The sequence below is a fragment of the Grus americana genome, chromosome Z (genome assembly GCF_028858705.1).
Source record: "Grus americana isolate bGruAme1 chromosome Z, bGruAme1.mat, whole genome shotgun sequence".
NCBI classification, from domain to species: domain Eukaryota; kingdom Metazoa; phylum Chordata; class Aves; order Gruiformes; family Gruidae; genus Grus; species Grus americana.
Genome location: NC_072891.1, coordinates 20,581,620 through 20,653,708, shown reverse-complemented (window position 1 = coordinate 20,653,708; position 72,089 = coordinate 20,581,620). Strand labels below are relative to the sequence as shown.

The 72,089-nt window shown below is 41.9% G+C and overlaps 1 protein-coding gene across 1 annotated transcript; it reads left to right on the top strand.

The window, feature by feature from the left end:
• Positions 1 to 18,136: 18,136 nt before the first annotated feature.
• Positions 18,137 to 71,846, top strand: ANKRD55 (ankyrin repeat domain 55). Its single transcript, XM_054809933.1, has 11 exons — positions 18,137 to 18,489; positions 25,489 to 25,611; positions 27,408 to 27,538; positions 29,625 to 29,734; positions 33,128 to 33,188; positions 36,765 to 36,893; positions 51,258 to 51,442; positions 54,892 to 55,059; positions 56,583 to 57,244; positions 62,219 to 62,320; positions 71,507 to 71,846. The coding sequence occupies exons 1-11, from the start codon at positions 18,450 to 18,452 to the stop codon at positions 71,773 to 71,775; spliced, it is 1,980 nt and encodes a 659-aa protein (XP_054665908.1). The 5' UTR covers positions 18,137 to 18,449; the 3' UTR covers positions 71,776 to 71,846.
• Positions 71,847 to 72,089: the final 243 nt, after the last annotated feature.

Here is a 72,089-nt window from a genome sequence, read left to right as displayed (position 1 = left end):
GGATCCAATCTATGGAACTCTAAGGACAACACACTTTACTTGTAAGCTTATACTTATCCTGAAATAAAGAGGATTACAAGCCATGCAACGCAATCTCTTCCTTCTAGGATCTCAGCCCAACACCAGTGCCTGTTTCCAGGAGAGAAACTCTGCCTCGGAAATTTACCCTTGTTAAGGAAGGTAACAAAGAGTAACTTATCCAGCTATCTTCTCCAGGAAAGTAAAACATCTTCTATTGCAGCAGCAGTGACTGGATGCTTTCTTGCATCATAATTAGTGATGGGAATCAGTCATTTACCCCAAAAACAGTCTCAGGAGTAAATTAGTTGAGCTCTATGTTTGTATGTCTGCACAGTGACATACACCATCAGCACTCACTAACAAGTAACCTTCATTAAATTCAGCATGGCTCTCTTAAAATGGCATGCTATGGTCATTTTTGAGGTAAATAAAATAGACTTTGGAAGAATACCACCTGACAATCCTTTCATGACTTTCCTATTTTATATATGTACACACTAGATATTGTTTAACAGTCTAGCCTGTGCAGAGTATTTTATTTGGAGCTATAATGTATGGAGGGAAAATATTTTTTCCCATAAAGGATTTGTAAAATGGTCAAAAATAACAAATCCCGTGGTCCAAAGAGACTTACCCTAAGCAGATCTTGAAACTTGTTATTTTAATGTTTCTTGATACTGAAGTATTACCCTGGCAATGTAAGATATTCTACCATTTCACATACCATCTCATGTACTGGGAATCCTAAAACCAGACAATGACTGCTTTCTGATGGAACTGAAGTTGTCATGCCAAATTTCTTCTGAACACATCCCTTAATTTATTGATTAAAACTTTTTTGAGCTGTCTCCAGCAATCAGCTACTTGGATCAGCTATCAAGGGATCAGACAATGTGTTTTAAAAATTCAGCGGATGCCTCGCAAGCATGTCACACTGTTCTGACCCTGTGCTCCCTTTTTTTCTTTTTTTTTTTTTTTTTATTGCTAGTTAGTAATACGGATTTGTTCGGCAGGATTGCTACCCTCTCACTGATGTGTGCAGGAGGCAGTTGCAGCTGCCTGCAGACAGCCTGTTCATTTTCAGACTGCTGTTAGGGCCAGAGGTCAAGGGCACATTTCACCCACAAACTGCTGTGTGCCAAACCCAGGGTGCTTAGGGTTAGCCCAGCTTTTCATTTTGGGTAAAATGGTATCAGTGATGTTATGCTGGTTTGCAGCAGCTGAGGATCTCCCCTGCTCTGGAGACACTCTTTGGTCAGGAGGAATGATAAATGTATATCCCCTTGAAATAAAATCAATCTGATGACCTTCACAAGTCACTAAATCAGATCTATCAGGAGGACCAGACTGACATCTTGCCATTTATTAGTTCCAACCATGGATCTATATTTGCCCTACAGGAACTAGCAGTGGGGGACCCTGATTTAATAGAACATTTTAATTACAACACAAGTCCAGTCCACTAAGCTGATCTTTCCTTCTGTGACTACCTCAGAAAGCAGCTGGGCTATGACTTCAGCCTCCTTCTGTGAGCCATATTAACGTCAGACATGTCCTCAGCTGTTGGAAAAGACACACTCAAACCAGGAGGAGCCTTCAGGTAGGCATCAGAAGATGTTTTAAAAGAGGGCTAAACAGATGCAACATTTTTATTAAAACTAACATAAACATGGGTTTTTTTAATAAATATATTTTTGGCAGTCTTTCAGAAATGACAGATCACTATGTCTTCAATATCTGCAGTCATGGAGGGAGGAGGGAAAAACTTCCCTGAAAACTGCTTCCGTTTTGGAAGAGCCACAGTAGCCAGAAAATACATTTGCACTGAGACGTGAGTGTTCAGTCTCTCCTAGATCAGCACACAAGAGAAATGACTCAGTGACCAGAGTTACTACTGCCCTGTGGTTTGCAGGGTGCTCGCACTCACTGTGCTGCAACTGGTGTGTGGGTGAAGCACCAAGCAAGTACCACGGCCCTGCATCTGCACTGAGCCGGATGGGGAGTCTCGCTCCCTCCCTCCCTCCCTCCCTCCCTCTCCCTGCTCAACTGAACAATCTGCAAAAAGGCATGTATAAAGCCGTGGCAGAGATAACAAGAACTGAAGGAGTCATAGCAGGTGTTGAGCATTAGAGTACCATCTGGGGCTGTCTAATTCCAGCCAAAACAGTCTCCTCCACAACTGCCCAGAAGGGTGGGATGGCATAGTTACTCAAGGTCAGGCAGGCAGAGAGGAAAGCAGAAGCTCTGGCTTAAGTCTGCAGGTTGTTACAGGGGCCAGCAAGATTGTAGCCATACTGTTAATTACTAGGCAGCATTAATGCAAGTGCCAGCTCACATTCTTTCTCTAATTACTTTTGCTGATGTATAATGACATCTTGAAATTGCCCTTGACTGTCTGTGAGCCAGATTCCGGAAATGTGGCACAAACCACATCAGCAAACACAGGAAAAGTATTACTGCTCCCTATCTGAGGTTAAATTAAGCTAAAATATTCCTCACCTTCCTCAGATAAAAGTTGAAAAAAACCTGAGGCCACCAGCACGTACTGAAACTCAAGCACCTCTCAAAGCCTACAGCATGAGGCTCGGCAGGTTATAAACAACCTTTGGAAAGGTTTCCAAGAAACACACGTAACTCAGTCCAGGCTTCCATCTGCAATTTTATCTGTAAGGTGTCCCCTGAGTATGGCATTATTAACTTATCTGTATTCTCTATCAGCTGCAACTTCTGAGGGAGTTTAGGGATTCTCCACTCTAAAATAGGGCAACTGCTAAATGTTCCTCAAGCAATGATCAACTGAAATGCACACATTTTGTGGCTGGCTGTGCTGTGACAGATCAACTAGGAAAAACACCTGTAAATCCCATTAATATGTGAATGCATTTGATTTTGGAGCTATTCTTTTACTGGAAGAGTAAGAACAAATCAACGAATAATTTTTAAGGTGTCTCACGTGTTCAAATTAAAATATAGTGAAGATGTAAAATCAGACTTTAAATAACTGGGAGGTGATGAGGCTCACTCTTTTCTATTTTTAGCAATATAGTTGTGTAGTTTTTATTAGGTAAATAAATGTGTGCAGACAGCGAAATGCTAACCAACCTCTTTGCACTTGTAGCTCACAAAGTTGAAAATAACGTGTTATGACCCCAAATTAAATACCCAGATAAAGATGAGAATGGTTAGCCTGTTTAAGAAACTGACTTGTGACTCATGCCATTGAGTCATACAGCAGAGGATTTGTCCAGAACAGATGATGGGTGCCATGACCCCAAGTGAATGCCATGCCTGGCAACACTGCTGGTCATTCATACTGTCTCCTCAGGGGTCCAGAGCTGATATTTCAGAAATAAAGTAAAAGATATGCATTACCCATGTGCCATGAGTGAGACTTTAAAAAACATTGTATAATTGCCTCTAAAATAAATGTACAATTCATACTGATATTAGTGGGAAAAGAGAGAGCTCCAAATTCAAAATGCAAAAATTGCATCTGAGCTTCCCAGCTTTCTATTTCTTGTTGGGTAGATGTTTCTGAAGAGCTGAAGCCAACAAACAGGAAGCAATAGGCAAGGACTTGGGTGGACTTGGGGATTACCCATGTTATGGTTCAACCTCAGCTGGCAACTAAGCCCCATACAGCCGCTTGCTTACTCCCACCATGTCAGGATGGGGGAAAGAATCAAAAGACTAAAAGTGAGAAAACTCATGGGTTGAGATAAAGACAGTTTAATAGGCAAAGCAAAAGCCATGCATGCAAACAAAGCAAGACAAGGAACCCATTTGGCACTTCCCATGCGTAGGCAGGTGTTCAGCCTTCTCCAGGAAAGCAGGGCTCCAGCACGTGTAAAGGTGACTTGGGAAAACAAATGCCATCACTCCGACTGTCTCCCACTTCGTTCCTCTTCCCCCAGCTGTATATGCTGAGCATGACGTCATATGGTATGGAATATCCCTTTGGTCAGTTGGGGTCAGCTGTCCCAGCTGTGTCCCCTCCCAGCTTCTTGTGCACCCCAACCTACTCACTGGTGGTGCAGAAAAGGCCTTGGCTCTGTGCAAGCACTGCTCAGCAGTAACAAAAACATCTCTGTATTATCAACACTATTTTCAGCATAAATCCAAAACAGCCCCATACCAGCTACTCTGAAGAAAATTAACTCCATCCCAATCAAAATCAGCACAACCTGTATGGCTGAATGTGGGCTGAATGCTTTCGAATACTCCACCCCGTCACTCTTCTTCCACTGTAAACACATAGCCTGGAAGTTTTCATTTCTTTGACTGAGGTTATGTTTAATCATCATTCTTCTTTGTCCTCCCTCAAATAGATTTTACAGAATCAATTAGTTTTAGGTAAGACAAATGTACTTTAATTATGTTCTCCTCATACATGCTAGATTTTATTTAAAAAAGAAAAGAAAGTAAAGAGTGTAAGGAAATTTTGCGTGTAGTTTCCTGCAACACATATTACCTTTGATATTTGTAATTGCCATGTTTGTAATGCTGAGGGGGAAATATTGCTGTAATATTATGAGCACAAAGACTACAGGGCTATTACAACAGTACGATTACACTGGTTGTGCAGTAGCCACAGCCCATATCTTTCACTGTAAGCTCTTGGTGTTAATTCTTATGACACTAGAAAAAGCTGGATATGTTGTCTTGTAACTGTGGAAAGGATAAAACTCCAGTGCTACAAAACTTTTTTTCCATATATTTTGAAACCACACCATGCTTTGCAAGATCCACATGCAGGTTTGTTTGAAGGCTTTGATTTCAGTTATCACTATCACAAAGCCAATACCCTGTTATTTCTAATCATTAGGATTTTTGCTATGGTAATACATAGGAGCCAACTGCAAATGGAGCACTGTAAGACTAACTTCTATATAGATGCAGGCTCCTAGGTAGCCCCTGCTTTTTTAAGCATGGTCTGTTGATTCAACACAGTAACTTCCCAGCTCTTCTTGCATCGTTTTGGAAAGGTTCCCTGTGAATGATTACATATACTTCTTCAAACTACATCCAAATGTCAGTGCCTAGGCTTAAAAAATATTGGCCCCTCTCCACAAAAAGTATGCTTTATCACAGATTATAGATATTAGAAAATAAATGATGGAAAAGACTTGTGATATCATCTTGTCTCTCCCCATGATCATAGGGTTGTTCTCTACAGTATATGTCAGGCAGCTTTGTTCTTTCCAGTTTAAATGAGTCTCAGGCTTTCATCAGACTCTTTTACAGTCTGATTTATCTTAGTACCATGACATCTATCCAGATACTCAGTCTACATTTCACTATCCTGTGTTTCATCCCCCAATTTTGAATTGTTGTCCTTCCTTCTAAATAAAGAATTAGGATCTCTTTGTGTTGTGTTCTTGAAAAGTGCAAAAAATTCCGGACTCAAGTAGACTGAAAATGCAAGTGGGTCTCAAGTGCATCCAACTGAAACTCTCTCAAACAGTTATGGTGCCCAGCAGAATGCAAACATCTCCAACTCAAAACTGTTCAGGTCAAGAAATTAGTTAGCTATTTTCTAATAGTTTCTTTAAAACAAGCTTCGTCATTGTAATTTTCTGGGTTTTGGTTTTTGGGGTTTTTTTTTTACTGCACTCTGTGCACATCATCTTTTCAGATTCAATAGATACATTTGCATATCAGACATGATTACTCCTATAAAAGTATGTTTGTTGTGGTTTTTTTCTGTTAGTGTCTTTTTAATTGACTCATTTAAAAAGCACTTCCATGTTAACACTCATGTTTGCACTCTCATATACCATGCAGCATCCTACCTCTGACCTTGGTCTCACACAGTCACTTGTCCTCCGAAGTATTCTGCTTCATGCACCCACATGCCCTTCAGAAAAAGTCTAGTGGACGGGCCACCCTAATTAACAAGAAGTGTTACCTAACTAAGCTCATTAGACACCATAATCCTGATTAAAATGTCCAGGCGACCAACATTTAATGGGATGAGTAAAAACATGGATCCAAAGAAAATCCGCATTTTTAATTGTCCTCAAATAATAAAATACTGCTTTTTACTTCCAAAGGCTTTTAACAAACAGGATTACATAAAAAGAAACGGGAAACTTCACAAACATTTTTAGGCAACTGCACCGTCTTATACGCCCTCAGTAGCTTTTCAAATAAGCGTATTATGTGTTAGACAGACATCAGTTGTACATCTATATTAGGCTGACCACTATATATGTTTGTCTTAATGGGAGGGGGGTGTTCATTCATACATACATTCATGTTGTGTTTATGAGATACTTAGCACCCAGGAGAGAGAAATATTGACTGGAACACCAAATTAGTTGCATCTTTTGTGCAATTAGAAGAATCAAAGCTTGAGTAGTGCTGTTTCCCATGAAACAACTGCTATACCCTGTCCCCTTCACCTCTTGCCACTTTGGCTCTACTTGTTCTGGCATTGCGAACATACACTTTCTACTGCACAGTGTGTGGCCCAGTGACTCCTGGGGGTATATTTACTCCACCTCTGATAATAACTCAGTGAAATACTGTCTTCCCTGCACAAAGCAAAATGTGACAGCAGATTGCACAGAAATGGCCTTATTGTAAGCTAGAGTTTGCCAGTGTTTGCTAAGCAATTTTAAGTATGCTAAGCTTTCTAGCCTCTTTATAGTCTAAGAAAGAACTTTATCTTCTCTCCTGAGTACCCTCCTATTAGAAGAAAAGCAAACCTGCTCTAAGATACTGCAGCAGCCTTTCTGGCATCATGACAGATACTAATGACAGGTATTTTGTACTATAACCTCTGGCTGCTATTTTTCACTTGGTTTAGTAATTACTAGCCTAAATTCATCACTGCCAGAACTCCATTGATTCAACAGCAGACCCTCCTAAAAAACTCTATGCCCCAAGTTTAAGTGGCTGCTGTACCTGCTCTGGCTTAGCTCTACATTGAAAATGTGGTCCTGAGAAAATCCTCATAGAAATATCTGTATCCCATTCCCTCTGCTACACAGGTTTTTATTTTAAGAAAGTCTTTTCATAATTTCCTTCAGTTTGTCTCATTTCATGGTTCTCAGTTCTAGAAGTCTGACAGAGAAAATGCATTTGTTTCTACTAAAAGAAATCACCATTTTGCTGTTCTTCACTATTGCAGACATCCATCAAATTCAAAACATCTGCACTAGCTGCTGGCTTAAGCAACATCCATGTAAAAGAAGCCAGACCCATAACCTCAGAGGAATGTAGGTTTCTGATCATTGCTGATAGAGATCTATAAAATAAGGAATACTGGAGGGAACAACAATCACTGTTTCCGAAAATACAAGATTAATGGGCACAAGAAATTTAACCATGTAATTTAGGAGGATGTAGAAGCCAAAAGCATATGAAAATTCATTACACAACAGACAGATTGATGAGCAACAGATCCACTGGCTACAGTTATCTGTGATGATCTGGACACAACTTCCAACACAGGCAGTCTCTGAAGTACTGATTACTGGAAACTAGAAAGGCATACCAGAGAAAGGTTTTTCTATATTTGCTCAGCTCCTCCACTTGTAAGCACCTGCTGCTCACTGCTGCTGGAGAAGATACTAGAGCAGATGGCCTACTGATCTCATAAATATTGTAGATCCTGTAGTTCTTTGAAGATAAAGGCCCCCAGTGCCTTTGTCATCATGTAGTATGGATCAGACCTCATGAAGACCCTCGTCTGACAAGGCTTCCTTCCAGACAGGGACACAATCTCCCAGCAGTTTTATTAATTGACTCAAGGATGCATGTCTATGTCTTTGGTCTTAATTTTAGACAATTGTTCCTGGCTGTAGAGTTTTGACGCAGTGATTTCAAACGGCCCCACCTGGGTTAAATTATAAATCTGCCATGGATTAGGCAGAGATCCTACAGCCATGGGGTGGATTGGAGAGGCTGCACAGCTGCTGCCCTTGCATGTAACATAAAGCATGTGCCACATAGGCGGAGCAGGGACCGGCTCCTGCCCCCCTCCCCACCATCCGCCACAAATCTCCTCCTGGATTAAGCAAGTTCAGTAAAAGGTTGTCTGTTATCTGGCTTTATTTCATGCAGATCTCTTTTTTTTTTTTCCCCCTGTGTCTGAGCCCACTGTAGAATTTTTTTTTGGTGAACTTCTATAATCTGTTTTAGCTTCCAGTTAAAGATTGGTAAAGGCCCTAATGTTTGTGTACATGCATATGTGCATGATTTTGCAAATCTCAGCAGGCAAATGACTGTTGTTTGTCTTGTTTGAGTGGTCACCTAAGGGCATCAGGTATAACAAAATCTACTTGTTAAAATGCTTCCTGGAAATTGTAAAGCTCCAGCCTTGCTTGCCTAAATTTAAATCCCTGCATGGTCAAAGTTGTCCTAAAAGATTTATGTGTACTTACCACTTTTGGGAAAAAAAGCATAAGAAAACTCAGAAAAGTAGATGATGACTGATATTTTAGAATAGCAGAATAATAAAGACCAGCTAATATTTCTCATTCATCCATAGAGACTCGTGACATTTTCATGATTTGCAGACATCATGATTTCATATTCATGCAGCTGTCAAGACAGTTGTGGATTATAGTCAACCTCACAAGTCACAGCGAACCAATTCTGAAATAGAAAAACATATTTGGAAAGGACTTTCTTTACTATTAAGCCAACTTGAATGTTAACACAAACAAATCAAGCATGCTTTTTCACATACTTAAAAATATTTTGGCCTATTTCATAAGACACACTCTCTCTAAAAGTGAAGGTACTTCTATTTACTTCAGTGCAGCCCTGTCCACTCCTGATAATGTTATAACAAGCAACTTAGGACTTACAGGCTGCCAAAGTGACTCCAGTTAGGAAAGAAGAAGCTACATGACATGTGAGAGTGCTAAAATTTCAAAATAATTCAAGAACAGAAATATGTTCCAAGAACTTTAAAACGTTTCTGCCTTTAGTCAGTTACACAGCAAATAACAAAATCATTTTTAGAGTCTCGCATGTTTTTTTCAAGGTTGTTCAAGTTGCTTTGCAAAGTGCCAATGAGGGATGAAGGGCTGGACGTGCAGGGTTTTTATTTGTAGCGCCTCAGTTAGTGAGAAAGCAGCCATCACCACCTCTGTGCACTCCCCTCTAGCCATTGCGTTTCTGCTGCTGGATACAGCAGCACTGCCCCAAAGCTGGCTGGTGACACCAGGCTGCACCCACTCAGCAGGTGCTTGGAGGTGGCGAGGGCAGCACCTGGTGCAGAGCCCGCGGGCAGCTGGGGATACACTCCTGTCCCCACATCCACCCACCAGCCAGCTGTGAGCAAGAGGCACGCAGTCTCGTAGTCAAGAAAAACAGAATTAACAGGGGCATGGGCAACACTTGCCTTCCTTTATATACTCCCCTGATGCCCTGAACGTGCCGTAGACATCTCAGTTAGGAAAAGAGCTTGTGCAGGCATACAAACGTGTGATTTAATAGCCCCTGCATTCCAAAATCACACTACAGCACAGCCCCAGCCTGATGCTGAGGATGGGGGCAAGCCTGTAGGCACGGGAGCTTGCTGGGCACTTGCTGGGCGCTTGCTGGGAGCTCGCTGGGTACTTGCTGGGAGCTTGCTGGGAGCTCAGGCTGGCTGAGGGGCTGCACTCGCCTCGGGACAGCTGCACAGATGCGCTGCTGCCCTCAGGCACAGACCGTCCCTGGCACCAGCCGGCTGCCGGTGTGCTTGCAGCCATCGGTTTGGCCAGGCCAGGCTGGGCCTGCAAACATGGTGTTGCCATCACTGACAGCTTCTGCCACAAAAGCTGTCTTCTCAGCCAGCTGAGACAAAGCAAAGACATTTCCCAAGCAGCTACATGTGCAAAAGAAGTTGTGCACATTCACCTTTGGCTTAGCTAATACCTGTTTTCTCTCTTTTCTAGGATTCTTTTTTTTTACTTTAAGCCTGCCTAACCAGACTGAAAAACATTTCCTTCTTTCTGAAAAAAATCTGAAGCAGGACAGTTTTTCCAGGAAGGTCTGTGCTTGTTTAACCTTTGGGGAGGCACACCTAGTGCAGGCTCCGCAGGGCGGGGAGGAAACCGTGGGGTTTCGTCTGTCACCCATTGTGCCGCAGAAAACCCCGCACAATGTGCAGTGCTGTGCCCCAGGGCCAGGTCGCATTGCTACCCTGCACGGGTGCTGCGTCCCGGTCGGTTGCGGGTGCTTGAGATACCCTTGGCACCTCCCCTCATCTGCTCTCATGTTCCTGTTCCTGCACATCCGTGTGTGTAATCGTGAATTACTTCTGACCAACATATCTGGAGGTTTCCACTTGTAGAGGAAAAGTTCCTCCTTGTGCTTATTTTTCCCGTGTACGTATGTGGGATATAGTGGACAGACACTCCAAACTGAAAAATGTGCGACTGCATTAGCACGATGCTGGGCGTGAACTAACAAGCCAGACTTGTCTTTGTGTCAGAGCACAAATCGAGCGAGTTTGTGCCTGTCCATCACATGCAGAATAAACACACACAGAGTTTTCAAGTGGTCCCAAAGACCTTCCAGCTTCCCTTGCCAGTTGAAGTATCCACATAGTTTAAGGCCACACTTTGACCCACTTGGATGGTTTTGTAATCTCAGAAAAGGTCCTCTAAAGTTCAAAAATTACTTCATATAAAAGCCACTTGTCAGCAGCAAAATATGTTTTCTGAATTTCTGTTGCACACTGATTCTAGAGATCACAATAAGAAACGAGCAAATGTTACAACAGCCCTCCTGCAGACGTCCACTCAAGCGTTTAAAACCACATCAGTTCTGCACACAAATCTTTTGCTTTCTATGAATAATCAAATATTATTACAATATTTTTATTTCCAGTAAACTGGAACAGCAGGGCCTATGTGAGCAGACTGCAGCAGAACACAGCAATCTCCCAATTCAGTATTTAACCAGTAAGGCCACCCTCGATCCCACAGCCAGGATATCAAGTGGCCCAGCACAAGCCTGGCATGGCCATTTGGAAGTCCTTTGCTAGTGCCAGGACTGCTAGCTGGGTGTGGCCCTACTCTGGCCTTCCAAGTGGCCTTTACAACGTACTTCACCTCGGTGACTTTTCCTAACCTTTTTATGTCTTGTGTCTGGCAAGTCTTGTGACCTCAAAAGAGCTTCAGGTTGGGTTTTAGCCCTGTATGACAACATGGTAGCACAGTGCTTGCTTGGCTCTCCCTGTACCACCATAATTTCACAATTACAGCAGTTATTGTACAGGTGGAGGGGGTGTCCATAAATAGGTCTTCTAAGTCTGGGAACTATCCTGACTACATCAAAGCAATAATAAATGTTGCTGGAATCCAGAGTCCTGCTGGGTTGCAGATTTGATGCACCTTCAGCAGCTATAATAGTGTGAGTCTTCAAAAGGATAACATTGTGTGCTTGGCTTTCTTCTGAACCTACCTCTGCTGCTGTGGCCTACTCATAGAATCACCGAATGGTTTGGGTTGGAAGGGACCTCAAAGATCATCTAGTTCCAACCCCTCTGCCATGGGCAAGGACACCCTCCACTAGACCAGGTTACTCATCTGCTTCACTTCAAATTCTGACAGTGAGCGCACTACATATATTGAGATACCAATTAAATGTTTGCATTTTTGAGTTTCACTGGCACACAATTAAATTGCCACTTCTGTGTAAGTATAATACCAAACCACAGACCACTGCATTCCATTACTCCTAATCCACTTGTCACTTTGCAAACCTGAAGCAAAACTCATAATCTGGGATGAGATATGAACAGGAGTCCCAGGTATGCAAAGAATGCAGAACTAAACCCTTTGGGCCACAATGTGGCGTTTGCATGTCACAGACACCTTTTTTTCCTCATATCTGGGGCTTCAACATACCTTGGCAATGAAATGTAAAATATTTCTAATCAAAGACTTTAATGGCCACTTACGTTCAATTATCCCAAACACAAAAAGACAGAAATCATCAGTGTATTCACTCCATATTACACACATCACTGTAATCACACTGAAGACAGTCAGACGAGCAGCTTTTGATGCAATATTATGCAGCTGCGTTACCTACCTGTTATTTGCCTCTTTACCTCTGGACGACCAGATCTGGAGTTAATGCACAGTAGAAAAATGATCAAGAGCTGAAAAGGTAAACTGGTTGCAGGTTGCAGTTGTAAATAGAAAAATTACATAAGACAATAACAAGACATGAATGGAGGAAGCACTGTGTAAATTCTGATGCTCAGCTTTGTAATGACATCTGCCATTGCAACGTGGCCCTGTCAAAACACTTTTGTTCATGTTACTGTTTTTTCCAGCAGCCACTTTACTTTTCTTACGTATAAATCTGATTTGTCACTGACTGTAGCCATGCCTTGACAACTTCCTCACTATGCCAGCCAGCTTCCCTGAAGCATTGTACCTCCCCAGCCAGGTACTGAGATGTCAGGGTAAGGCCTGTAAGCAGTTTCTGGGTTTTTACAGGTCAGACAGGAGGGGCTAGCATCCCAAAGACATGCACTTACTCTGGCACAGGAGCACCCACTATTATATGAAACTGAAATCATTAGAAAGAACGTGATGTAAAGATATGGGTGTGGGATTTAATCTTGTTATTGTCCTCTGATTTTTGAGTTAAGAGGCAGAGAAAGACATTCAAAGAAACAGGACTAGAAAGAACTGCTTCCATGGCTTGCTGCAGAAAAAAATATGAAGCGTGGCTGGCTGGTATCAGTATATTGTAAGCATTAATAAGGAACAGAGGAGATTTGTGCGATATTATGATCTGTGGCAGAATAAATAGATTCCTGTTGTTTTTACAAACAAAGCTAATTTGACAGGATTCTTTGTATGTCTTTTATATAATATAAAGTGCTCAGAAGCAGCGGATGAACTACTTTCTTTTTTAAGCAGTTCCTCTAAGAAATGACTGCTCACTGAAATTTCCTGTTTTCTGTTTAGTTGTGCCCGTTTTGATTTGTTACACTGACAGTGTCATCCACGTGTCCCACTGCAGAGTCTGGACACAACCACTGCTATGGCAGGTGTTGCTGCCAGAGCAGCTGACGGTCCCTCACTAGCCCACTTTTGTGCATCTCATAGGAAAGTTGGTACAGCAAACACACAAAAGCAGAATGGTGCAAACAGCCTCCAAAAGACATTCACACATCCATCGGGTATTATTACTCCAAATCCAGTACGAAGATGAGCTGACCTAGCTGCCCCAGCAAGTCAGCGGCACAGGGAGGCTGGGATTCCCAATGCGTACATCCCCATCTGCTGCGAAGAGGCAGCCGCCTTCTCCTGATTCAGTGCTGCAAGGGGTGACTTTCTGCCTTTGCCTTTTAACTATACAGACGTACACCACTCAGTCTGTTTTGTCTTTTTGATTGACTCCTCTAGATACCATTTTCAGCCCACCTCCAATTTGCTATCTACTTTTAAATGATGAACTTTTCTTGTTTAACATAGAGCATTTTGGAGTCAAAGAGGTAAAAACACGTTAAGCCTTTCCTGTGTTTTACCAATGCAAATTTACTATCACAAAGGTTTACAGCAAGGCTCTCAAAGCTTACTTCATAGATGATTAGTCATGCTCTGTACTGTTATTTGATATCTGGAATGGGACTTCATTAATTTGCAGACATTCTTAATGCACTGCATAATGTCAGAGATTACCAGTTTCCCACAAATTAATTTTTCTTTCTCCGCTTAAAAGGATTTAAGAGAAAAACAATGCAAGTGTTTCTACTTAAGAGCGGCTTCTGATGGTTCAAAAAGCCAAGTGCTGGTCCCACCCCACCATCTACTGGAACTCTGCAGAATCACAGGACTGCCTTAGAGAATCTTCTCTCTGCAGGCCATGATCTGAAAAAGGCTGGAGGCAGGGAAGTGCTCAGCACTACACACTTGTCCTGCAGTTTGCCAGGTAGCTGCTGGTGAGTGCTATTTAGACACTGTGGTTGCCAGGCTAGGTGAACTTTTAATCTGACCTGGAACAGATGCTTTTTTCCCCCCCTATGTTATCGTGTAGAACAAACAATAACAGAATTTTAAAAAAAAAAAAAAAAAGAAAGAAAGGATTTCTGCACATAAATTTCCTTTTACCTGTGTAATACCACGAACATGACATGCTCTGGCTCCCTGGTGTCACAGACCTGTGTACCCAGGACTGACACACCTGCACCTTGACTCTCCTGACTCAGCAGGTCTCCACACCCACTCCATCTGCTCATACACATGCACATCTGGCTTGCACACTCTGCTAGGCTCATCAAACCAGCCTTACACCATGCCAGAGGTACTGAATGCAGTTTTAGACCTGAAAATGTAATGAGAAAGTCTTTGGAGGGTAACAAGAGACAGCTACAGCATGGTAAGGGTGATAAACTCTAGCGGGAGACTCCCCACTCCTTCTATAGTGGGCACAACAATCAGTCTGAGAAAAATTTTAAATTTGGTTTAGTTAATTACAAACAGATTATCATTTGAGAAAACAATGCCCCTAAACCCAGTTACTGTTTAACAGCCCTACTCTAATTACAGAGTGGACTCTCAGGTGTGATTGGCTTGTTACTACATTTATCTCACAGGACACTAGTGATATTCCAATAAATCATACCATGGGAGATGCCCTGATCCCATTGAAGTCAAGGGCAAAAAGTCATATTGACTTAGCACAGGATGATTTGACCTTATGAAACAGGGAGCAGAACAGAACAGATCCTCACTCTGTCTTACATTTCATGTGGGATCCTCTAAGATGTAGCTGTGACTTCATTCCCCTTTCTCTAGTCACTGTTCATCTGCAGACATTTTAACGGAGACTTTGCTCATTTGGATGGACCCTAGATCAGTCCCCACCAGAAAGCACACCTGAATTCTTTTGCTTGGCTAGGCATCTGACTTCACAGATGTCTGAGCTTGGTGCTAACACTCACAACATTGAGGATGGAGCTCCAAATCCAATCAGGGGTTAGTTTATATATAGCATGGTACTTGAAATACTTTAAAATCAAATTATTATTACTGGATTTCATTAGGAATGGAAAGTGAAGTATAGTATCCCTTTGTTCATTTTGACTTCTATTGACTAGATTACACGCTGAGGGTGTAAACATTCAGGCTTGCGATACAGCCGTGAGGAAAGCAGGGAAACACTTCCCTCCTGGAGCTGCTGTCTCTGCGGTGCTGGCTGCTGGCAGTGCTCCTTACAGGTGGGGGCACTGCTGCTGCAGGCACTTTGCAAAGGCAGGCGGTCGTCCTTCCTCCAGAGCACTGACTGTGTCAGGGTGGAAATGGATGCAGAACCCTTGCTCGCTTGCCAATGTCCTCTGCAGGGGCAGCAGAAGAGCAGAGTTTATGCTCATGATGGCAATGATGTGGCACAGAGCAGGTGCTGTCAGCTGTAAGCACCAATGATCTCTCAGCCTCTGCAATGCCAGTCTTCAGCCCTGCTCCGCACCCCAGTAAATAACATTTACATAGTATTTGAATATGTGTTTCGACCATTCTCTGTAATCTCACCACAACTTTTGTATTCACCTAATGAACAACAGTTAGAAGGAGAAGGAGAGTTAACCACCCTACATACAGCCAAATGCTGAGGGACAGACAAATGTGGGCAAACACGCAAAAAAAGCTCTGTGTTTCTGCTGCTCTCTTTGCACTTTTCTGTGCCAGGGCTTTCTTCCACTAGAAGAAAAAAGGCCTCAAAAAAACCCAACTACCAGCATAAAAAGTCAGGAACACTTTGCTTAAATTAAAGAATAATGTAAATTAACAATATTAAAGCTATCATCTTTATCTGCTGCCTAGACCAGTCTCTACGTCTTTTATGGCTTTGCTGTCCTTAGCCACAGTTGCTTTCACAGCCACTGAGCACAGGAGGCCCTGAGGAACTTGGAGACACTTCAAGTCTTTTAAAGAAGCAATAAAAAGATACAGAGGAGTCAGCATCTCAAACTCAACTCCTAAGTCCCAGCTTTTCTGGCAGCCTCTGAGCTGTGATATGTCTACCATAACTGAGACACAGAACTGTGTTCACCAGGTGCTCATGTCTACCGTGGGGAAAGGTGTTCTGCTAAAGCGTTCGACTTGCTTCTCTTCCAATGGATGCAGAGGGCAGGAGTTGCCAGTTCTCAAACATGCTCTGTCCCTGTGGGCTGTGGACACCTACCTCAGAGGAGGTGCCTGGCTTTCCCATAGCTGAAGGCAAGCTGAGCCCTGGCAAATGTGCACAGTGCCATAGGGAATATTGTGCCCCACATAGGACCCACATGGAATCAGCTGCCAGGTGCTTCTCCCCAAAATTCCCTGGCTGCATACCTGCAATGCACCTCATCCCCAGGCTAATGCACTGCAAGAGTAAGACTACACCAGTAGTCTCCAAAGTCCATTGCCTCCATCTCAGGAGCAGAATGGAAGGATGGAGACCCAGTAAGGGTAAATGGGCAGGTAAAACTGTGAGTATTTAATTGATTGGATTAGGTAGAGGATGGTGGAGCAGCCAGCTAACTGCATAACCTGCACTGCAGCAGTGCCTAGGGTCAGAAATCCTGTGTACACAGAGGACAAAGGGCCTATTCTCACATGCAGGAGGCAAAGGCCACTTCTGGGGTCTTTTGAAGATCACCAGGGGTGATAATTTGCAGTTCAAAATGCTTGAGCACAGACATGTCTCCTACTCGTGCTCCTCCGGCCACGGCAGCTCTTTGAGCAGAGCCAGGGTGTTAGACTGGACTGAGTGGGCTGTCACCTGCCGCTGCCACCCCTGAGACACCCTCCTGCCAGGGAGATGCCGGTTAGGAGCTGACCGTCTGCATAACTAATACTCTGCTCCCAGATTGCAGAGACAGCACTTGCCACACGGTGGATCCCTCCTCAATATAAAAAAGGCCTGAGACGAGCCAAAGCGCAACTGGTCAGCAATAGAGAAAAAGAGAATCAGCCTCTGGCTCCACTGTCCCACCACAAGCCTCTCCACAGTTAAGGACCCTTGAGCAGATCACACTGCCACATTTTGGAGAATTTCTGCTCTGGTCTTTCTTTTCAAGCATTTGAGGCTGTATTGCTTCCTGGACCATACTATCTTTTTCCAAAGACATGGTTTGGATTTAGGTTCAGAAGCAGATGCTTGGGATGTGAATCAGCTCCAGATACAACTCCTACAGTGTCCACATCTACATTATGTCTCTAGCATCCGTTGTAGTCATGGGAATCAGTCAAAACACCAGAATAGAACAAATACATTGAATAAAGTCTAAGGGCTTCTTAGGCTGACCAAACTTGGGCATAGTTTTAATGTAGGTCCTGTCTGCATGTTTGGGCCACAAGTGTCTTGTCTTTCCTAATTTTCATGTATTAGTTTGCCTAATTCAGCAGTAGTGATGTGTCTCTTCCAGTGAACTAGTGCTAAGCAAACTTGTTACATCCCTCCCGTCCACCAGCACCTAGGCACTACTGGCAATCTAATGCTCCAGGAAAATTCCAAGTCAGACCATTTATTGGTATTTCTTCCATGGAAACAACCCAGCAAAAAGTAAAGCTTGCTGGGATCCCCTCTCCTTTACAGTACAGAGTCTGAGTTCCCAACTTAGGGAGGCAGAGGCCCAGTCAAGAAAATGACATGAAGATGTGGGTCTGCTGTTGGTTTGGCAGACACTGGGTTTGGAGCATCCGCTGTGAACTGTCATACCTGTTGCACTATGCTGTTGGAGCTGTCACTATCCACTTCAGCCATGGTAACATGCTCTCAGTTATTATGCCTTCATTAAACATTGTACTTTAACTAACTGTAATTGGGTAGTACTAAACTAAGGTAGACAGAGCTTGTTAATTTGTGTTCTCCATGCAGGAGTTAAATCAGGAAATAGGTAATCTCTGAAAACATCATTTCACAAACCATCCTCAGACACATGCTGAGAGCACAGTGGTACAGACAGGCTGCCCGCAGGGCCGTCTGTGAGCGCAGCACATGCCGCTCGGCCGGCACAGCGAGGATGTCATCTGCACAGCGAGGATGTCGTCTGTACCCAACCTACGCTGGCAGTTCTGCACATGCTCCGTCTGCCAGCCAAGTCCCACTCACCCTCCGAGGCTTATTTATCTACGGGCAGCGCTCAGCTGCTGAGGCTGGATGAGCTGCAGCATCTCTCAGAGCCGCTCGTAGGCAGTTTCATGCACTGAAGCTAAGATGTTTTTCAGAAGCTCAGTTAAGCTTCCAGGGATGTAATTTTAAGAGGGTCCATAACAAACAGAATATACCATTCGCATCAAGCTAGTGATAATGTCCTTGTCTTGATAACAACCTGCAGCCGTAAAGCAAGTTTAATTCTCTGACAAGAAGATTGGTGACAGCTATCGTTGAATTGTTTACTGTAATATATGGGATTCTTCCCTGAAAACCCCGGCGATGGGATTTGTCTGGTCTGGTTGTAAATAATGAGATAGACAACAATGGATTTCAGTTCTTCATCAGTGTTTGATCAGCACAAAGGTAAGTCACCTACTACTAATTTCAAAATCTTCTGGTCTTCCCATGCCTCCCAAGCAAATGTATTAAGATTACTTGACAGAATCAGTAACAAGAATTTTTGGAAAGGATCCTAGGGATTGGTTTGGTTACACATGAAGGAATTTCTTATATCAGCTTTAGACATGGATATTTCAGCCTATTGCTACAGTGATTGTTAAAAATAATTTTTTTCAGCAGAACAGTAACAGTATCTGATTGCTCTTATGCTTAGCATTAAGGGATGTATGTATATATTTATTGTTTATATTACGTATTGGTCCTCTTATGGATATACACATAAAAACAATTGCAATATTAGCAAGCAGAGTAGTTTAAAATGGAATAAAAATTTAAGAAAAGCTGATTTTCATAGGTCTATAGTTTGGATACACTAAAAGGATGAGATGCTGACAAGTGACTGACTTTGCTTCAGCAAATCTTAGCTGTATAAGTAAGTATTGCCATAACAGTGAATTTAAGATATCTTTAAAAGCCGCAACACGAAGATTTTCTACATAGTAAGGTTGCTATGGAAATATAAGTTAAATAGTTGAATTTCATGTCTTTATTTGCCAATACAAGCTTTTATGTCATACAGCTTAATCCACTATAAGGAATGTAGTGGCATTCCTTTTATGTTCCCAAAGCAGGAAGCTGTCATTGGTTGATTATCCATGTTGCCACAAATTTCTCTTTAAGTCAGCTTGCCAAATAATTTGTGTGCAGCGGCCACAGCTTCCAGTGCATACCTGCAAACTGTCCAAGCTGACATGGACGTGCTGGTCCCACAACAAAGGCACTGACTGTGGAGAAAAGATGAAGGGCAGGAGGAAGACAGACACTACAGTGCCTTTTGGGCAGTCGAGTCCCACAGGTTGTACTTTTGTTCTTGCCTACACTTCTTTGGTGAACCCAAAGTAAATATGTTCCATGTAAAGCAGTGGACTTTTGGCTGCCTTTCAGACACAGTAGTGCTCCAAGCCTGAAGCAAGTCTTGAGAGTACTGGTCTACACCAGCCCACTCATGACCCCACCCTCAGTTGATGGGGAAGAGTGCAAAGCGATCAAGCAAAACTGAGTGAAAGGAGACAAAAAATACTACCAGCAAGGATACAGGAGGAAGGAAAATGCAATGGGAAAAGGGGGATCTGTACTGCAGGAATAGAGACAGGTGCTCCTACATCATGTGTGAATGATGTAAGGAGCATTTTCCCCAACAGGACAGAGGTGTGGGGCTGACTGAGCTTCTGCAGCTCCCAACAGCTGTTCTCAAGCTTTCCTTCTGCAGGCACTATGAGCATGGTCTGTGCCACACGCCAACCCAGCAGTGCCTAGACTGGGGAGGGAGAGGGGAGACCCTGCACACTCAGTGCTGTGGGGACGGCTGCCAGGGAGCCGATGGAAGTGGTGCTGGGAATGAGGCTGGAGTATGAGCAGGGCTGGGGAAGGAGAAGTCAAGTGTCCAGATGGATAAGGGGGCAGACAGCAATGCAGGACACCACTGACCCAAACCACTTATCTGGATAGAAATGAGAGAGTTGGGAGGCAACATCTGCCTTTATCTCCCCTTGCTCCTAATCTGCAGCCCTCCTCCTGCCAGGCCACTCTCCACACTGACCCATCCTTATTCCTGTCCAGCATCATCTCTAGCCCCATGTAAGACCCCACTCACAGCACTTCCCCAATAAGAGGGTCCCCTCTGGATAAATTCATCGTCTCCCCTCCACCACCACTGCAGGGATGCTGGCTCATTAGATGATTTGTGACTTACTGTTTGTCTTCCCTGCTAGCTGCGTGGGAGGTAGATGGGGAGCAGAGGCAGACAACGCACAGTAATGGGACACTGAACCCATTGGTTATCATGCAAAGAAAGCTCTATTCGAAATTTACAGTGTATGCTGGATTTTATCTAAATAGCATGTTAATGTGTTGGCACATTACTGATTAAAGCATGCATAATTTTTTTAGCAAAGAGAATGTCTTTCGTTGGAGCAATTTATAACAATGGAAGAATACACACCAGATCAATACCCGTTGGTCCCATAAAATAAACCAACTCTCCCCACACATCAGAACATCCCCACACCTGTGCTTTATCTACCCCACACATCAGAAACCTGTCCCAGCTACAGATCAAAAAACCAGCATTCCAGGCATGAAAATCCTACTGTCTTTTTGCAACACTTCCTATGGTACTGCTTATTAATATCTTATAATACTTATCAATAGCAACAGCAGTAGCAAAATGGGACTTAAAGAAGCCAAGCGACATCAGAAACCCCTCCCCTCCTAATATTGCTTGGTGCCACTTAAATGTGTGCTGTACCTGGCTTCAAACGTTTACTATTTAAACAGAGAAGATAGACAAAGGCCTGGACTGGTACATTCACAGCCAGGCACACACAGGGATTATTACTTTTGTTAAGCAATCAATAAATCCATAACATTAGAGAGCGAATTACAGTTTCCAAAAACTGCACTCATCCACCTCCCACTGACCCTTGACACTGACATGCTGAAATCAAATAAACTGTCTAGCATTGTGTCCTGTCGACAAGCTGTGGGAAATCACATAAGGCATTTGGCATCTGGTGGAGACAAGGGGGACTATAGGAAAGAGAAAATTATACACATAAATATTTCTTCTTCTCAATGAACATAAATTATCCGGTTATCCAGCCTTCAGTTTTCAAAACCTAGTGTTTTAGCAAAGTCTAAATCAGTCATTGTCAAGACCATGTACACTAAGCTGCAGCAAAATTATTTAGACCTTAAAAATCTAATGCTGGAGAAAGCATGTGCTTGCATACATCTAATGTGCACTTTGTAAAACAACACATCAGTTGTCATTGCAAATTGTGTATAATATGTATTCTTCATACGTGGGCCAGGGGACAATTAATCTCACAAGCAGTGTAATTTCATTGCTCTGAATCCTGTGATCATTCTGCGCGTTTCTTTATATGCTCCCTTTTCTGACCAAAAGACAATTACTTTGTCTTAGGGAAATTACACGCTTTTAAAATACTGTGCCTTATTTCAGACAGATGGCTTTTAATTTTGACTTTTTCAACTTTGATTGGCTTTTAACTTTGATTTTACCTACAAAAGACGTCACAACCCTGTATGTTATTTGGCCTTAGCTCGCTAAGATTCCTCCAGACCTTTCTAAGCCACTGCTGTGCCAACCTGCAGTTTCTCCCTTTCTCCATATGCAGGCTCTTACTTAGACTTTCTGCCTTCCTGAGGGTGACTGACAGTTTCCGTATCCTGCAAGATAATAAATGAAGTAACACTAATGCATTTGAAGATGGAGGGTCAGGCACTTGGCCATTTGCAATCCCTTTATCCCATGTGGTGCTGGTGCCCCAGCCACAGCTGAGCTCCCCAGCAGGGTAAGCACACAGAGGGGGACACAAGCGCTCAGTACTTCACTGTTGCCTCCTGCAAAATGCCCACTCTCTGAACCATTCCTCTTCTGCCCAGGAAGGTGTCTGCAAAAAGAAATGGCCTACAACCTTTGCACCCATGCCCTATCATTCCTTGACAGGGTAGGCTGGAGGAAGATGAAGTGGGAGATGTTGTGTCACCTGGAGCCAAGTGCATCCAGCATAAATAACACCCAAGCCCTCCTGGCATTTCCTGCTTCCTGTCATTTGAAGCATCAGAAGACCATGCATCTGTCTTCCTCCTCACACGCACAGCCAAAGCCACACAGGTCATGTTAAAGACACCCTACTTGAAATCATGTCACCCTACAGAAATGGAATTAGTGTCAGTCTTTATGTCAGATGCACGATATAAGCAGTCATCCATTCCTACTGGCCCCTCACCAGCAGAGTGACGGCCTGGTCTACCGGCCTCTCCTTGCTCTGACAGCTAGGACTCATGGGTGGGGGAGTGTGAATCTTGGATGTGGCTTCATGCCACCATCCCTTAACAGGAGTGGTGGCCATGTTCTGTGAGAGCAGGCATGGGAAAAAACACAAGCAATGAGCCTCTGCCTTGTCTCCTTGCCTTTTGCCAGGCAATACTACACCCCTTTTTGAGAAAGGGACTAGCTCAGACCTGAGCTTGATGCTAACATGTCTTTGCTGCTGGAAGAGCAGTCTGCAGATCTGGCATGATAAGGAAATCTGATTAATGGTCCCTGTGGTAAAGTTACTTCTTTTTTCATATATTAGTCACTGGTGATGACTCTCTAGAGGCAATGACTCTTAGTGTCTCCTGATCTCACAAGCCCACAGGTAAAAGCTTCTGAGCCAAATGAACAGTTCCCTCAGCAATAGACTGCCCAATAGAATAAAAATCAAGTTAACATTTTTAATTTACAAATGTTATCAAATATGTAATTGAAAAGACCAGCTAGAAGAAAGAAAAAAAAAAAAATTTCTCTTCAGTTGAGTAGTGATGGAGAGGGAATCTGTGGACTGGTGAAGGCAGATTTAACATCAGCTTTCTAGTTTTCCCAAGCCCACAACCAGAGCTCCAGCTTTGACAGGCTAACCTCTCCCAGGGTAAAAGCCAATTGTATTTCCATGGCAGCCAAGTTTTGTAGTCGAGAGTGATGATTGCATCACAGGGAGAGAAGGTCATATGTGGGGAATTACGTTGGGCTGTAAACCCCAGCGTGGATCTCATGCAGGTTCAGCTACGACAACATCTGATCACAACGTGAACAGTGTGGCTAATACTTGAAAATTGTCTTTAAAGGTCTTTTATCACTCAAAAATATATACGACAATGTTTAAAATATAATTTATATCAAAGTGTTAATAATAATGTATTGATTATGAAAAAAGGCTTTTTACTAACTTTTCAAATTCTCTTTAAACCATCTCCCTTTTTTCTGCAGAGCTGACATAGTTATGCTATCTCTAGAAGACATGACAGTAAGGATAAGTCACCAGTCACTTAATCTTTCTTTCCTTTGATCAACTCTCTAGTCTGATTTAGGTGTCAGTTTTACTTTCTCCTGCTAACAGGGTAGGGCAGTGGCTGGTCAACTGTTACGCTCTGACCCTCAGCCACAGTGAACAGCACTGCTCACTGCAGTTGTCGTTCTTTTTGAGTTAATAGAGATCAGGAACTCTTTTTAAAATTAAACGTGAGACTGCGGCTGACCAACAATACATATCTACAGTGTTTTACCTTTACATCAGTGAACTGGGTTTGCGAGGCAAGGGTTGGTGGGGTGCTACAGGGATGGCTTCTGTGAGAAGCTGCTAGAAGCTTCCCCCATGTCCAACAGAGCCAATGCCAGCCAGCTCCAAGACAGACCCACCACTGGCCAACGCCCATCAGCCATGGTGGTAGCACCTCTGGGATAACACAGTTAAGAAGGGGAAAAAAAACCACCAGGAGCAATTGCAGCCAGAGAGAGGAGTGAGAAGATGTGGGAGAAACAACTCTGCAGACACCAACGTCAATGAAGAAGGAGGAGGAGGAGGAGGTGCTCCAGGCGCCAGAGCAGAGATTCCTCTGCAGCCCCTGCAGAAGACCGTGGTAAGGCAGGCTGTCCCCCTGCAGCCCATGGAGGGTGATGGTGGAGCAGATATCCACCTGCAGCCCATGGAGGACCCTACGCCAGAGCAGCTGGATGCCTGAAGAAGGCTGTGACCCCATGGGAAGCCCGCGTTGGAGCAAGCTTGCTCGCAGGACTTGTGACCCTGTGGAAGGGACCCACACTGGAGCAGTTGGTGAAGAAGTGCAGCCCGTGGGAAGGACTCACATTGGAGAAGTTGGTGGAGGACTGTCTCCCATGGGAGGGACCCCAGGCTGGAGCAGGGGCAGAGTGTGAGGAGTCCTCCCCTTGAGGAGGAAGGAGCAGCAGAGACACCGTGTGATGAACTGACCGTAACCCCCATTCCCCGTCCCCCTGTGCCGCTGCGTGGAGGAGGGAAAGAAACGGGGAGTGAAGTTGAGCCCAGGAAGAAGGGAGGAGTGGGGGGAGGTGTTTTTAAGATTTCAGTTTATTTCTCATTACCCTACTCTAATCTGATTGGTAATAAATTAAATTAATTTTTCCCAAGTCACGTCTGTTTTGCCCATGACAGTAACTTGTGAGTGATCTCTCCCTGCCCTTATCTGCAACCATGAGACTTTCGTTATGTTTTCTCTCCCCTGTGCAGCCGAGGAGGGGAGTGACAGAGTGGCTTTAGGGGGCACCTGGCCTCCAGCCTGGGTCAACCCTCCACAAACAGATTTGACCCTGCACCAAAAAAATCAACTCTTTTGACTCCTGAAGTTAACAGGTTAGTAGTCCACTTGAAGTCAAAGGTGTAGGCATGTGGAGCATGGGATGACCAGTCTGGAAGGAAGTTACAAGCAAAGAAGCAAAAAGACAATCATCACATTAATTTGTCTAGAAACAAAAATCTGAGGAGAATTGAGGAACAGGTCCTGCAAGGCATCTCCTTTAAATAATGCTGTAATTGCCAAACAAAATAAACCTGTCCTGGGTCCACGTTTCCATTTTGAAGGAATTATTAACGCAACCCACTGCTGCCAGAAGTTCACTCTCCTGAGATGAGCATTCCCCTGGAAACCTCAGGGAAAGGAAGTAAAAAGGCTCAGGCTTCTGACTGGTGCAAGGATAACACTGAAACTGAAAACACCTCTGTCCTGATTTCATCCAATCTTATAAAAATGTAGCCAACAATATTATGAGCTAGTTCAGTTATTACTTCATTGTTTCTCAAGTCATGTTACATTAACGTTAGTATGATTTCTTATAAGAGGTGGAAACTTTCCAGAAGTTCTTTTATGCCCTCTTGGTGTCTGTCTCTGACAGTTTTTGGAAGAAGTTATGAGGAAAACATATTTCAGGTGACTAACAAAAACCACAGTGCTGTTTAGATACACTTTGTTCCACCTTGAGATATATAGTCATAAAAACTCAGGGAAATAAGTGTCATTATTTTCACTGTTAATCATTTGTACTTGCTCTCTGCTTACCACGGACATACTCCTCCCCTGCAGGTGATGCAGTAGAAGAGATTGACTTGTCTGTGGTTTACCAAGCAGCAGCTAATGGTGATGTGAACACACTAACTGCAGTGATTCGAGAAGATCCTTCCATCCTGGAGTACTGCGACAGCGAGGGTAAATGAAAGCTGACCTTGTTTTCAGGGGTGTAGTTGTTTCAGCTTGCAATTAAATTTTCCATTTTTCATTCTGATTTTTGTGTCCAGTAAATTATATTTAGTAGCAGAATATGGGAAATTTGAGTTATTCTTTGGAACATTCACTGGAAATTCTCAGTTTGAATACTTCTTTTCCCCTGTAATTGTATTATTTTTTAATATGGATACAAATAAGTTGTTTTGCTATGATCAGACAGTACTTTATAATGAATCTATTTTGTCTTCTTTAGGGAGATACAGAGAAATTGTTGTCATTTCAGGGAAGGAAAAAGAGTATTTTTTATCGCTTAAAAAGTATGTGTACGGACGCAGTTTGAATGATTTTGTCATGTAACTGTTTGCCAAAGGGTTGGTTGTGCAATGATCTAAATAATCTGTTTAATCTGTGCAACTATGCTCCTTTTCATTTTGTGTTCAGGTTACTACCTAATGTTAATACAAAGTGCTGTCCATTGGCTGGGTTCTATATGCATCCATTTCCCAAGTGAATTAGAGCCACAGATCTCTGGAAGCTTCTCTCAAGGAAGACTTTGTTTATTCAAAAGTATTTTTCATTGCAGTTTCTTTTAAAGGGTACATATGAACACTGTCTATTCTAATCTTTACCAGCTTTTACCAAGTTACCAATTTTTCCTACACTTAACCTTCCATCCTAACTGTTATTTTTAAAGCAACTATTGGTCATTAGGGAAAATGCTTAATCAAGATAAAATGCTCTCAGTCCATATCTTTAATGGGAGAGGGACTAGGTATGAAGGGCAGTTGGTGGAGACAGACTGATCAGCAAATGGAAGTATTTCAGCTCCAGAATAAACTTGTTTACTAGGTTGTACATACAAACGTAACTAAAAACCAGTCTTGCAAGACAAAACATATGGATGATATCTTGAACATATGGCAGAGTCTGCATAACCTCAGGTTGAGTAGCACGCATTTGCTCAGCAGTCTCATTGAATCCAGTAAGAATAATTATTCTTCAGTTGTGTCTGAAGTTTCTAGTAGTCTTACAGTTTCTCATATTCATGTTTATTCCCAGCTTAGTAATTTAAATTTTTTTTGTCAGATTTTGCAGGAAAATTTCTTGCTGTTATTCAGCAGTTAGCAGAATGGAAGGAAGAGGAGGCAATGAAAAGATATAATAATTCATGATGAAATTTGAGTATTGGGTTTGAATGTAGATTTCAGGTTTTTTCCAGCATAGAAATTGTTTGCAGAATATAAAATAAGTTCTAATGACAACAGAAAAGAAAATATTCTAGAGCAAATGCAGTCTTTAAAATAAGTTGTTGTCTACATAAAGTGTCAACTCACACACATACACCTTTGCACAGGACAGGGCTTGATTTCATAAATCTTTTAAATACATAGAGACAGAATGAAGCTGGGGTTTGAGAAAATTAGCCAAGTACCATCTGGCTACTAGCCACTCTGAAGAATATCGGCCTCCAAAACAGTGTACAAAGCCAACAGTTCATATTGGGAGCTTGTCAACAGAAAAACACTTTTCCCTCCAGAAGCAGAGTTAATGAGGCAAGGCTTTTGCTAATGAAGTCATGCTCTTTTTAAAATCAGTGGTCAGTAACTGGCATAGCAGTTACTTCCTGCCTGCAGAAAACTGAGTACAACTGTTGGACAGTTGTCAGAGAAAGGATTTGTCAATTTGCCAGTGCTAACATTAGCAAATAAGAAAATATCTCTATCTTATGGCTTTGACAAAATAAAAATTGTAAAAGAACATTTGACTTTCTTCCCCAGGTTGCACACCTTTGATGCATGCTGTGTCAGGACGCCAGGTTGATACAGTGAAGCTTCTGTTGAAGATGGGAGCCAATATTAATACTCAAGATGCTTTTGGACGTACCAGTTTATCTCTGGCAACTTATCTGGTACCAAGACTTGGGGGAGAAGGATGGAAAGATAGACGGAGTGAAGGGAGTAAATGTGCAGACCAAATAAGATTTCTGTTCATATTACAGAAGGAAAAAAAGTACAAAACATTTGGTTAAAGACAACAGTGATATTGTAAACTTTACTATAATGCAAAGCTGGAAGCAATGATTATTAGAAAAGGATCAGGACTCCTGTCATAGTGTCCTTTCTCTTTTGGGTTGTAAAATCAGTGCATGGTCTGGGGATCTGACTAGATCTAGTGTGCTCTGTGTGATTTGAGAAAAACCACTTGTATCTGTGCACTGGAAGATCCTCTCTTGTTCTTAATACGCAGATTAACTTCTCCCCTCCCCCTGTCAGCACGAGGTTTTTATGCTCCAGAGAGGAGCAAATTCTGGTGGTCAGCAGGCATGTTTTCCTGCACTCCACATGAGCCAGGGCATTGCTTTTTTTCACTGTAGTGCTGGACCTTGGATGGCCAGGTTAAGAACTTAAGTTCAAGGTGCTGCAGGTGTCAGTGGACACTCAGATCATACGCAATCCAACCCCTTATCAACCCACGTGCAAGCGATAGTAGGGACAGACATCCCATTGAGAAGTGCAGGAAGGGAGATGTGGTGGTCTCTGAAGCACGCAACGATGGTCCTCTTCCCCTGAGTCTGCTGCTCCTCGCTGGAGGGAATTCAGGATTCAGAGAGAGGATGGGGACCAAGTTAGTTGGGCAGAGGGGTTGTCCATGGGCTTCCATTATTAGTTGGACAGAGAGGAGGAAGGAATGTTTACCCATGCTGCATAGTATGAGTTATGGCTGGATGATCACCAGTTCATTTAAACAGATACTGTGGCAGCCTAATTAAATCGCGTCCCTTGCATCCAGTTTCTTCCTGCAAATTCAGGACAAGAACAATGCTTCTGCTCAGCTATGCAATATTCAGCCAGAAAGTAAGTGTAGAATATAGCAAAACAGGCAGTCTCATTCAGTGCAAGGAGCATGTCCCACTTACTTGAGCATAAACATTTCCTCTGCCAGATATTTTCAAAAAAATCCCATAATTAGTGTCATGCTCCTTTTTTCCTTCCTCTTTTCCCAGAGGGGAAAAAATATTCTCTGGAAAAAGAAAGAAATTACTGGAAAAGATTTAAACCACCCAGGCTTCGAAGTTTCCATTTCTGTTTCTCTGATGGATATAATCGGAGGTCTAGAGAGAATTTGGCTGTGATGTCTGCCCAGAGAACTGAATTCAGCAGAGCTCCACAGTCACAATTGCGTGCAGAATTCAGTGGTCTTATACTTCCACTGGGACCTGCAACAGGGATGTTCTGTTTCCTTCATTCCACAAGTTTTCCCCCTAAATGCTGGTAATGGTAATGCGACATAGCTCATACAGGAGGTAACAATCTTTATCGATTGCCTGCGGAGGTTTGAACAAAACACTTAAACACATGCTTGATTTCCCCAGGACTTAAGTATACGCTGAAAGATTTATGCAGTCACAACCAAATTGTTTACTTGCTTCTTTGTTGAGGTGATCAATAGAAGGTTTTAGTCCAAGAACTGATTAATCCCATCTGTTTTGGTGCTGTTTTCAGTCTAACATTGTCACTAATTCAAACTTCTGCAACAATGTTTGTAAGACCACGCTCTAAGGCTTTTTACTATTGAGTTGCCATCCCTGCTAAAATCTCATAAAGGAAATGAGATTAAGTGCTCATTTTCTTGGTTTAACCTAGCCTAATTAAATCCACATGTAGGAATATGTCTAGCATTTGCTAGTGATATGGGAATTAGCAGGTTTTTAATCACTGTTTACTCAGTCTGTACTTGCCACAGCTGCAGAAAAACCAAAAGGCAGTGTAAAGAGAATATCTTATCACAGAAATGAATGACTGAGCTAGTCTGAGACTCAGACTCCAAAGGCAAAGCACTCTCAGTGCTGAAAGACCTCTATTGGGGAAACAAAAGACCAGTTCTTCTTCTGGCAGAAACAGCTACAGTCACACACAGATGCTAGAACCACCAAGCAAAGATCTGGCCTGATGCATTTCACTTTCCTCTTTGACATGCTCTAATTTCTTTTGTAGGGCTGGCTGGAAGGCTGTATCAGCCTGCTCAGAAACGGTGCTAAGCAGAATATACCCGACAAAAGAGGGAGGTTGCCACTACACGCTGCTACCGCAGAGCCTGACGTGAGGTATGTCGCAGGCTCCAGCAGCATTTGCTGGTTGAATCTCAACAGGTAGTCACCAACACAAGCTACCCAGCCCAAAGGGGAGCCCAAGTCAGGAAGGTTAGCTGTGACAGTTACACTTGTGAGTTGCTCCTTTGTTTAGTGGTTATTATAAATGGGGTAAAGAGGAGAAAAAGCATTGTACGACACTTGTGTAAGAGAGATACGTGTCCAAGTAAGGCGAGGAGCCTGGTTTAAGATCACAACAGCAGGAAGGAAAAAAAAAAAAAAAAAAGTTGAAACCCTGCATTTCCCTTTACCAATTACCTTTCTGCCACCTCCTCACAAGAAATATTACAGGAAGGTCTTTCTCTGGCCTTCTCCTCCAAGTAGCGTGGCAAATGTGAGAAAAGTTTTCCACACAACAACCCCTCTGAGACCCTGCTATAAAGAAGCAGCTGAGATTTGGTGGACTGGCTTATTTTTAACTACTTTTACTGAAGGTGGAGTAACAACTACAGAGTACCTTCAGAAGAAGTCTTAAGAAAGATCCTCTTTGTCTCATTCCAGCCTGTGATTTACAGGTTTTAACAAATTTTGATTTGTACATCTGAATAAATTCACTCAAAAAACTCTCCTAAGTAAATCGTGTCTGGAGGGATAGGAAGACATTAAAGCCAGGTAAAACATTCAGTACATGCAAAATGTTCATGAGACTTAATCATTGAGTCTACAGTTTTGCCGCTGTTGCCCTATCAGACCAGCCCAGACTTCTGTGCATTTCTTTTGATCTTGCTCTCCAGCCTTTTTTAACAGCTTTATTGATTTTTTGACGTTATCATTGCTTTTCATGCATCACTTGGAGAGAATAGTTTGAGGTTGCTGCAAAAGTACAGGTCACTATCATGAAACAAAGCTTCCATAGAAAGAAGACAATGTTTGTACAACACTGCACATGCTGCTTCTTGAAAGGGAACAGTAATCTACTTTACCAACAGCACACAAGATTCCCTGAATGTTTTTCACATTCTCCATGGATATGGGCAGACCTTTGCTCTGCACAGGAGTTTACCAGTTGCTCAATTCCTTTCCCTCTGTCTTCTCACTGGGTTTCCCCATGCCCAGAAGACAGGCCTGGGGCACTGAGGAGGAGGCTTTTCCATCACAGTCATTGTCACTCTCTTGAGTTCCCAAAAGGGTGCATGCAGTGGACATCTGTGAAATGCTTTTTCAGCCAAGTTTGAAAGCTGGCAGCCTGCTGCTACAACCCCGTCTGCTGGAGGCAGCACATGGACCATATGGAAAGAGAGAGATAGTGATCAGGCAATTTATGTATTGATTTGATAACTGATGTATGTGCTTCAGTGCGTTCCACAGAGCCTAAGAGGAAAGGTGGAAAGAGAATCCATGGACTTCCTGATGTATGCCTTTAAGAGTAGATATCAGAGAAATCTCAGCTGCACGGCTAAATATCTACGTATTTCAGTGGTAGGACTTATGTTGCCATAATGGTCTAAGGATATGTGAGCCAAAATGTGTTGTTGATAGAGGTTTTACACTCAAAGAATGAGATTTCATTTGCATACACTGATTTCATTGATTATATCTGAGGTTAAACTACAGAACCATGTATCAGATTATAAAACTATGTGATAAATGGGTTTTACAAGCATATTGTGGTTATCTCACTTTTTTTCTGCTCACCAGTCCATTTTTACCCAGACCTGTTTTCAGATACTGATTTTCTGAGTTTCTGAGTCATTGTGCCAAATGACCATAAAATGTCTCTTCCCTTTTACAATTTTTTACCAAACTAATCACAGCAATTCTAAAATGCCATCCTTTTCAGAGTTCCTGTAGTATGACTCCATTATGCCATTGGTTGTGTGATTCAGAAAAGGAGGTGTAACACCCCTTTTCTACAAGTATTTGTATCCATATAAAAATGGATTTGAAGTCCTAGCAAAGCATTTGGATATGCCCGGTCTTCACCCTTTAGGGATATTCTAGTCAGAAAAAAATTAAATTTGGATTTCTGGCACCTGCAAATGGCCAACAGATACTGTTGGCTGTTCACCTACAGAATTGTCCAAATCATCCCTAAGCAATTGTAAGTGTCTGTCTTTTGAATAATTTACATTATCTACTTGTTTATTACTGGGGGAGGGGGGAAAGAACAAATTTATCATGCAACATTCTCAACTTGATCTGATCCACACACCTGAGCACAGTTCAATCCAGAAAACACGCTGGAAGTTGTTGAAGATTGTCCTGATGAAAAGCAGCAAAAGATTTTCATTCCATCTCCTGGGCATGGGAATAAATGCATGGTTGTATACATTTATCTGTGCATTATTGGGAGGGACATTTACCATAGTTCCCTCCTTGACACTTCATCATCTTTTAATTTCCTTGGAAAACAGCATGTCTTTTAAATATCCATATTTTGAAGGTTTCCAGCAAATCAAGCCTTCAGATGAGCCACAGATTTGCATTATGATCTTACCTAGGGATCCACTAAGGATTTATTGTTCCTTTTGCTAGAATCATAAGAACAGTACATCCATGTTAGGATCTATACCATTTGGCTTTGTTACTGCCTGTGACAGGATGGTCCTTTTCATTTCCATGGTCCGTACGTGTACATGATCTAAGCGTACATGCACACTTAGCATCCTAATATAAAATACAACCATCTTCACCAAACCTATAGTGATGTCAGAACATCTTCATAGGATACCAAAAGGAAAAGAAAAGCAAAATCTATGCGGTGTTAAAAATATTACTGCACTTGAATAATATTTCATGTAAATATTTTATTAGAACTGTTCCCTCCACCAGAGGGGAGTGTTTGTAGCCTGATATTCTATAAAATGTGAGCCAATGCATTGCTATATTTTATAACAATGGCCCTATCCCAGCAGACACACTCTAAGGCATTGCAAAATATTATTCATGTGTGTGTAAATATATAGTATGCATGCATACACAAACACGTACAAAACATCGCGTTACTCCAAGAGTTATGGAGATTGAAAAATCCTTTTAGGAACTGGACATTAGCATTTCTGTTTGTTTTAAACTTTATAAAATAAAATTAGAATAATTGCTAAGCCACCAAAAACCGCACGCTGGTATAGTATTACTCATTCTGATTCTAGCCTGGCAATCAGCACAAGAATTCTTCCCAGTGACACTGCTTTTAATTCCCAGCACTAAACTTCTGTTGTTACAGAAAGCCATAAAGTTCTATTTGCTTTTCTAGTATCACAAAGCTCAGACCTAAGATTCTGACCTGTGCACATCACTAATACTGATTTTTCTTGAAATTGCATGCTTTGTTTCTCAAAAAAAAAATGTCAATTTTTCAGGTTTAGTCAGGAGTACAGCAGATTGATTATGTCATTGCTTCCACAGGCTCCTGAACGTCCTTCTGCAGCAGTCAAATCTTAGTGAAATTAATCATCAGGACAATGAGGTGAGTGAACTTGTGCTACAAGTCACAGTCCCATGTTCTGGGACCATACAAGTCATGCTGTTCAGAAACAGTCCATTGTAGTATCAATTTTACAATAAGACTATGCACTAGTCAAAAATTTCCATAATGCTTTTTCTGAACTCCGCAAAGCATTATCTCATTTTTCCTTCTATAGGTGGTGCACCTTTAGGCTAATAAACCTCCATATACTGCCAGCTATGGAGGTACCTTGAATCAGTCTCTTCACTCAATTGCCCAGACATTAATTGCTTTTGATTCTTCTGAAGTTAGACATTGGACTAAATCTTCACCTTTACCAATCATCCCATTATTAAAGTACTGTTCTCAGGAAAAAACATTGTAACTCTGGTATTACACAGAACAGCCATGCAGCTACAAATATTTATGCTAGCCTCTGATCCGTAAAGAATTGTGCCCAGCATGTGTGTATATATATATACATATAGTGTACACAGGACAGTGTTCACTTCCCAGATGTGTTCTTCTCCAAAGAGAGAAGCCAAGACACAAGAGAGACTCTGGATGTCTTTTCGTATGTTTCTCTTCACTCTAACAATTGCTCAAGGATTTGTGTTACGCACAATTCCAGAACCACCACAGGATGGTTAATTTTCCCTCTTCCCATGAACCTTCTTTATCCACTGATGGTTTGCTTACAACAGCCTAAACCAGACGTATGCTTTGTCTTTGTATAGAATTATGTTGCTAACGAGTTGCATGGAACCATGGACCATAATTTCAAACTGTTATGTTTTGCTGTAATGCAGCACTTACATGCAATTTGGAACTTTTAGTCCAGCTCACTGTCATTTGGCACTGAGAAGATAGTTGTTCAAGTGTTAGTTCTAAGCCCTGAATATTCATGTGTTCTGAAAAATGTGGATCCTCACAAATTATTGCAGCTAATAGAGCTGTTCTTTTAGCATAAGTAAAACACTTCAGTTTTCCCATCTCACACTTGAGTAAAACACCCTGATGAATACATGAACACGAAAACAGTAAGAAATACATCTGGAGGTTTCACAGTTTCCACAACTGTGGCTTTCTGTGGGTTTACTTATGATGCCTGTGAGATGACAATGTGAAGAAACATTCCCTGAAAAAGCTTTGAATCTGGGCAAAACAAGTGTCACACTACATTTCCCACAGCCATTTTTTGGTTTTACTCCTTTTATGTCCCCTATTGCTCCTTGTTCTTTATAAATGCACAATCGTTGGGCTGTCTCAGCTTTAATATTATATTCTGCTGGATCTTCAGCTTTCACAGTTCTGATATCACTCTCATGCTTCTTCTCACAAACAGCAGTCTACCTACAAGTACCACTCAAGGGTGGTATCACCATGCACAAATCAGGTGGGTGCAGGTTAGACAGCCATTGTCCACTGCAGCAGGCCCACATGAGTGAGCTGCCACTACAACCGGCTCAATGCTCTTTGCTCAGATGGGTGCTCCGAAAGGACACGTGGAATGTACGAATTATTAGAAAAGAAATAGAGAACAAAACAGGAAACAGCGTTATGCTCTGTCAGAATCCTTGGTACACCCGCATCTTGAATGTCGGCTGCAAGAGTAATCTGAAAAAGGATAGATAAGAAAAGGAACAGAAAAGGACTACAAAGATGGTAATAGTTATAGAGTAGCTTCCTTTCATAAGCAGGCTAACAACTATAGCAAACTAAACTACAATAGGACTTTCAGCTTGGCAACTATGTCAGAAGGATGATATCATACAAGTCCGTAGCATCATAAATTGCATGGGGAAGATGAAAAGAGAATTATTTTTAACTAGTTTTTACATCTAAAATGATGGGGACACCTACAGAAATCATCAGACAGCAGTTTTAAAGAAAATTAAAATAATTACTTTTTCAGAAAATACATTGTTATCTTGTGGAGGTATAGATGTCATAGGAAGTCTTTAGCCTGACTACAAATTTTAGGTGACTGTATATCATCAAACCTTGTTTCTTATATTTTCTCCCTAAGCATCTGCTACTGACCTCTCAGAGCTGTGTCCCTGTACTAGAGATATATTTGATCCCTACCCACAGTTCTCACACTCTGATGTTGCAGCTGACTCTGCTGGTTACCACAGTAGAAACAGAGAGAAGGTTGATTTTTGAAGATTTTTTTGTCCATATCAACAGACTGAGAGTGGATGACAGAAAGCTGGCATGGTACACTGTAGCTTCTCCTCTTTGAGTGATTGTTTCTGCTCTCTAGGGCTAGGGGGGAGGACCCATTTCCCGGCTGGAAATCACTTCACTGAAGCCTCACTTCACAGGACTCTCAATACTGCGTGTCCCTCAACAGTACTAAGTCCCTTGCGTCAAAACCTTCATCCACTGACGTCAATGGCAGAGCTCCCATTAATTTCAGTTAGGGCAGGATTTTACCCTCATTTTTGGTTTTACAAAACCAAAACCCCCATGATTAAGCTTTGCAAACTGCAACTAAGACCAAAACTGCTCTTGTTCAACTGATCTGTTTTGTCATCACCTATACTTACACCATCTGGGGACCTGAAAAGCCTTATAAGATACTTGATGAGTGAGAGAAATTAATGGTAGGGCATTCAAGCTTTTAGTTAGAAAATCACTGCTAACAACTTCCACTATTAATGCACTGATAAGCTGCCTGCATCAATGTTTTATAGCTCATACTTTACCTGAGCTGTTGCCAATTGGCTTTATGGGGTTCCACATCAAGTTTTAATTTCTTTTCCATTGTATATTTTTTGCTTTTTATCATTTTGGAAACCACTGAAATGCATTTGCCCTGATAAGAGATAGTAAACAACACCTGCCCAAAGTAAAATATTACCACATCTGAACAACACTAGCAATTTTTAAGAAACACATTGAATGAGTAACTTTATACAGTAAATCTTTAGTATTATGGATGCAAAGTAACATATAGGTATATATAACAATGCTGATGAAGGTGCAAATACAAGCTATGAATACTCTGATCTACCAAGACTGACTGAACACAACTATGATGGAATGAAAAGGCAGGTCAACAGCTTACCATTTGCTTTGTTTTCTCCTTAAACAGTAGATATGTGATGTTTATATTATGACTTTTTTGTTGATATCACTGGGCCAGTTCCTTAGCTTGCTGATTAGTGACAGCTAAAATACTAGCTTATAATATTTATTTTGGATCAAAGACAAGACCTAAGATAAACATCACACTGTGTCATGTCAAAGCACCAGTCTAAACCAGGCTTTTCTCACAGGATCCAAACTGAGCAGTGAGGAACCATCCCCCAGCTGTCCTGGTCCTGACCACGCATTATTTGTAACAGGCTGTAGTCACGTATGAAAGAAGTATTCATATTTGTATACATTTTCTGTAATAACTCCAAAAAGCTATTTGCTTTGTTGCCCCTTATGACTCCACTAATTCAGAAGCTGTTACTAGCTATTCCAAACCAAGAGGGAGAGGGAAGAGTCTGTCAGCTCCAAATGGTTTCAGACCCGTGTCTACAGAGACTTGAAGGGTGCTCCCATGACTGATGATTATTTTCTCTTTGGGTTTGTGGCTTTTAGGGAATGACTTCACTCCACTGGGCTGCTTTCCACAACATGCCCCAGCACACCCAGACTCTGCTGCACAAGGGAGCAGAACTGACTCTGGTGGACAAAGACTTCAAAACAGCCCTGCACTGGGCAGTACAGGTGAGCCACGGCTGCAGTTTCACCCGTTGCAGGCGGTTGCTTGAGCTGAGCTGGTGTCCTGAATACTCCAAAAGCAATTATTTTGACTGTGAAATGAGGAAAATGGATGCTAAGAATGCCCACTAACATCCCCAGCATTTTGCCAGTGGGCACAGATCAAGGATGTAACATCTTCTTTGGAGAGCAAGGCATACTTAATATAGGCTCAGCACTGTTGCCCTGAACAAAGTTATCATTTATCTCACTGGGACTATGTATATGCTTTACGTTGAACTCATGCTTAATTTTTTTCACTAAATCAGGGTTGCAGAAATCACCAGCTTAAATAGTCTTGCCAAAGGCCTTTGGGAATAAAATAATGAAAATACAAGTTAAAACACATTGAAACAGCTATAGTTGTGGAATAATTAGCTGAAGGGTTGAGGCCCTACTTCTCTCAAGATTAAGGAAGACAAGGAACCAAACTCATTTCCTGTTGACCTGTATGTTCCTATCTCCTGTGCAAAAAAATGTCAAGTTACTAAAAATTACTCAGATTATCATTAGAGAAGAAAACTACACAGGTTTAAGGTGGCATTAAACGCTGTATTACGCAATGGTAGTAAGTGGTCTAAAATATAGCATAATTTACTAAGTCATGCCTAAGCTCTACTGCAGAAAACTTCCCAGATGAAATTATACAAATATGTTTTTACTTGCTCACTTGCCATAGCAAGTTCTGGTATCAATGTTCAAAACACCTGCATACTAGATAAGCAGAAATAGAACTTGCATGAAAAACCAATAACATTTTCCTACAATGACTAAATATTTGCATCCTCGCCCTTTGGTGTAAGTTTGCTCATCTTAAAAAAATGTATCAGCAAAGAAATTTAAAAGCTCTGGACTGCCACATACTATATTTGCAAATGAGTAAGGACATCTAGACTAAATAATATGTTTTCTTCAACCACAGGGTCCCACAGATGTTTCATGTACAATAGGCTCAATTTTTTTGTTTCTCTGAAGTAGAGGTTTCATGGAATCATAGTATCATAGAATGGTTTGGGTTGGAAGGGACCTTAAAGATCATCTAGTTCCAACCCCCCTGCTACAGGCAGGGACACCCTCCACTAGACCACGTTGCCCAAAGCCCCATCCAACCTGGCCTTCAACACTTCCAGGGAGGGGGCATCCACAACCTCTCTGGGCAACCTGTTCCAGTGCTTCACCACCCTCACAGTAAAGAATTTCTTCCTAACATCTAATCTAAATCGACCCTCCTTCAGGTTAAACCCATTACCCCTTGTCCTGTCACTACACTCCCTGATAAACAATCCCTCACCATCTTTCCTGTAGGCCCCTTCAGGTACTGGAAAGCTGCAATTAGATCTCCTCCTCGGAGCCTTCTTTTCTCCAGGCTGAACAACCCCAACTCTCTCAGCCTGTCCTCACAGGAGAGGTGCTCCAGCCCTCACATCAGCTTCGTGGCCCTCCTCTGGACTCACTCCAACAGCTCCATGTCTTTCTTGTACTGAGGACCCCAGAACTGGACACAGTACTCCAGGTGGGGTCTCACGAGAGCAGAGTAGAGGGGCAGGATCACCTCCCTCGACCTGCTGGTCACGCCTCTTTTGATGCAGCCCAGGACACGGTTGGCTTTCTGGGCTGCAAGCGCACACTGCCGGCTCATGTTGAGCTTCTCATCCACCAACACCCCCAAGTCCTTCTCCTCAGGGCTGCTTTCGATCCGTTCCTCGCCCAGCCTGTAGTCGTGCTTGGGATTGTGCCAACCCACGTGCAGGACCTTCCACTTGGCCTTGTTGAACTTCATGTGGTTTGCACAGGCCCACCTCTCCAGCCTGTCAAGGTCCCTCTGGATGGCATCCCTTCCCTCCAGTGTGTCAACCACACCACACAGCTTGGTGTCGTCGGCAAACTTGGTGAGGGCACACTCAATCCCACTGTCCATGTCGCTGATGAAGATGTTAAACAGTGCCGGTCCCAGTACTGACCCCTGAGGAATGCCACTCGTCACTGTTCTCCACTTGGACATTGAGCCGTTGACCACAACTCTTTGAGTGTGACCATCCAGCCAATTCCTTATCCACTGAGTGGTCCATCCATCGAATCCCTGTCTCTCCAATTTAGAGACAAGGATGTTGTGCAGGACAGTGTCATATGCTTTGCACAAGTCCAGGTAGATGATGTCAGTTGCCCTTCCCTTATCCACCAACGCTGTAACCCCATCATAGAAGGCCACCAAGTTTGTCAGGCATGATTTGCCCTTAGTGAAGCCGTGTTGGCTGTCACCAGTCACCTCCTTATTTTCCATGTGCCTGAGCATAGTCCCCAGGAGGGTCTGCTCCATAATCTTGCCAGGCATGGAGGTGAGACTGACCAGCCTGTAGTTCCCTGGGTGCTCCTTTTTTCCCTTCTTAAAAATGGGGGTTATGTTTCCCCTTTTCCAGTCAGTGGGAACTTCGCCGGACTGCCAGGACTTCTCAAATATGATGGAGAGTGGCCTGGCCACTTCATCCGCCAGCTCCCTCAAGACCCGTGGATGCATCTCATCAGGTCCCATGGACTTGTGCACCTTCAGGTTCCTTAGATATTCTCGAACCTGATCTTCTCCTACAGTGGGCGGTTCTGCATTCTCCCAGTCCCTGCCTTCTGTGACCCAGGCAGTGTGGCTCAAGCATTTGCCAGTGAAGACTGAGGCAAAGAAGTTGTTGAGTACCTCAGCCTTCTCCATATCCTGGGTAACCAGGTCACCCGTTTCATCCTGGAGGGGACCCACATTTTCCCTCGTCCTCCTTTTATCACTGACATACCTATAGAAGCTTTTCTTGTTGTCCTTGACATCCCTGGCCAGACTGATTTCTATCAGGGCTTTGGCTTTCCTAACCTGATCCCTGGCTGCTTGGACAGTTTCTCTGTATTTCTCCCAGGATACCTGCCCTTGCTTCCACCCTCTGTAGGCTTCCTTTTTTTGTCTGACTTTGCCCAGGAGCTCCTTGTTCATCCATGCAGGCCTCCGGGCTTTTTTGCCTGACTTCCTTTTTGTTGGGATGCATCGCTCCTGAGCTTGGAGGAGGTGACCCTTGAATACTAGCCAGCTGTCTTGGGCCCCTCTTCCTTCCAGGGCTTTGTCCCATGGTATTCTACCAAGCAGGTCCCTGAAGAGGCCAAAGTCTGCTCTCCTGAAGTCCAGGGTAGTGAGCTTGCTGTGCGCCCTTTGCTTTGGCCTCTGCAACTGGTATTATTTCAGCACTAGTTTTGTTCTTTAATCCTAATCAGTCTGAAATTGGGCTACATCCCTTGCTTTTTTGCCTTGGGAAACTAAAGATCTACTCTAAAATCTGTTGTGCATTTTTACTAGGCTTACTACAATGCAGGCTGCTTCCAGTGGGAAATTTCTGAAACTCATGCAAGGTCCTGCAGGCTAGGCAGTGGTCTGGGTGATAGCTCTGGGAACAAGCTCTCTCTCAAACAGAAGGATAAAATGGAATCCCTTATCAGGTCCTATCAGGACCCTCAGAGTTCCCCTCACAACTTAATCTTCCCCTAATTCCCTATTTTGTACATTTAATTATTTAATTCCACCACTAATGCCCACCTCCACTTTTCTCTCACAAACATGCAGAATAACTCCTGAGAAAGCAGGAAATTAAAACTGCACAAAACCCACTTGGCCTCAGGTGGAAGCAAATCACAAAACCTTTTTCTTTCTCCCTTCAATCTGCTCTCAGTAATCAGAGGAAACACGTGCAGGATGACCCTCCTTTTTTAGTTCTTGAGAGATTTCTGCTATGAAGCCTTATAAATTGCTTCTTCCATCCACATACTTCTCCATATTCTAGGTCCAGAAGGGGTAGTTGAAATACCAGAGCATGGAATAAATCTGTTAATATTTCTCTTACTCAAGCTTGGCCAAGAAAAAATGCTTCCAGCCAGTGCTCTCTGCTGCCCTGTTAGCCCAGGAGAAATAGATACTGTGGACAGGCATGACTGTCTCTGCTATGACAGAGAGCAGAACAACAGCTCTGCTGGATGCGATTATTGTTATGTCTAATAGCCTCTTCTGAGGCTGCTGGAAAAGGGATATTTTTCCTTTTAGAATTGTGTTAATATCTTCAGAGCACAAGAGACTCACGGAGTACAGGCAGTACCGGCTGCAAGGGTTGTTTTTGGCCGAATAGGGCCCTGTGCTTAATTCCATTTTTAAAAAATGCAGCAAAGGGAAGACGAGGCATTGCACAGAAACTTGTTTCAGAAGTTGCAGGAAAGAGGCAGTTTGTGCACACTGGGCTGAAACACAGAGCAGAATCACATAAAAACCATTGCCTGCTGTGTTGGGTCTGGCTGAGACGGAGTTAATTTCCCCACAGCAGCCCCCATAGTGCTGTGCACCGGTAGCCAGCAAGGTGCTGGTAACACACCAGGGTTTTGGCTCCTGCAGAGCAGTGCTGGCACTGCACCAAGGCTGTCTCTCCAGCATCCCCCTCACCTCACCAGTAGGCTGAGGGTGGGCAAGATCGTGGGAGGGGACACAGCCAGGACAGCTGACCCCAACTGACCAAAGGGATATTCCATGCCATATGACCTCTGCTCAGCAATAAAAGCTAAGAGAAAGGGGGAGGAAGGGGGCAGGGCATTTGTTATTATGGCATTTGTCTTCTGGAGCAACCGCTACACATGCTGAAGCCCTGCTTCCTGGCAATTGGCCGGACATCACTTGCTGATGGGAAGTGGAGGATAAATATTTTGGTTTTCCTTTGCTTCCATGTGTGACCTTTGCTTTTGCTTTATTAAACTGCCTTTACCTTGACCCATAAGGATTTTTTCATCTTATTTTCCTCCCCTCCCTGTCCTGCTGAAGAGGGGAGTGATAAAGCGACTTGGTGGGCACCTGGCCTCCAGCCAAGGTCAACCCACCACACCCACCATTCGAAAACAAATTCTCAGGTATGTTTGATATGAAACACTCGTTCCATGATGGCTGTTTCAAAGACCGCAGGTTTAGCACTTGGTGTCCCATCAGACAAATGGTGGCTGTGGAGTCCCAGCCATGTAACTAGACCCACGCCAAGGTCTGATCTATTGAAAAAGTCAAACCTCCTGCTGCTCAAGTTCATGCCTCCAGTGCAAATATGTTGCATCAATGTCAAAAACACAGATCGTTCTGGTTTGAAGTAAGAATACCTCATGTCACATTTTTACACATTTTTAAGAGCTAGTGCGGATAGGGCTATACTAGAAGTGTCTCAGGAGGTATTTCTCTCCTTTCATTGCAACCATCAATAATAGCTGTAATGAAAAGGAAACATACCTTTGTAACAAAAAACTGTTAAATGATACTAGAACAAAGTTTAAAGCTGTTCTAACAGTTCCAGATAACGGTGTCATTGAAATCCTAGTGAAATAGCATATATACTATACAGTATCCACTATCATACTACATACCACTGTATCATAATAGTATTAGTAGTACTTTGGAAATAGTCTGGGAAGATTTGGAGTCTTCCTGTACTGCCTTGCCAGTCATGATTTTACCAGAAGTTTCTTTGCCTCTTTCTTAAAACTCTGTCTCCCAAAGTCATATGATTATGTAAAAATATCAGCTTTCATTTAAAGAATAAACAATCAAACAAAGATTTCTTATAAAGTGAAGAAATGCAAACCTTTAGAGATTAAAAAGAAGGCAACTAAAAAGAAGCCATTAAAAATAATATTCTGGCACGTGGAGCTATCCTTACGATTTTTTTATAGGTTGATTCAGACTGCAAAGTTTTAAAAAATTACGAGCCTGCATATTTGCCCCATAGCAACAATGCAATTATTTCATTCCCCCATTTCCTGAGAGCAGAGCAAAATACCCGGGTATCTTAAACACATTGTAAAAGCAAAGCATAGGCAATTATTTGCGTTTGGCTGAGCAGGCATGGCAGCCTCTCTGTAATTACTTGGAAGGTGAGAGCACTTTTAAATTTCAGGATCTCTAGGAACGAATCTCTCTTTTGCTGCAGGGCACCTTGAGGACACAGCTGGCCACCCAGCCAGGGCAGAGGAAGGGGCCAGGGAAGGCAGTGGTGGCTCAGGGCCAGGGTCTCTCCCACGGCATCACTGCGCTCCTTCTCTGTGCCCAGCACCCCGGGGCGGGGGCAGGGGTTTGTGTGCTGTCTGAGGTGGGAGGATTCAGAGAGACTTCCAAAGTCCTCTTAAACCTTGGTGTTTTGCTGTGGCAGACGTGGTTGTTGTTGGATTAGGCTAGAAAAGGTGCATTTGCTAGGCACGATTTAGAGCATGGTTGGTTTCAGGCAGATTCCTTTCACTGCAAAATTGTACTTGTTTTCTCCTTGTTTCATGCAGTTTCCTACAGATAGCTAGAAAGGGAGAGTAGTGATTTTTTATGTCGCTAAGCTTTAAAGACAATTTCGACTGTTAGCAAACAAATGAAAACCAGATTCAATTTGCATTTTTTAAGCATACCCTGAAGAAATCCCTTTCTTGTGTAAATATTGTCATTCCAGCGAAGGTACAGCTGTTGCTCATGGAGGCTGGAATGTTGCATAGCAGCAGGGCTCTTCAGAATGAGTTGTCAACTTGCAAAATGAGGAAGAGAGATTGCAAATAGTTTTGAGTAAGAAATAAACTTGCTCCAATACCATCAGAAGTTTTTTTCCAAAAAGTGCCCGAAACACTTGTGACGATGTCTGCAATAGCAAATTAAATGTGCTTGAGTCTTGGCTCTGGCACCAAGGCCAACTATGACGGGACAGTCTGTGTCCCTATTGCTAAACTCTCTTATTCTCTAAAACAGGATGGTTGGTATGCAGACTACTTACTGCGAATGGTCTGTGGCCCAGGCGAGCTCCTGAACCATGTCCAGGAACTGGTGGGGAAAGTGTTAATTGACCCAAGCCAAAACCATGCTAGGGAGGATTTTAGAAATTTTACGGAACAGACAACAGATTCCAGTGCTCAGGGATGTTCCCTAGTGCTACTGAGTTTTTTATATAGCTGTAATCTATTTCTCCATTTTCATTTATGTCAATTCATAAGCAAAAACCCCTTTTGTGACTTGTACACAGTATAGCAGTATTGATATACAAAGTCATCAGTACAACCAGATCATCAGAAAAACTGCCTTTACCTGAAATAATTGACTGTTAAACAGTAAGTCCTTCAAGTATGAACATGCCATTGAAAGTGTAATTATTCATGACAATCAAATTGCCAAGGAAATCAATTGCAGAACGCCCACTGAGCTTAGTAAGAATTTGTCTCAGGCAAAACCTGTAGGTAAGTACAGGATAATTGCCAGACCTCTTCCCAGCGCATAGTCTACATGGAATTCTGCAAGTGGATGCCAGAACATGAGTAATGTACATGCACCATGCTCTTTGCGTATCTACAAATGTCCTGATCTCCTATGGCTGACAAAAAGGCACTGCATGACAAATGTTTCCATTTCTCTGATAATAGTAAGGAATAAATCCTTTTTCTACTGTGGAATAAAAGAGAATCTCTTTTTCAAAGCACATAAACAGCTCATCCAGAGAAATCAGTCCTCACAACAATGTACTAGCAGGGGAAAGCTGCCAAGTAATTTTAGTCACAACCATAGTCATTTACACAGTAAATCATATGCAGTTATTATAGAAAACTCCAAGTGAAAATAAATTCTTAGACAGATTTGGCCAATATCTCATAGAAGGTTTTTTTTCAGCAAAGAGAGGGTAAGAAAGGCAGTGACATGTGATAGCCATAGAAATAGGCCCCCATGACTGCCTTTGTGATTTGCTAGCTTTTATCCAACACCCACTAAGGCTGCTGAGAGGATAAATACTTTTAAAACACCACGTCCCCTAGTTGTACCAGAGGCAGCAGTGCTCTGAGGACCACAGGACAAAGTATCCTGTACAACAACACCACGTTCTCTTTCCAAGAGAACCACAATGTCAGGCCAAGATGGGTCACTCTGAGTCTGCAAGAGACGCTGTCTCAGTGGGTGTCTGAACTGAAGCACTAGGGTTAGGAGAAGACAAACAAGGTTCTCTCTGAGCTGGCTGAGTCTCACCAATGTAACTACAGCGGCGTCAGTAGAGTTGTTGTTAATTTATGTTGGTTTGCCATCAGAAACACACCCTGTGAAGTGCCTGGGCTGTATCCAGGCAACTTCTGGCGAAGTTTCCCTGGCAGGAGGAGCGCTGAAGATGGTGTTACGGATTGTTCCTTTCCCAGTTCTCTCTGTCCCCCGAGGGCGGAGAAGCCACAGGGTGCTCTGAATTTTTGCACTGGTTCTCCAGTGCCAACACAGCCATCTGGCAGCCAGGGCATGGTAGCAGTGGAGGTGGAGTGAACATGCTTCCACTCCTCAGCTTCCCCTAGTGTGGGGTCCAGAGGGGGGATGTTGGAAGTCCTTAACAATGGGAGAAGGCTCTTGTGTGTGTGCAAAACTCTTCAGCAGCCCAAGTTGCCAGCTTTATGGACATTTCTCACTGCGCTATGTTTGTTGCAGACTAGGAGGAGCTGAATTATGTCTCTGCTCTTGAGTTTGGCATTCTCCATGTTTAAAATGGCAGACATTGCATCTACAACAAGACAGGGATGTGTTGTTTTGATGCAGCCATAATATCTGATTCTGACAAGACATATCCTCACTGTTAATGCAACATTATGTTTGTCTTGCTCTGATTCTAGGATGAAATTCTGAACACTTGTTACGGTAAAGATAAGGATATAATACACTGCCATAGTGCTCTGAACATGAACATGAGGAAAAATTTGTACTGGAGCAACAGTTTGGTTTTGCCAGTATAGCTGTAACTAAATGCAGGGCTTCTGCTTGCAAAGTCTTGAGTCAAAGTCTTGATATCAAGACTTTTCAAGCCCCAGCCAACAAAGCCATATGGGAAAAGTCTGTGGAATGGCTTTTGCTTTAGGTAAATAATGAATTTCATAATCAAAAAGGAAAAAAAGGTGACTTTGAAAGGAAAGATGTATTTACCAATATAACAACCTCAACTGCAGTTACAAAGGAAAAAAGTCCACAGAGGAGTTACTCGTTCAAATTTTGCTATGGGTTGCTCAACAAATATTTGAAAAAATGGCTCATGTTTCTTTATTTCAGCAAAGGAGAAAAAGATTTTTCCTTTTTTTTTTTTTTTTCCAATGGCCCTGTTGGAGTTACAGTCAATTTCATATTCAAATATACTATTTGTGTCTGTTGGTGAAGGATAAGAGTTGGGAGACCAGCCAGCATCCTGTAGCATAAAACTCAAACAGTACCCAATGATGCACAAAGATGGTTTCCAGGAGGAAGCCAGAAGTCCTGATGCAAATTTTGTTTAATCTATAGTAATTTATGGTGCTTCTTTAGAAAAGTAGGTTACCTCCCAGCATAGTGCAATGGGAATAGTATTTGTTGCTGCAGAAAGGAGTGAAAGGATGGTTAAAATGTCAAGCCATTCAGGATCAGAGCAAGACATCAAAGAGAAAGTCAAAGCTTTGGATTCACAGGTGTGGAATTGAAAGAGGAGGCAATGTAGAAGAGGAAACACAGACAGCCCTAAAGTGCAATGCTAATAATAAGAAACAACATCAAGAGCTGCTAGTGGGGAATTTCCATCCAGCCAAGCTGGCTATAGATATAGGAAGGCTTTAAACTGCATACTAATACAAAGAGACAGAAAATACAGGAGAACTAATACAACCTAACCACATAATATCCAGAGACATTTACTTGGAAGAAAAATACCTTGTCAGGGTTTCCTGAAAACAGTTAAGTGGTCCATAGTTTGTCCCTCTCCCTCTTCCATGTCTACATTACTGGTAGGCACAAGCCAGCTCCCTTCACATGATTCTACTCTTTGGCATCGAAATATCTAGTTCACTAGAGAAGGGAAAAAATTAACCCTCTATACAGTGCAGTGAGCATTGTAGTATGTACGATTGAAGACCCGGCAGAATAAAATGCAATGTTATGGTAGAATATAACATAAATGACAATAAACTTCCCAAGTAAGATTATCATTCTGTGTATCAGTTGGATGTTTAAAAAGCTGAAATATAAGAACGATGGTTGTAGTAACAACCATGATAAATTGAGTAGACATAGGTGAAAAAAGTGTCAAAAAGAAAAGTGTCCCAAACATGCAGGATTCTCCTCATGGTACTTGATTCAGTGGATATTTCCTGAAGAATTATTTTCTTATTTTGAAAGCACTGAGACATGCAACTATCAGAAGTTGGGCTTGTTATTAACCAATCTAAAGAAAACAGAGTTGTGATCAAGTGAAAGTGAGAGCTAATGACCCTGTCAGTGAATTTGTTGTTTGCCACTATCTGGAGATGACACAAATCTCAGACAAAAACTTGCATAAAGCATGATAAGAGTTTGCCTTGCAAGGGCTCCCGAATCAAGGCTTTAGCATATTTCTTCTTCACGAAGTAAGTTTAATTTAGATGAGTGATCTAAGAAAGAAAATTTCACTGAGGAGAATGAATAATGGGTGAAAGCAGACAGAGGTGTGAGATGGGACAAAAGTATAAAGAAAAGGGGGGGGGGGGGAAATCCCTGCAGAATTATGTAGAAACACAGAAAAAATAACTCATAATCTCTGAGAACATCACTGAAAAGAATTTGAAATCAAAAAGGGAAGATGAAATGAAGGGATACATACAGTAAGGTTACAAAACCATGTAATTTTCCTATGGTAAATTTACCACTGAACATCCTGGTCTAACAATAGTACTGTGGTTCATGGTAAATTTACCACAGGAAGACTACATTTTTGGTGACCTCAGCTCAAAGCTATCAATCTAAGAATAAGCGCAGTGTAAGCATTTTAGGAGAATTTTGTATGCAACTTAAAAAAGCCATGATGAAGGTAAAGATAAGGCATTCCTAAGAAGAGAGAGCTGGAAAGCCACAGAGCAGTTGGCTAGAGATCTCTTTCAGCAGAAGGTTCAAAATACTAGGAAATATCATTTGATTATTTAGAAAACGTGATTGAATTGTTAAAACAGGACAGAAATTTCATAGCCATCTTCAAAGCAATTAGTGCTTCCTCAGATAAGAAGCTATTGGATATAGTACGTGTGAATGTCAATTAATCAGTTTAACATCGTGTAGTAAAACCCAGAAATACTGGAAAAGTGCCAACAAGATAAAGTTCATCACATGGCACAGAAAGCTTGTTAAGCAGGTAGTGAATAGAGTCGTCATAAAAAGACCAATTCTTTGTCCCTTTCTGTTTTGAGCAGTACAATCAATTTTAAACACACTGAATTACATCAATAGCACAACGTGTATAAGCACAACCTGCTATTATGGACAGTTCACATAATCTTTGGAGGTAGATGTCTCACTGACAGTACAACCAGGGATTTATTATAAGAATGTTTTTATTTGTTCTGTAATGAGGTGATGAAATAATACAGAACGCTTATATAACCCACTTATAGAACCGGATTAGAGGGACACCAAGCACTTCATGGGTCAGGATGAAATTCAGAATGATTTTGACAAATTGCAGGAATGAATTGAGATTAATAAAATAGTACTGTGTACTATGATACATACATACTATGTATGAAAAATTAAATCTGTTTGCACAGAAGGAAGAGTAGTAGGCTAGTGAATTACAAAGTGAGTAGGAGTTTAAATTATGGTGTTGATACAAAACAAACAATCATCATTTTGGGACACATTAACAGAAGTGTGATACATGTGGGCTACAGGAAGTAGCAATGTCATTTTCAAAGTCAGGAGACAAGCCTCAGCTGGATAATTATGTCATTTGGGATGCCATGGTTGAAGAAAGCTGTAGACAAACTGGGAAGAGGCCAAAAGCAAGCACCAAGTGTGATAAGTGGGTTGAAAAACTTGACCCATGAAGAGAGGTTGAAATGGTTTGTTTAGTCTAGAAAATGGAAGATTGGTGGGAGACAGAACAGTCTGTAAATGTATAAAATGCCAGTAAGAACAGTGGGACATTTCTTATGGAAATGCTAAGAGTTGTGCAAGAACACTGAGGGACTGAAACTGTAAGTGCGGACAGTATAAAATTAGAAGAATAGTAGTGTCACTAGAACATGAATACAGGAATAGTAAGCACTGCACGTTAATAATTTTTTGTATCAAAACTGACTTGGGAGAAGGATGGTAATAGAGACATGTTTATTGTGGTAGTACTAGGAGTACATGATGGACTCCTAGATTCAGTTAGCCCTGAATGTGACTAGAGATGTCTTGATGCCAGTGACCAAAAAATGTAACTGAGAATTATGCTAGTATGGAGGACATTGGCATTTGGCATAGGGACTGGAGAACAAACCCAACAATTATTCATAGGACCTCAGTATTCCTGAACATAAAGATCAACACTATTTTTTCATTACATATTCAGACAACTATAAAATAGTAACTGTTTTAACATGGTTAATGGGGACATTTAAAAAAGGCCTGGTCATAGAAAATAAGTTTGGATGGCATGATCATGAATAGACTCTAAATTAAACAGGTGAGTAAACAAAGTACATACAAAACAAAATTCCTGATTTCAGTAGGACAGTAGGATTTTGGTAAATCAAGGGAATTCTCGGCTGGACTGAGAAGCTCTGGGACCAGCACATTCTAGGGACCTGGACTGTATCCTGTCAATGGTACAAAATGTAGCACCAATCTATACCCCAAAAGCAAACAAGAAAAGTATGTAGAAGAGGCTCAAGATATAACGGATGACTATCTATCTTTAAAAGATATATTTAGAATAAGTAGATATGTCACAAATAATTGTACGGAGAAGTTGTATCTCAAAATCAAGAAGTGAAGAGTAATAATTAAATGTTGAAGAGAGGCTGGAATTAAATTATTTTCAGGAATGAGCCTTGAAATCAATCTTGCTCAATATTTTCATGATAACTTGGCACAGAATACAGGGAGCTTTCTGATTAAATCTGCCAATAACAAAAAAACTGGAAACATTAACAGAAAAGAACAGGGATATCAGACAGGGGAAGCTGGATGACCTTCAAGTCTAGACTAATACAAATGGAATTAAATTGAATAGGGTAAAAGGTTTAAGTCATGCACTTGGGTGCTAATAACAGGAGGTCCTCCCAGAAACTAGAAACTCTGTGTTTGGAAATAACTATGGAAGAGAAGTACCAAGATGTAAAGGGTTATTCCAAAATGACTAGAAGCTTCTAATGGGACACAGCTGTGAATAAGGCAAATGCTGTTCTGCAATATACCAAAAGAGGTATTTCTAACACAAATAGGGAAGAGCTAGTGACACCGTACAAAGACCTGGCAAAAATGTCTGTGTATGACTAAGTACAATTTTAATCACCCCTCTCCAAGGGTACATAACTGAAACACAAAAGGAGAAGGGTTAGTAGGTTGATGAGAGAAATAGAAAGTATATTTTGCAAGGAAAACTTAAAAGACCTTGACTGATTAGAGTGGCAAAAGAACAGTTCAGAAGGAATATGATAACATCTGAAGAAGAAATACCAGTTAGAGGAAAGAAGTATTTAATCTAAATAATAATGCTGGCACAGAAACAAAGTGACATAAATCAACCATGAGTATGAATAGAAATTAGAGATGCTAATCATTAAAGCAAACAAGTTCTTGAAGTGCCTTCCTGTGGGAGTAACGGGAACAAAAAAACTAATTACTTTTAATGGGCACAGTAAGTTTATGAAAGGGATGATGTGACACAACTGCAAGTGATTTGATCATCTAGAAAGACCTTTCATGCCTTGTGTTTCTATGTTGTTATAAAAAATCATGCATTCTTTTTCTCTATTTCCATCAAGTTAGGATATAAAATGTTTCAGTTTCATTTGCAGGTTAGAGAACGATGTCAACTTTCTACAAAGATGCTGCAGCACTGGTGCCAACTAGCTAAGAAAGTTTTCAAGAACCACTTGAGCAAATATTTGACATGGCTTTTCTGGGTGTACTTGGACAGGCTTACAGAAGTGGGTTGGTCTTCAAGGTCCTTTCCAACCCTAAATTTCTATGAAAACATATAGACTCGTATCTTTCTGGACTCTGGCTTAGCAAAACAGCAAAAACCCCAAGCTATTTCTGAGAAAGCTGTTGAGTAATTTACACTCTGTAAATATTGGAGATATTTGCAGTGGTACATTATTTATTATTTTTCCAGTGTTCGAAGTGTTCTAGGAAATTCATAAAGCAAACCCAATTCCCAGCAGGAGATTGGAAGCTTTTGGCTTTCATACCTGGGGAGTCTGGTATACACAAAACAAAATACCATTATTGTATTTAGCTTTTTCTAGCAGAGAAAATGCAGTTTGGTGTGAGCTCCATTGTAAAATGCTTTTCTTCTCTGAACTTCCTCCCAGAGTGGCAACAGGATTCTGTGTTCCATCATTCTGGACCACTACCAGGGACCATCAATAATAAACTATGATGATGAGAATGGCAAAACATGTATGCACATTGCTGCTGCTGCAGGCTACAGTGATATTATCTGTGAGCTGGCTAAAGTCCCGGCGTGCAACCTGCAGGCCCTTGATGTGGATGACAGGTAACCATGGAAACTCTGAAACTGAAATTGCTGCTTCCTTTCTATTAACCTGAGACTAGCTCTGTTTATTCTATAATTGTGTTTCCTGTTTCACAGGCCATGGCCTGGTTAATGAGCTGCACTTACAGAGAACCATGCTTGCTCAGAAACATGGCAAAGCAGTCCAGCTCACATGTATCATATCTAGTATAACAACTGTCTAGTAGGAATGTTATTTGACTTTGTGTTTCTGGTCGGAAATGATAAGATTATGTGTGAAAAGACTTTGTCACCACTTGACTTAACTTCTTTCAATCAAAAGGGAACATTCTTTTCAAAACAATAGAACAGGATCCTACAACTTGAAGCTGGGATCCTGCTGCTATTTGTATTTAAGAAAGAGCAATGTTCCCTTGTTTCCTTTAAGATGCTAACACAGTATTCCTATAGGACAAGAAGACTTTCACCTTCCATTCTGACAAGGAATTTGATTCCTTCCAGGATTAAATCCCTATATCATAAGTGCAGAAGAGTCATCTTCTTTCCTCTTTTTCACCCCATATCTACTTGCTTGTAACTTTGCTCATAAATTTATTTAATGCAAACACAACCAACTGGCTGTTCACATTGATTATGCTGCTCAGTGGAGCAAAAGCCAAGGTTTTCTTGGCTTAGGCCTTCAGGTACTTAAAATAATAGCAGTCTTCATGGAAAAGTGCAATAAAATGGAATGGAAATAAAACCAACAGGGTTCTGAAGAACATTCTAAACATCAGTAAAAGGTAGTTGAGAAGACTGTGTTTCTATGGAAAGAAAGGCGAAGGGAGGAGTTTAACTACACTTAAGAGCTCAGTAAGACAACCTCCTATTACACATTCTGATATTTCCACAGAAGGTATTATACTTGAAGGGGAAAAGATAAGCCGTTCACTATAAAGACACAGTAGATTTCCATTCTATTGTGTTTCTGACTGCACCCATCTGAAATCACTGGGATTGAAAAGAAATAGGCAGAGAAAAGTCAATTTCATTTTTTATTCTTGCACAGTTTTCTTATGGTGTTTTCTGTGCCTTCAGATTTTTCATAAGAGCAAAATATTGCAATTTGGAAACTGAACAAAAGTTTCCAAAGACAAGATGCAAATCTGCTGCCAGACAGGAAATCAGTTTGATTCTCCTACACAGATTGAAGACAATTGTTATCTGCTCCAGTCTGTGCCCATCAAAGAACACAGAAACTGGCAAAGGGCCAATGACAGTCTGGTAGATGTGTCCAGTCCTTCTTATTCATCTGGGGGAGGCTTCTTCTCCTTTTACTTTCATGGAGAGCCCTCAGCCAACCATTGCTAATTGTGCTTAGTGTAAAGATGAGAAAAGCTTGTCCCTATGTAGTGGACACTACAAAGATTTTTTTCAAATTCTGGTCTGAAAATTTCAGGCACTCCTTCCACTCTGCAACTCCAGCAGCAGCAGAAATGCTATTATATAGCATGTATAGGCATTCTAGAGCCCCATACCTATTTTCTCTACATCCCAGTGGGATGGGGAACAGAATAAAAAATTAAAAAAAGAAAAAGATAAAACTCGTAGGTTGACATAAAGACAGTTTAATAGGACAGAAAAGTGAGATGATGATGATGATGATGATGATGATGATGATACTACAAGACAACTGTTGAACAGCACAATTTCTCACCACCTGAAGCCAATGCTCAGTAAGACACCCCCGCCAGCTACCCTGCCTCCCAGCTCACCCCCTGACTATATATGGAGCATGACATTAATATCCCTTTGGCTAGTTTGGGTCAGCTGTCCTGGCTGTGTCCCCTCCCAGCTTCTTGGTTGCACCTGCCTTCTTGTTAGCAGGGCAGTATGAGAAGGTGAAGAGTCCTTGACTGCTTGGTAACAACGAAAAACATCAGTGTGTTATCAACATTGTTCTCATCCTAAATCCAAAACACAGCACTAGACCAGCTGCTAGGAGGAAGAGTAACTCTATCCCAGATGAAACCACGATGGTTTCCACACCTTATTTCATACCATTTAAATCATGCCCAGGTCCTGCATTGCCCAATACATTGCAATTAACCACCACCATTTTTCCTGTCGTTTGATACATAAACACAGATATCATTCCTTTAGTCAATGGACCACCACTATGAAATGTCTGTAAAATGTTCATAAATATAAATGTCCACAAAATGTCCACTGAGTTCATTTAGTCCATGACTTCAGGCTCCATCTGTCATAACAGTTTCTCAGGGCAGGAGAGATGGTGTGTGGTGGTGGATTGTTACATGCTGCATCCGGAGGTCGTAGCTGATGTATCTGGTGCAGCCCATGCCCACGGTCTGCAGGTTGAAGATGTCAATCTTGAGGAAGTTGCTAGGCGCTCGTTGCTGAAGTCAGTTCTGGTTTCATCACCTCTGCACATTGCTTAGTTTCATCAAAGTTCATTCTTTATTAGTCTGGGTGATTCTTACTGTAATACTGTTACCATGGCATACCGCAATCACAGTAGTGATGACATATGCATTATTATGTAGCAATTAACATCACACAAGTCAATTCATTGGCTATTGTCACCCAAAATCAAATCTCCTTGAGGTACACATTGGACTGTCCCATCCTTCGGCATCACCCACCAAGTCCACCCAGGTCCTTGAGCAAAAGCAATCCCACAGATGGGTTTGCCTTTGCCCGAGGCCGGAGCAACCCAGACTGTCTTCCCTAACATATTCTTCATGTGCGCTACAGGGTCTTTATCCCCTTCTACAGGGTGTAAAAGTTTTGACTGGGCAGGGCCAGCTAGATTAGTAGACTCCCTTAGTGTTGACTATACCAGGTGGCCTTTGCTAAATGTGTATCCCAATGTTTGAGGGTCCCACCACCCATTGCTCTTGGTGTAGTCTTTAACAGCCCATTGTATTGTTTGATTTTCCCGGAGGCTGGTGCATGGTGGGGGATGTGATATACCCACTCAATGCCCAGGTGGCTCTTTGGCCCAGGTGTCTATGAGGTTGTTTTGGAAATGGGTCCCATTGTGTGACTCAATTCTTTCTGGGGTGCCATGTCACCACAAGACTTGCTTTTCAAGGCCCAGGATAGTGTTGTGGATGGTGGCATGGGACACGGGATATGTTTCCAGCCATCTGGTGGTTGCTTCCACCATTGTAAGCACACAGGGCTTGCCTTGGTGGGTTTGTGGGAGTGTGATATAATCAATCTGCCAGGCCTCCCCATATTTATATTTCAGCCATCATCCTCCATACCAGATGCACGTAGATGCCAGTTTATGGCCTTATTACCACCACTGGCAGCTACATCAGTGTGGGATAAGTTGCTAGAGAATTCCGTAAAATGGATGTCATGAATCTGGATGAGTAGCATAGTAGCATTTTATTATGTCACTTATAGTTTTGATAGTAAATTTATTCATCTATTTTCATGATACTCCTCTTTTTCTGTAGGACGCCTTTGCACTGGGCTGCAGCAGCAGGGAAAGCTGACTGTGTGCAGGTACTGCTCGAGCTGGGGGTAGACAGCAGCCCTCGAGACATCAATGAAAACACTCCTCTGACATACGCAATGTACTGTGGGCACACAGAATGCATCAAGCTGCTGTCTCAGGAGAGCAGGTAAAGCAAAAGTTCACATCTTGCTCACATGTTGCCACTGACTGGAAAACAAATTTATTGCTTTTTATATGCTACTGAAGGATTTGAGCCCTGGGTGGTGTCTCCTCAATTCATCTACAATACTCAGTTCAAGTTTTCCACCAAAATAGCAACATTAGAATTAGTCATCTACTGAATACTCATCACTGCAGTTACAGTGCTAGTCTGCCGATCAGCAGAGGGTTCTGAACCAAGAAGGTGTTAGTACAGCTCTTGCTCAGTCACCTTTGTGCAGAAACGTCATCTTAGAGAATAATTTCAGCCCTCAGATACATGCCTTCCACTTTTTTTAAATCTCTATGCGCTAGCTGTGTGTTCATGTAATCAGACAGAGGGATAGACTGAACACAAAAGCAGCTTTTCCAGATAGGTAATAAAATAAATCTCAAGTTTTTATCCTCAGGGTAAGGGTTTGGGAGTGTTGTCCTAGCCTTCTTTAGTTCTCTACCTTGATTGTCTTTTCTTATTCTGAGGGTTTTTTTCTGTTAAAAAGTGTAAGTCTTTTACATTGCTTATGATCTTCCTCTCTCTTTGTATTTCTCATGTTTCAGCAGTCATTTACTTCATTTCAGTTCTTTGGTAAATGAGCATGCACTTAAAAAAGACATTTATCATCACATTTCTTTGTGCTTTCCCCTCCTTTCCAGTCAGCAGTTAGTATTATTTCCTGTGTTACAAATTGTGAGACATGGGTAACATTACCTCTCCTTCTCCTCCTCCTGCACACTGCAGTAGGTCTGAAATGTTGATTAGTCAAAATCTCATCTAAAAACCACTACAGCAACAGCATTGTAGGTAATGACTTTGCTAGATCTTCTGAAAGTGTGCCGCGTCTCTTTAGTACAGGCAAGACAAAGCAAGTGGAAGGGAAAAGGAGAAAGGAAAAAAAAAAAGAGAAAGGAGAAAGGAGAAGGAGAAAGGGGGAGGGGTAAAGGGGAAAGGGAAATGGGGAAAAGAAAGGGGAAAGAAGAAAAGGGAAAGGGGAAAGGAGAAAGGGGAAAGGGGAAGAGGCAGAGGGAAAGGGAAAGGGAAGGAATGGTGAACTAGTGCCTTTGTTACAGTGTTAGCAATGACTGTGCTGTTGGAAATACCATTTTTTAAATATGACATAATACAAAGTCCACTTCGTTTTGAAGATCCCAGCATGGTCTTGTTATTATTGGATCTTGCCTCACCATTAAGAATAATGATTCTGCAGCTGGTAGATGCTGAAGCCAGAAAAGTTTGTTTGGTTTTTTTTCCTGATAGCTGCACTAAGCCTACATTAAGGTAAGTGTAAGTCAGTGAACCCCCTAAGAAAGAGTGAAGTAATACGTCATTTTCAGTCTTTGTTAATTACAAATTTGGAGTCTTAATTTTCTGCCTCCTTGAACCACCCCTGCAAATGTATCTGAACAGTATATACTCCATTTCATAGGCTAACACTGGCAGTATTTTTTCATTATTTGGCAATAACAACATCACATTTTGACTTTTAATTCCAGTAGATCTGAGCCAGTTCATCAGTTTCCCTCCCAGAACAACAGACTCCTAAAGAAAGAAGGACGATTCAGTATACTGAACTATATCTTCTCTGGCAAAAAGAAGAAAGATGATCAGAAAACCAGTCAGGAGAGAAGCAGAGACCAATGTCCTAGAGAAGAGACCTCAGAAGTAGATGACATCATCACCACTTTTGATTGCATTATGGACACAAACTGCAAAGACATTGCAGATGAGCATGTGACCACCACTGACTTCAAAAGAAAGAGCACAGACACAAAGTACCTCATACCAGAAGAGAAGCAACCAGAGTGTGAGGGACCTCTGCCCAGCAGAACCCAGAGCCTCCCCCCAATCACTGCGGGCAATTCCTTCCTAACTGCTTCCCAGAGCACAAGATCAAGCTTCTCCACCACCGCCAGCACCCAGCATTTTGCACACAAGTCTCAAAAGAGTAGGAGTGAACTCAACTTGCTGGACAACAGAAGCAGCTGTCAGGTTTTGTTGGATGATGCCTGGAACACAGACTCTAACCAGCTACTCTCCTACAAACTCTGTAGTAGGACTCCTTCAGACAAATTGATAAATGGCTTAAACTCTGATAGATCTCACCATGTGCTTTTGTGCCCTCCCCGCCTTCCCTCACTTCCTAGTTCTCCATCAGGTAATTTCTTTCTTCTCTATCTCCCAAATCTTAAAATCACTACTGATGTAGCAAGCTGAGTCAGAAAAAACAGGTCAGCCTGACCAGTGACATTTCTATTTCTTTAATATCTTTTTCAATTTCTTCTCCCTGTATGCAATAGCAATTGCAGATAGCATATGGACAGGACATCAGCTGACAGCTGAAGCAAGGTGCTTAGGTGTGGGAAATAAGAGCTTTAAGTAGGTCTGATGAGCAAGCAAAAAATATAGGTAGTTAGGAAGCATGTAAGGTACCTGAGCAGGGTAAGTGCCTCCAGATTATATATGTGTTCTGTGAATTGCACGTTAACACCCACTGCCATGCCTGCTGCCTTGTGTCCACGTTTAGTCCTGGAAGTTGATGTGCAAGGGAATAGTAATGCACTCAAATCTCTAACTGTGCTCAGAGCTGCCTCTGGATCCAACCCGGTAAGTCCACGCATGCCATGCTGGACAGCTCTGCACCATGCCACTTTCCCCTTATAGGCATATTCTGACTCCAGAATAAGGGACTGTAGTGTCACCCCTTCTCACTCCTCCCACCCTGAGTGCTAGCTCTTTGGTCTAATGTGCTTTCTTATGGTTTCTCCAAAGCTGAATTCAGGTTGCTAAACTTACAGAGATGGAGTAAATACTTTTATGGCGTGGTTTGGAAACTGTAATGCAACAGTAATGAAGCAAAGCATCAGAATTCTGAAGTAAACTTGAAACTAGGGTTTGGCAGGATTTGGGATCTAGCACTTTGACTCACATCCATGTTTAAATGAATCTGGCTGGCTGGTCTGTGCGCTGGAGTTCACTTCAACATATTGGTGCCTCCAACTTCATCTCCTTCGGGATTAGTCTCATGCCAAAATTAAACACATCTAGCATGCCTTCCAACCACTGTAATATCCAACTGAAAATGAAACAAGCAATGGCAATCCCCAGATTTACCAGTACACCATTACAAGAAGTAAACATAACACAGTAATTTAATCTACCCTCACCCCAACAGACATGAGCCGTTATCCTCCCATGGAAAGAGGAGTGAACAGAAACCCTGTCTGAGAAGAACCCTCAGTCAGGTCAGGTCACTATCTGAGCTTGCATGATAGTGCAAACTGTACTGACTCCGAAGCAAAGGGATCTATAAAATAGCAAATCTTTGTTCACATTTCTAATAATGAGAGTAGAGATGGCAATTTCAGAATGACAGGCCTTTCTACGTTGTGCAAATAAAGGCTGGAAATAGTGTTTCAGGGTAAAAAAGGATCTATTCAAAAAGTTCCAGTCTACATGCGTGAATGATGGCAAAATCATATCTGTTATGGGAAATCTTCTAATTGTTACAATGGGAGCAGTCTTTGCATGTCCAAAGGAAGACTAAGTCATTTTATCTCCGAGAGTTTATTATCTCCCTTAGAAAAAAAAAAAAAGTCTGAGTCCGCTTTAAGCCCAGTTCTCTGTGTACCAGCTCCCTTTAACAAAACATTCCAACAAGAAAAAGAGTCCTGTAGCTGGCAAAAAGGACTTCCACTGAAGCATGTGAATTAAAAGCTTGTAAGGAGGCAGGGAATGTCTGACAGGAATATATTGCACAACCCAGATACTATCTAACATTTCTTCACGATAGAAAGATCTGCTTATCCCTCCTTCACGCCTATGTGTGTGGTTTAAATCTGTCTGCCCCTGTAATTAAAGCCACCTGACTCGCTGTGAATTAGAACTGCATTTACTGTATGAGCTCCAGGGCTTCCAGGTCTCTAGTGCACAGTGCCTGCAGGACTTAGAGGGATCAGAAGCAAAGCAAGCCTGGCTCCATCCCAGCCAGCAGCACTGTGCAGGCAGCTCTCTCTGAGGAAAGATATTTCCTCGTCGTTTTTTTTTTTCTGCAGGAGGCCTAGCTGAAGGAAAAAAACAACATCTGGTCTTTGAAGGACAGTGAAGTAGTGTTAATACGCCATTTCTCAAGTCATGACTGTGGGGGCTACATGTAATTTCCTGATGACTCAATCGCCAGGGCAGGATTATAGGTATCAATAATGTAGGGGAACTGAATTTGAAAATTATTTTCTCAGCTGACACACAGTGTTGATTGTCTTGCATGGCCATGACTTTAATTAAAGTCAGAGCTTATTTTTGTGCTTACTGCTACTAAGGCAGCTGGCATATAGATGGGGATTTTTTGAGGTTTTTTTGTTCTGTTTTCTGTGCTCCTGGAAATGAAAGCTGAGTCAATTTACTAGCTGAGCCTTAGCACTTACACAAAGGGGAGAGGTTGCTGTGGGTAGCAATGAGACTTACCTTACTATCATGCCACTGATTTCTCTCAGAATAACTATTTTGTCTTGCCCTCCGCTGGGAAGAGCAAAGATAGACTGTACCAAAAACTACTGTCAATATTGCAAGAGTGCTTGCTGGCCACAGTGCTGAGCTGGCATCCACAATCTGAAGCATTTTGTATTTGTGAGCTTTGCAATCATCTCTTTTTGTAAAATGTACTGCCATCTACTTCCCACAGGGAAAATGGTATAAGTAGAGAAATTCCAAGTGATATGGGTAAAAGGAGGCCTCTCTCAAATGTAAGGCAGCTCTTAGCACCCTCTAACCAGCTGCAGCTTCCTTCTATCACCCACTCGTCTTTTAGATCAATAACCTTTCAGGTCTAAGGTGATACTTTATTACAGGTTTTATTACAGCAGCCCAGTACCTTCTATTTGCTTGAACAGGTAAAGTAAAAAATAGGTTGTTATTATTAAGCTTATGATGGCATAAGCAGTATTGTATACTCCAACAGGAAGCACTTCTTGGCCAGAAAAAGAGTAGAGCAAAGCTGATCAGTGTGGCTGTTTATTTCTCAAGCTGAAGGACTGATTTACAGTGAGACATTAATCATAACATTTACAGCTTTTCCATGAAACACACCATAATGTGATTCATGTAACTAAATGCAACGGAAAATCAAAGAGCAACCTGTAAAAAATGTCAGTAAACAAACTAAAATGCAGAGGACTCCTTCATTTTATAACAATTAAATTGCCTCCTTTCCATTTCGTTCAAAAATAAATGCCATCATAAATATGCTCTTGGGGATGACAAAGATGATGTCTTAAAGAAAGAAAAACTTTTTTCTCTGATGTTATGTGGAGCAGATAGAAAGGAAGAGCAGAAGAGTACTTCCACTTGATGCCAGAACTTTTAGACAACAAGGATTCTTTTCCAAGCATTCATATCCACCTTGCAAACATGACTATGCTTTGTACTGTTGTTTTGCTGCCAGATATCCCCATTTATGAAATATCTCTTGATCAAAAAAAACAACCTCCCATCATCAAAGCCACAATGGTACATACATAATAAGCCATTAGTTCTCAGCATAAGCATCACTGAAATCATATAACTCAAATTGCACTAATGGTATCCGCAGGCTTCATTCTCTGCTATTTTGGATTTGATATATTTATTTCCTTGTGAACAGAGGATGTGATGTGTATAGGGGAAATTTATCAACTTTTGCGCCCACTTTTGCCTCACCCTAGAGAAAGTGTTAAAGACTAAATAAAGAGTAAAGCATGGGAAAAGAAAACCAAAGTCTGTTTCTATTAGACACAGCTCATCCGTAAGAGATTCTTCATCCTTTAGCCCAATATGCATCAGCTTTACCCACAGGATCCAGTAGATTGATCCAATGTCTATCAACTGCATGGTCTTTAGACCAGAAGCTTGCTCCATGCTGAGCCAAAGACTGCACTATAACATGGGGATTTGTCTGATAAACATCACTTCAGCTCCTTTCACACAATCCATTTGGTCACTGACATAGTTACAGCAGTCTTGGCAACTGCTTCCGTGTACCTCTAGAAAACTGTTCTACAACTATTTTCCTATAGCTTTATCTTGCACAGCCCAGCAAGACATAGGTTTTTTTTCAAGTACCAACCACAAAGCCACAAAGGCAATTTATATCATTCCATTTCATCCTGTTGGTTAAGATGTCCTACTACATCCAGCCTCTGTCTCCACTCATCTATGCATGCCAACAGAGCATATGCTTGCTCTGCAATGAGCTATGTTGCAATGCCATGCTGGTTGAGCAGCTGTATGGCCAGACAACTCCAGACTCCTTACAAGGCTCATCTCAGATCTGGGGATAACGAAAAAGATAAATTTGAGGATCTCAAACATCACAGAATAAGATCAACTCAGGAAAAGGATCTGGGGACAATGTTGATTTGGTGCTTGAGTTTCTAGTTTTTTAATAATATTTGATGTGTCATTTATGCAGTGAAATGCATCACATCATCTAATATATTGGGGTTTTTAACAGTACTAAACCAAAGTTAACTTTAATCTTACCAGTGAAATGCCACAGTTAGCCAATTAATCTTTTATTTTCCAGTATCTGTTCTTCTTCGTAGAAATGAAATTGCCATAAACATATTTTAATAAGAATCACTATCAGTTTATATCAGTTCTGCTATGTTTTCACCTGCAGCAAAACCTTCTCAAAGCTCATCTTTACTGCTGATTGACTTCCACCAGTCTCATTTTCTAACCAGCAGATGAACTCCATCTGTATTCTAGTACTTAGAAAGGCTGAGACCCTACTACAAAAATTGTCAAACTAAAGCTTCAATTCTGAAATCAACTCCATCTAGTTGAACATTTCTACAAATTCAGTGTCTGAATATTCTTACATGGACTCAGCTACTGGATCATGCCTGTTTTAATGAGTGTATTATATGAAAGGAAGTGATAAGGGTACACGTGAAGATTACATTAAATCAGTCACTCTTTTTAATGAATGTAAAGAAAACAAAGCAACACCTTTTTTCAGTTGGTGGTTTCTTGTTATTACACACTTCTGAGAATTACTAAGTATTCTTTTTTTCCTAGAAGCCAGAGATCTACAGTGCACCGCATTATTTACAATTATTTTCATATGGTAACAGATTATCTTTTTCTTTTACAGGTAAAGATTTTCAACAGAAGTCCATAGACCAACACAAAGTAAAAAATCTTACTCCTGTACGGAACAGCCTAGCTCCCATACCTAGCCACTGTGCTCACAAAAGTAAGTACAGGCAAGTCTCAGTTACAGTATCATACTGTTTGCCTCCATCACTGGCACCCGAGGGCTTGAAAGAGGTTTCATGTTCCTTTTTCACAGCATCATAGAATGGCTGAGGTTGGAAGGCACCTTTGGAGACTGTCTAGCCCACCCCCCTGCCCAGAGAGAGGTCACCTACAGCAGGTTGCTCAGGATCACATCCAGTTAAGTTTTGAATACCTCTAGGGATGGGGACTACACAACTTCTCTGGCCAACCTGTCCAGTGTTTGACCACCCTCAGAGTTAAGAAGTTTCTTCTTACTTATTTGTGCCATTGACTCTTTTCCCTTCATAGGACACCACTGAGAAGAGTCTGCGTCCCTCTTCATTACTCCCTCCAATCAGGCATTTATACATATTGACAAGATCCCCTGAGCTGCCTTCTCTTCTCAAGGCTGAACAGTATGAACAGGCTGAAGAGCTCTTTCAGCCTCCCCTTTGAGGTTGGACACTCCAATCCCTTAATCATCTCCATCATCCTTCATTGGACTTGCTCCAATATGTCCATGTCTCTCTTGTACTGGACACAGCACTCCAGATGTGTCTCACCAGTAGAGGGGAAGGATCACCTCCCACAATCTGCTGGCAGCGCTTTTCCTAATGCAGCCCCGGATACTGTTGGCTGTCTTTTCTGCGAGGGCACATTGTAGCCCTTGTTCAGCTGTTGTCTATCAGGGCCCCCAGGTCCCTTTCTGACAAGCTCCTTTCCAGCTGTTTGATCCTCAGCATGTATAGATGTAGGGAGTTATTCCTCCCCAGGTGCAGGACTTTACATTTCCCGTTGTAAGAGTCTTGTCCATCCATTTCTCCAGCCTGTCAAGGTCTCTCTGAATGGCAGCACACCCATCTGCTCTATCAGCCACTCCTCCCAGGTTCATATCATTTGCAAACATGCAGAAGGTGCACTCCACCTCATTGTCCAAGTGACTAATGAAGACTTTAACTAATATTAGCCCCAGTATCAACTCCTGGGATATTCCACTAGTGACTGGCCCACCTCCAGCTGGACTTTGTGCTGCTGATCACAACCCTTTTCCCCAATGAGTTTCATAGATTTGGCCTAGTAGAAGCAATGTACATCAACACAGAGGAGAGTTGGTTCTACATTTGTTTTCTAGAGCAGAGGCGACTGGAATTCTCAGACACAGGATTTTTCACTCTCATAAAGTAACACGGTGGCTTACAATATGTAAAGAGATGGATGACAACACCCTAATGACTGCCACGGCAGAAAAAAGGTTGGATATGTGAGATGAAAGCCAGGATAAGGAATGACTTTGCAGATAGTATGAAAAATATCATGCCACTGATTTTTGTGTCCTTTTGCTAGCAAAAATTAGAAGAGAATTAGAACAAGATCATGAGGTTTCCACAAACATTGTCATTTTATGAATGTTGCATAGGTTAAAATGTGTTCTATCTCTCTCTGTCTTAAGCACAGTGGATAGACTAGCTTTTACAGGAGAATGGGAATAATCCATTTCTCTCATTATAACAGCAACTGGTTTGCGTAGCTTAACATACGAGCTAAAATAAAGGGAGTGTGAGAGCAGCAGCCTCTTTTTCCTCTGCGCGTTCAGCCAGCTCCTCGCTCCCAAGGCAGTAAGAAGCAAGGTCTGAAGAGCAGGGAAAGCCTCGCCCCGCTCCCACAGCCCCAGCAGTGTCAAGACTTGGTGTCCCAGGCTGGATCCAGCCAGCGACTGGCGTGTTCTTCACATACAAACACTAGCCCTACTCTCAGCAGTGTCCTGCCCTCGCATTCTTGTGCTCCACTAAGCGCAAATCCCCCAGTCTATTTTGGATAAGGACTTGCAGTTCACTATTTGTTGTCCTGCAGATCAGCCAGGTCCTAAAACATTCACATTTCAGAGCTAAATTTAAGACTCATTGCCTCTTGTGATCTGAGTTTCAGAAGCAATTCTGCAGCTCTAACAATATTACTAAAAGCGAAACAGCAGAGGTAGCTTTGTAAGGAACGTCAGATTGGGTAGGGGAAATACAGAATCCTGCACTGCTGCTGCAAAGTAAATTACAGAGGAAGAAGAAAAGTAGAGATACGTGGAATACTGGGGTATTGTCCCTCTGCTCAGAGGACAGAAAATAATCTGTTTTCAAAACCCTGTCTCCAGGTCTTCTATTTTTAAGCTTTCTACTAATGTTCCCTGTATCTTCTAGTAAAAACATAGTTGTAAGCAAAATTCTAAAAAAAAAAAAAAAATCATTTCATAATCACTGGTGTTCTTGCAATAATTCATACAAACAGCCAGGATTTTAGTTCTACTCTCATGCCAAAACCTGTGTTTTACAAATAAGATGCAATTATGACAGTTAATAATCATGATTTAATTAACTAACACAGCACATTTATCCAGGTGCTATTACTGCTTCAACATCAGTTCAAGACAATAACAGAAAAGCAAAATTATTTGCAAAATAGATTACATTTCGTGTTTGTTAACACAAATGACACGTTTGATCCTGGAGCTTTCCAAATAAGCGTTTCAGAGCCAAGATTTCACTCATCCTCTATCCAGCCCTAAAAATACTACTGTTCTGAACGCAGCGTTTATCCAGGCAAATGACTCCAGCACAAAGCTTCAGTATAAACATTTGTGTTTCTCTAATATTTTTGTTACACAAGATGTGTGTTAAAAACATGCAACAAAGCCAGTGGATAAAAAAAGCAACCAGGGAGCTAGAACAATAAAATAAGCATAAATTAGAAAGAGAACTGAAACTACTCAGAGATTAACAGAAAGAAGAAACGTCTCCCAAAAAAGGAAGGGCAATGAAAAAAAGGGAAGAGATGTTTTAATCTCTGAGCAAAAACATTTAAAAAATACAAGTTAGAAAAAGGACGAGAGGAATGGAACAGTAGACTAGGAAAAGAGCACTTGAGTGACGATAAACCACAGTTTATAAACTCCCACCCTCCAGATGTTACCAGGGCCAAAGAGGTCCCTCACATGGCTTCTTGAGTAGCCTCAGCACAGCCTGGCATCTCTGTTATTCTGCATGGTGCTGCTCCACCCTCAGCACACCCTCAGCACACCCCTTCTTTCTCTTCACACGACTCTCCCAAGACACCTGGAAAACAGGCTTACAACTATCACACACCAGTCACACAATGCCAGAATAATTTTCCAAACAAATATGGGACTTCTAGAGAACTCTCTGCTGCTCTCACTTCTTCACGTGGCTTGGACAAAACAAAACAAAACCCAACCAACCAAAACAAAAAAAACCCCAAACCCAGGAAAAAAAATATTTCTACAGGTCATTTAACAATATTTTCTGGGGATCAGTGGTTGTTTTTGCTGTTATTGATCATGATTTGAAGTTTCTTCTTTCCCAAGTTAACAGCTAAGGATTCCACAAAGCACTCTCCTCTCTGCAAAGGGCTGCCCTGATCCACTGTTTGCAATAGGAAGAGAGCCTAAGAGTCATCCGTTCTGCTGAGTAGTACATACTCTTTGGGCAGTGCCTCCCTGACAGCCGTATTCTTGCCTCTGCAGTTTGTAATAGCAGCCACTCGAGAGTCACTATTGGAAAAAGGCTCCCTGAATTAGTAGATCTTATTGTATCACTAGGTCTTTGTTAGCTGACTCTGCCCTCTGAACGTGAGTGATTACTGGTGCTTTTGCTGTATATAGCTTCTGGATGTTCAGCAACCAGCCATCTCTCACAGACCCTAGTGCTGGGTTCAGGCTCATGTGTTTCAATCCATTAACTAATACCAGTTATTGTATGTATTATTTCAAAGCCATCCATGTACCAGTCCTGAAATCCTTACTGAATATCCTAAACTGAGTACAGTATGTAGGACTAGGTGGAAAGCATTGATGTGATGTTCAGATGGTGTTTTTTACTTCTTTGAATGAGCATGGGTTTGTGATGGCTACCGGGTGATGGGGGTGAAGTTAAACTCACTGCTTTTGTTCTACTTAAACCCATCATTAGGGCTTATCTAGTACCTAAAGTGTTCTGGAGATACTTCACACAGTTGTAAACTTTGAAGGCATGAACATATGCCTGTGCTCCAAAGAGGGAAACAAGTGAGCCTATCAATATGCACGTGGTTTATATACCAAAATTCCAAAGAACTCAAAGCATTCTACCATGTGCCAGAAAACAAATGGGCTCATTTATCGTATTTCACCCTGCCTGATTCACAAAAAATCAATACAAACTAAAGCAAAGTATTAATGTTGGGGTTTTTTTCATGGAAAGGAGATCTAAGTGATTTCCTGAACTTCTGAACATGAATGAACCTTGAGTATGACCCGTGAAGTACTCTACATTGGCAAAGGCCAGACAGCTGTAGTAAACACTGCCTGCTCAAGGCCATCACAGCTTGAATTGTACTGAAATTAGCATGAAAAGAAAAGAAAAAAAAATTACCAATTTTTAAAATCCTGTCTATAAAGATTCTGCTTTGCCCCAAATATATGCCTGGTGAATCTTAAATTACGGCTCCTGATAAATAAATAATGAATGATGAAATAAGTATATAGCATATGGTACTGAGGAACATGGCAAGGAAAACTTCATCTTCTTTTGCACAATGTATATAGTAAAAAAACACATCGATGTAAAGCTCTTCCAGTGCCCACTGCAGACACTAGAGAGGTAACATTTGTTTTCAGCAGGACAAATTTTTGACTTATTAATTATATACTAGATAAATCTACAGACGCAGAAGGGCTTGCATGACAAGACTCATGTGCTTCTGCTTTGCCAAAGCACAGAAGCTTCAGGGTTTCTGCTTGAACTTCTTCAATATATTTCTGACTTACTTTCTATTCTACAGCCCTCAGGAAACTCCATCCGCTACTCTACCTATAAGTTCCTCAAATGTGCTTAATGCTTAGTTTGGTTTAGGTATTTTTTCTAAGATCAAGATTGACTTGTAAGGTCCAGCTTATCACAGGTGCATTGACTGCAGCAGTTACTCAGTTCATACCAATTGATTATGTGGTCTGTTACTTCTAATAAAAATTAGTTCATTTATCAGTTTATCCTATATTAAAATGGTCCAAATCTAGATTAACTTCAGATGTATCTCTGGAATTACACATGATTTTCATAGGGTTAAGAGAGAATACTCTTCTCCATTCCTCATTTCTGTAGAATTTCCCTGAACCTGCACCAGGAAAATTTCTGTCAGAAAATATGAAAAGGGAATAATCAAAGGGGTTGCCAGGAAAAAAGCAACCATGAACACTCAGGTTTTCATTGGAGTTGACTAGTGTCATGGTTTACCACCAGTCAGTAACTAAGCACCACGCAGCCACTCACTCACCCTCCAGCCCCCCAGTTGGACGGGGAGGAGAATGGAAAAAACCTCATGGGTTCAGATAGACAGTTTAATAGGATAACAAAGACATATAATAATAACAATAATTAAAAAATAACATGATAAGATAAGATAAGATATGCACAAATGCAATTGCTCACCACATGCAGAAAAAAATAACCTGATGCCCAGTGTGCTTCTGAGCAGTGATGTCGCCTCTCAGCTAGTTTCCCCAGCTATATCCTGAGCATGATGCTATACGGCAGGGAATGTCCCTTTGGCCAACCTAGGCCAGCTGTCCTGGCTGTGCTCTCCCAGCTTCTTGTGCACCTGGCAGGGCGTGAGAACCTGCAAAGTCCTTGACTTAGTGTAGGCACTACAACTACCTAGCAGCAACTAAAAATATCAGTGTGTTATCAACACTAGTCTCATCCTAAATCCAAAACACAGCACTAGACCAGCTGCTAGGAGGAAGAGTAACTCTATCCCAGATGAAACCACGATGGTTTCCACACCTTATTTCATACCATTTACATCATGCCCAGGTCCTATACTTCCCAATAGATTCCAGTTAATCACCATCACTTTTCTTGTCTTTTGATATCATTTCCTTACTCTATAGGCCATCACACACAGATATCATTCCCTTACTCTATAGGCCATCCCTCTCAAATGTCCATTGAGTTCATTTAGTCCATGACTTCAGGCTCCATCTGTCATAACAGTTTCTCAGGGCAGGAGAGATGGTGTGTGGTGGTGGATTGTTACATGCTGCATCCGGAGGTCGTAGCTGATGTATCTGGTGCAGCCCATGCCCACGGTCTGCAGGTTGAAGATGTCAATCTTGAGGAAGTTGCTAGGCGCTCGTTGCTGAAGTCAGTTCTGGTTTCATCACCTCTGCACATTGCTTAGTTTCATCAAAGTTCATTCTTTATTAGTCTGGGTGATTCTTACTGTAATACTGTTACCATGGCATACCGCAATCACAGTAGTGATGACATATGCATTATTATGTAGCAATTAACATCACACAAGTCAATTCATTGGCTATTGTCACCCAAAATCAAATCTCCTTGAGGTACACATTGGACTGTCCCATCCTTCGGCATCACCCACCAAGTCCACCCAGGTCCTTGAGCAAAAGCAATCCCACAGATGGGTTTGCCTTTGCCCGAGGCCGGAGTAACCCAGACTGTCTTCCCTAACATATTCTTCATGTGCGCTACAGGGTCTTTATCCCCTTCTACAGGGTGTAAAAGTTTTGACTGGGCAGGGCCAGCTAGATTAGTAGACTCCCTCAGTGTTGACTATACCAGGTGGCCTTTGCTAAATGTGTATCCCAATATTTGAGGGTCCCACCACCCATTGCTCTTGGTGTAGTCTTTAACAGCCCATTGTAGCATGTGATTTTCCCACAGGACTTGCTTTTCAAGGCCCAGGATAGTGTTGTGGATGGTGGCATGGGACATGGGATATGTTTCCAGCCATCTGGTGGTTGCTTCCACCATTGTAAGCACATGGCACTTGCCTTGGCAGGTTTGTGGGAGTGTGATATAATCAATCTGCCAGGCCTCGCCACATTTATATTTTAGCCATCGTCCTCCATACCTTTAAGACTTTAACCGCTTGGCTTGTTTGATCGCAGCGCATGTTTCACATTCATGGATAATTTGTGCAATAGTGACCATGGTCAAGTCCACCCCTTGATCATGAGCCCGTCTATATGTTGCATCTCTTCCTTGATGGCCTGAGGTGTCATGGGCCCACTGAGCTATAAATAATTCACCCTTATGTTGCCAGTCCAAATCCACCTGAGCATCTTCAATCCTGGCAGCCTGATCCACCTGCTGGTTGTCTTGATGTTTCTCAGTGACCCCACTCTTGGGTACGTGGGCATCTACGTGACGTACTTTTACAGTTAGGTTCTCTAGCCGGGCAGCACTATCTTGCCACACTGGTGCAGCCCAGATGGGTTTGCCTCTGTGCTGCCAGTTGCTCTGCTTCCATTGCTGTAACCACCCCCACAGGGCATTGGCCACCATCCATGAGTCAGTAAAGAGACGGAGCTCCTGCCACTTGTCTCATTCAGCAATGTCTAAAGCCAGCCGGATGGCTTTCACCTCTGCAAACTAACTTCAACAGCTTCTGTGACTCACTGTGTAGGACTCCACACAGCAGCCTTCCACCTCCAATGCTTTCCCACAGTGTGACAGGACCCATCAGTGAATAGGGCATACTACTTCTCATTTTCTGGTAGTTTATTATATGGTAGGGCCTCTTCAGCACGTCACCTCCTCTGGCAATACTGCAAAATCTTTGCCTTCTGGCCAGTCCATGATCACTTCCAAGATTCCTGGGCGACTGGGGTTTCCTATTTGAGCCTGTTGTGTGATCAGTGCAACCCACTGGTGCTCCAGGTGAAGCACTATACCAGCTCCTAGAAAGAAAATTAACATTATCCCAGCCGAAACCAGGACAACTGGCTGAGACGGTCACCTTTTGAACAGAGTGCTTTACAGCAGGATTCTCCCTGCATGTGAAAAAACAGGACACAAACATGATACCAATCTGAGGACAAGTGGTTGGCTCAGAGAATGGTTTTTAATATTTGACCACTAGGAAGCATTTGTGGTTAGTTGCAAGGAATGAAGCCAGCGAAATAAAGAATCCAAATAACCTTCTTGAAACTGCCATGACTAGTAAGATGAAACTCAAACTATAACATCTCAGAGGAAAACATTAATAGCCTCTCATATATTCATCACAAAAGATGCAGGTGGAAGGAAATTACAGATGGAAAGAGAATGCAACCATGGAAAAAAATAATGGGAAAAATTGCAAGAAAGATTCTGTAGCCAAAACAGAGATGGTTTTAACTCCAGTAGGGAACTCTTCATATGGTTAAACTGAAAAACCCAAACTGTTCATATACAAAGAGCTTGTGAATAAAATGGAGAATTAAATGAAAATAAGCTAATGCAATTCACAATAAATTCCAAGGCAGAGAAAAATAGGTCTACAATTAAGGTTTTGAATTCTCCTTTCTAAAAAATAGGAAATTAGTTAATGAGTTGCCTGAATGAAGGAGCTTGAGGATTTCCGTTTAGAGAAGATATAGAACTATATTCACTTCAAAGCACAAACACTGTTACACTGCTGAGTGTGAAGGGAGATTAACAATGATCTAAATCCACAGTTTCTTACAAGACTGCTGACATACATGAGACACAGAAGAGCTGGGCTCTTGTGTTTTAGTGCGGTTCTTCATAAGCAACAGGGTATTGGGCTACTTTTGTCACCTGTGACTTGCAGAGCATATGTGGACCTACCTTCATGATTGACTGTGCCAAGAGTAACCTAGACACAGTGTCCCATGTTCTTCCATTTCATCTTCCAAAGATTTTGATCAGAATTTATCCTGGATAATCCAGCGTCCTCCCTCAAAGGTTTTGTTAAAATTAATATATTCCCATGGAACATTTCTGTTTCAGTCAGCCTATGGTTTTTGATGAAAAAATGTCTTGAGGAAATCTCTCCAAACAGACCAAGTGTCCTTCAGACAAACTATAGATTCTCTGCCTATCAAAAGTAAACCTTTGAACTTATCAAGTATTATTGATCACCAAACACAAAGTAAATTGCTTAACACTGGAGTTGTTTTCTTCAGTTGAAGATTAGTCCTGCCAGGGTTTTACAATTTTTTTCCTCTTATTTTGATCACATTTTTCAACACACACAACAAAAGACTACACACAACACAAGACAATCAACAGTTCAAAGAAAGTAGCAAACTCATTTGTAAAAATGTCATGGTTCTCACTTTCTGTGCACTCTTTTTTTTTTTTCCCTCTAGTTCAGCTACCATCTCAGGGTGCTAAGAAGTTTAAGTCCCTCCCTTTAAATTCTCTAAGGACTGATGCAGTTATTCTCCCACCAGCCCCAACCTCCAGATCCCAGAAAAGGGGACATTCTCAGAGTCATTTGCTATGTTCTTTCTTGCCTGGTCTATCTGGAGAGCCTCTGAAACCAAGCCGTGTCCTGCCTGCTATCCCAAGCCAGAAGAAATCTAACCCTGCAGAAGAGCTTGAGAAATTTCTCACCAAACCACACACTAAAAATTAACTCATTACACTGGCCTCAATCAGTTGAAATATATTTAAGAGCTTGTTACAAGATAATTGCACAGTAAAAATCTCATTAATTTGCACTAGTGATGCTCTTGTGAACTGGAGTGTAAGTGAACAAAAAATGAGAAAGGGTAGCACATCACAAAAGCTGCACTGTGTATTTATATAGGCATTTTCATTATAGTTTTCATTTATGATGAAATTGCTAAGTTAATATTTAATGTGCTGTAAAGCTATTTTGTGAATGTAATCCTCATAACATGCAATCTTGTTGCAGCAATGCGCTGTTAAGCCTTTCATAGAAAACAG

What these genes read in the sequence shown, in the direction of transcription:
- ANKRD55 (XM_054809933.1), top strand. Translation starts at nt 18,450, where the DNA reads ATGGATTTCAGTTCTTCATCAGTGTTTGATCAGCACAAAG. An exon ending in GGAGTACTGCGACAGCGAGG is followed by an intron (nt 25,612 to 27,407) that starts GTAAATGAAAGC and finishes TTTCTTCCCCAG; the next exon opens with GTTGCACACCTTTGATGCAT. An exon ending in ACTTCCTAGTTCTCCATCAG is followed by an intron (nt 57,245 to 62,218) that starts GTAATTTCTTTC and finishes TTTCTTTTACAG; the next exon opens with GTAAAGATTTTCAACAGAAG.